Source organism: Mercenaria mercenaria, chromosome 19, assembly GCF_021730395.1.
Source record: "Mercenaria mercenaria strain notata chromosome 19, MADL_Memer_1, whole genome shotgun sequence".
In the NCBI taxonomy this organism is placed as follows: domain Eukaryota; kingdom Metazoa; phylum Mollusca; class Bivalvia; order Venerida; family Veneridae; genus Mercenaria; species Mercenaria mercenaria.
In genome coordinates, this window is record NC_069379.1 from 14,994,999 (window position 1) to 15,046,999 (window position 52,001).

The 52,001-nt window shown below is 35.1% G+C and overlaps 2 protein-coding genes across 2 annotated transcripts; one reads left to right on the forward strand and one right to left on the reverse strand.

Moving 5' to 3' along the window:
* Nucleotides 1-4,679: 4,679 nt before the first annotated feature.
* LOC123542491 (uncharacterized) lies at nucleotides 4,680-28,384 on the forward strand. Its single transcript, XM_045328386.2, has 9 exons — nucleotides 4,680-5,060; nucleotides 10,698-10,805; nucleotides 12,303-12,352; nucleotides 13,562-13,792; nucleotides 14,536-14,596; nucleotides 14,773-14,895; nucleotides 15,918-15,983; nucleotides 27,575-27,673; nucleotides 27,852-28,384. Exons 2-9 carry the CDS (start codon nucleotides 10,718-10,720, stop codon nucleotides 27,899-27,901), a joined length of 768 nt encoding a protein of 255 aa, XP_045184321.2. The 5' UTR covers nucleotides 4,680-5,060; nucleotides 10,698-10,717; the 3' UTR covers nucleotides 27,902-28,384.
* A 947-nt stretch (nucleotides 28,385-29,331) lies between these two features.
* LOC123542659 (uncharacterized) lies at nucleotides 29,332-49,546 on the reverse strand. Its single transcript, XM_053531703.1, has 12 exons — nucleotides 49,408-49,546; nucleotides 45,456-45,505; nucleotides 44,275-44,380; nucleotides 43,564-43,687; nucleotides 42,774-42,889; nucleotides 41,929-41,998; nucleotides 36,704-36,888; nucleotides 33,969-34,024; nucleotides 33,265-33,379; nucleotides 32,563-32,692; nucleotides 31,672-31,781; nucleotides 29,332-30,500 (listed from the first exon to the last, which is right to left on the reverse strand). Exons 1-12 carry the CDS (start codon nucleotides 49,488-49,490, stop codon nucleotides 30,413-30,415), a joined length of 1,233 nt encoding a protein of 410 aa, XP_053387678.1. The 5' UTR covers nucleotides 49,491-49,546; the 3' UTR covers nucleotides 29,332-30,412.
* Nucleotides 49,547-52,001: the final 2,455 nt, after the last annotated feature.

Genomic DNA, 52,001 nt, shown 5'->3' on the forward strand with positions numbered 1-52,001 from the left:
CAAATACTGGCGTGGCAAAAAACAAAAAACAAAAACAAAAACGAGAGGGCCATGATGGCCCTATATCGCTCACCTGAGTACCATTGCTCTTAATGATAAGATCAAGTTTTGACATAGATCACATAGGCATACACTTTAAATATCATCAGGATAAATATTTTCTTGTAACAGTCCCCTTTGACCTATGGGTCACGTACTATAGTCATAGCCAAACTCCATACCAAGTTTGAGGGTCCTTGGCTCAAATGCTGCATTTTTGTATTAGCATGACTATTCCTTACCCTGGAAGACTTAAATAACATTTAAAACCAATCTCATTAGATGCTGCTGAGAAATATTCATTTACATAAAATAAATGGTTGTAATTTGTCATAAATTCAGTTAAAAGTTATCTACCTAAAATTGCCCGAGTCTATCTGATGGCATAAATGACATTTCAAATCAGTATCTTCTTTGGTTACTGAGATACACCACTTTTAATTTGAAACAAAGGGAGGTAATTTGACATAAAATCAGTCCATTATTATCTACCCTGATTGTCTCAGTCCAACTAATAACAATAATGAAATTTCAAATGAGCCCTATAAATACTTACTGAGATAAATTTATGTTTATTAAAATCAGGGGAGGTAATCATGCATTAGTAAATGCATGCAGAAGATACAGAGTACGCCTTTACAACAATATATTAGAAAAGTAAGTAAAAGTAGAAATTTCTTACCGTGGAAGACATAAATAATGTTTCAAACCAATCTCAATAGAAGCTGCTAGGTATATTCATTTACATAAAAAAATAAAGGGAGGTAATCTGTCATAAATTCAGTCAAGATGTATCTTCACCGATTGTCCAAGTCCAACTGATGGCATACATGAAATTTCAGATCAGTATCTTCATTAGTTACAGAGATATACCAATTTCAATTTGAAGTAAAGGGAGGTAATTTGTCATAAAATCAGTCCATAACTACCCTGATTGTCTAAGTCCAGCTAATGACAGTAATGAAATTTCAGCTGAGTCCTATAAGTACTTACTGATATAAATCCATTTTGATTAAAATCAGGGGAGGTAATCAGATATAAAATAACTCCAGAACCTTTGATTGGATCTGACAGATTCATCATGGAATCCAAGATTTATTGTTGTTGAAGATATTTTGCAAGTTTGTATCAAATCATACCATAAATGAAGTCTCTATATGGCTGCAAAAGTCAAAATAGCAAACTTTGGACCTTTAAGGGGCCATAACTCTGGAACCCATGATGGGATCTGGCCAGTTTTCGAAAGGAACCGAGATATTATGCCTATACAAGTTGTGTGCAATTTGATTACAGTTGATTGCAAAATGTTGTCTCAATCGTGTACACAAGCAAAAAAATAGTAAATTTTGGCCCTTCAATGGGCCATAACTCTGAACCCTTTATGGGATCTGACCATTTTTCGAAAGGAACCGAGGTATTATACCATTACAAGTTGTGTGCAAGTTTTATTAAAGTTGATTGCAAAATGCTGTCTCTATCGTGTTCACAAGCCAAAAATAGAAAATTTGGCCCTTTAATGGGCCATAACTCTGGAACCCATGATGGGATCTTGCCAGTTTTCGAAAGGAACCGAGAAAGTTGAGTGCAGGTTTGATTAAAATCAAATACAAAATGTGGCCTCTATCGTGTTCACAATGAAACCCAGAAATAATGCACGGAGGGGCAGCTAGGGTCTTCCTTCAACATCAAAGCTGGAAAGTCGCCATATGACCTATAATTAAGTCGGTGCGACGTTAAACTCAACAAAAACAAAAACAAAATCTTTGAGATTCGGTTAACGTCTACAGTGACAGTCTTTAAGTGTCACGTTTTGTACGTAAAACGTCGCACCGCACTTAAACTCAGAGTAGTTCTTATTTTTGTCCCTAAGGATGATTGTCTCCATCCGATGTTATTAGTTGACAGAGTTCCGCTGAAACCGGTGCCAAGGGACGTGGTGTGTTGCAGGCCTAACAGTACTAAAAAGGCACGGGAGTCATCTGGTCTATTCGGATAATGGCGGACATGTTACTGAACACTTTGGTGGTCACAAAGGTCTAAATTTAAGCAATTTTTATGTCAAGATTTTATTCCGGGTGTATTTTTGACATTGCGGTTTAAAATGGGACAGAATGTTTATTTGGTGAAGTAAACAACCGAGCAAAAGAGCAGGATCAGCTCGGCTGAGTCTTTTCATAATAGGAAATATTATATACCCTTCTCAAATGCGCTGATTTGATTGGTCGAAATGAGTGCACGCGCGGGTCCGCAAAAAGCGAATTTGACCTGCAAAAGTGATAATAACTCTTGTGATATCACTTTTTCTTATATGTATAATCTGGGCCAGTCAAACGAATGCAATTAAAGACTTAAGTTTCGGTCAATATGTGTTTTTACAGGTCCGTAAAAACACATATTGACCTCAACATAAGTCAATAACTGTATAATAAAATTTGCATGTCACACAGCTCTGTATGTTTTCTTTATAAAACTGACTATTTTCACAGAGTTGTCACATTAAAGTGGCATTATGCGCATCTAATACTGCACATAGTGTGTCTTGGGTGCGTGTTCTATAATAGCAATTTTCAGTTGCTGTGCATTTAGATATGGTAAATTAACGATTATGCTACATTAGTATTTGAACTTGATGCTTTAAAAATAAAGAAATCGGACGAATAAAATAATATTTTCTTCAATCTTCTGCGCAATGATCTCCCTTACCTAAAAAAAAATATAGAAATTTCTGAAGTAGAAGGGAAGCAACTCCTGCTTGCAGTTTGACGTTTTTTTTTAAAAGACTGCCCCAGTCAAAATAAGAAAAGTTATGTTTGGAAACTTATTATTTCGTACTGGTCACAGGAAGAGTTTGGACTGTTGGGTTAAAAGCTATAATTTCCTCAAACCTTTTTACATACACATCTATTTCAACTGGATTTTTACTTGAAAAATGCATATAACTCCACTTAAAGCTTAATCCCTTTCAGGGTACAAATACTTACTTCATAAAGAAATATCCTAAATCCCACATAAAATGAAGAGACAAGTAGGGATCATGTATCTTCTAAGAGAGATTTCTCTTGTCACATTTGCATATGATTTGTTTACCAGTTACTATAATAGTACATACTGTAAAATCATTAAATTTCGTGGGCATGAAATTTCGTGGTTTTGGTCAAAACAGCAATTTCGTGGGGATATGAATTCGTGGATTTCAACTTTTGAACATGAAATGAATGGAAATTTTACATGTTCGTTGGGATTAAATTTCGTGGACTGACTCAACCACGAAATCCACGAAAATTAGTCCCCCACGAATATTAATGATTTCACTGTATTCTAAATTTGAGTTTTACTTCACCAAATACAACATTCTACAACGCCGAAATGAAAGAGATCATTAAGTCCGTGCCTGCTTTAAACACAGACCTTCCTTGTAAGATGTCTACGTATCGTTAAATAGGGTAAATATCAAATTGGTGTGGTCTATACATGGCTAACATAAATATCGGATTGGTCATGGCTAAGAGGTCTATGTGCGACTTACTATTGGTAAATATCGATTTAGTCAGGTCTACATATAGCTAAGGTAAATATCGATTTGTTCAGGTCTACATATGGCTAAGGTAAATATCGATTTGGTCAGGTCTATATATGGCTAAGGTAAATATCGATTTGGTCAGGTCTATATATGGCTAAGGTAAATAACAAATTGGTGTGGTCCATACATGGCTAAGCTAAATATCGATTTGGTCGGGTCTATATTTGGCTTAGGTAAATATCTATTTGGTCAGGTCTACATGTGGCTAAGGTAATACCGATTTGGTCAGGTCTACATATGGCTAAGGTAAATATCTATTTGGTCAGGTCTACATGTGGCTAAGGTAAATATCGAATTCGTTAGGTCTATATAGGGCTAAGAGGTCTCTGTATGGCTAAGGTAAATATCGATTTGGTCAGGTCTATATATAGCTAAGGTAAATATCGAATTGGTCAGGTCTACGTATGGCTAAGATAAATATCGAATTCGTTAGGTCTGTATATGACTAACGTAAATATCAAATTCGTTAGGTCTATGTAGGGCTAAGAGGTCTCTGTATGGCTAGGGTAAAGATGGAATGAAGTATATATAGGTGTAGTGAGAGAGAGGTGCTGGTTTCCTACTTGTCGGCACAATTTAGCTTATTTTTTATATATCATGATTTAAATTTTGAATGAAATAAGTAAATTAATACTTAATCTGCCAGTTCCATTTAAACAAGAATGATCATACAAATCTGTCACCTGTTTCTGCTCTGCAAATATAACCCATAGACTTATGAGTGTATTTCAATTCATGATTTATGAGTGTATTTCAATTCATGATTTATGAGTGTATTTCAATTCATGATTTAGTTACTTGTAAATCTAAACGAACTCAGCGAACGCATAACGATAAACAGTGATACATACTGTGAATACTTTATATAGTTTTAATTACAAATAGCAGATCTACCGGTATTTTCGTTTTATCTAGCAACCCACCCGGCTGATTGGCAGGTAAAATGTAAATAAAGCTAATTACGCTCGCGTACGATCGGATGACGAAATATTTATAAAACAAACACACCTATATGGCGTTATCACATAAATAAAGTGATATTTGATTTATCCCAAAGTCTTCCAATGTTTTTCGACGCCTTAAAGGGCTTAACTTGCTCAAATAGTTTCACAACAGAAATGGACTGAAAGATGATTAATTTAAAGGCGGATAGCGGATAGTTCGCCATCATTTTACTACTTAATTTCGCCGACGTTATCGCGCATGTGCGTCAACACAACTAGCGCATGTATTAGTTTGGACACACTGGGATATAGTTTTGACAGATCGGATTTAGTTATATCGGAGTTAAATAAATATTACATACTCATTTCAAAATAAAACATTCAAAAGTTTATGTATTTACAAAATCCATTTAGAATATAGAAGTTCCACAAATCGGGGTACAGATATCAGATATTTTTGAGGACGTTAATAAGTAACTGTCGATTTTCCACTGGAGGTAAGTTTTTCAGATATAGAAATAATTTAATATATATAAATTCACGTTATTTCACAAAATGTAACAAAATAATTGATGATTTTTTTAGGGGGAATAGTTTAAATGCATTTTACTTTTACACGTGGAAAATCAATAGTTTCAACTTTGAAGTCATCATAAAAATCAAAACATTGTGACATTTGAAAAAAAAAATCTGCGACGAACTTGACCAAGAAATGACTGGGGAATCGAGAGAGTCAGTTTATTACACATGATTAAATACGACTGGGCTAAACTGATACAAATGAGTTAGATATAGGTGGTTAATTAAGTCGACGTTCTCCTTTCACATTTCACTCTCTTGTTTAACACATATGTATTTTACTTCTAAGGTAGAGAACCAGAAATGACACTCGGCAATTTACGTATGATTACGTAATCTCGTTGTGCAATACGTCATTCTTCGGACGTAAATATAGCTGAACGCGCATATGACATTCCGTAAAAAACCGGAGAAAGCCGAAATCGTATACGGAAAATACGTAATATGCCGATTATCTTTACGGCTCCACTACCTTAATGTATATATTATAAAAAGATCTAACAGAAGAAAGTGAGCATTCCTATGTGGAATGTTGAGTTATATTGCTTTATGTGTAATGTTGAGTTGCACATCTATATGGAATATTGAGTTACATTCCTATGTGGAATGTTGAGTTGCACATCTATATGGAATATTGAGTTATATTCCTATGTGGAATGTTGAGTTACATTCCTATGTGAGTTACATTCCTATGTTGAATGTTGAGTTGCACATCTATATGGAATATTGAGTTATATTCCTATGTGGAATGTTGAGTTACATTCCTATGTGAGTTACATTCCTATGTGGAATGTTGAGTTGCACATCTATATGGAATATTGAGTAACATTCCTATGTGGAATGTTGAGTTACATTCCTATGTGGAATGTTGAGTTGCACATCTATATGGAATATTGAGTTATATTCCTATGTGGAATGTTGAGTTACATTCCTATGTGAGTTACATTCCTATGTTGAATGTTGAGTTGCACATCTATATGATATTGAGTTATATCCTATGTGGAATGTGAGTTACATTCCTATGTGATTACATTCCTATGTGGAATGTTGAGTTGCACATCTATATGGACTATTGAGTAACATTCCTATGTGGAATGTTGAGTTACATTCCTATGTGGAATGTTGAGTTACATTCCTATGTGGAATGTTGAGTTGCACATCTATATGGAATATTGAGTTACATTCCTATGTGGAATGTTGAGTTACAGTCCTAAATGTAATGTTGAGTTACATTCCTATGTGAAATGTTGAGTTACATTCCTGTATGTAATGTTGAGTTACATTCCTATGTGGAATGTTGAGTTACATTCCTATATGTAATGTTGAGATACAGTCCTATGTGGAATGTTTAGTTATAGTATAATTATGCGGATTATTGTTTTACATTATTGAATCTATAACTGTTTAATTCCTGTGGAATGTTGATTTACAGTCCACAAATTCTATGTGGAATGTTGAGTAACACTGTAACTTTCTGTAACCTTTTCAACGCGTTTGAATCCGACATCTTTAAATTAGCTGAACAGGAAAAAAAAGTCAACCAGTGTATCAATTTCACTATTTACATGACAAAACTTTCTTACGACACAAAAATGCGATAACATGGGAGTATTGATCATTTTTTTTGCTTTAATACAGACGTTATCAAAGAAATATTTCTGTAGCGTACACAACTGTAAACAAAAGAATTTAATTAAGGCGAAATTGCATTTTGGATATGAAAATGACATAAACAAAGTTGAATTATGGGCAAAAATGTCAGTAAGCTTATAATTAAGTGAAAAATGCATCATGGGTACGAAAAAGACATGAGTATTGTTGGATTTGGGGTAGAATAATCACTTGTAACTAAGACAAAAATACATTTATGGTATAAGCAAATACATTAACAATGTTATATTAAGCCAATGATCCATTAAAAACTACGTGATTAAAGGTACGAGTGGTTGCTTAGCATATAATTAAGTCAAAAATGCATTATGGGTAAGGATGAGACGCTCAGAGTTATGAGTTTTTGGAATTATTAATGAAGAACGGTCAGCGTGCACCATTTAATATTTATGCATTTAAGCCTGATTTGTATAGTCATGGACGCTTCCCGAAAAAGTCAATTCAATAGGCCCATATTGAATAAACACTTTTTAGAATTAGACGCAAGTATATCAAAATTTCCTATCCGTAGTGTTTTTGCTTAAAGTTTTTTTTTTTGTTTTTTTTTTTTCAATCTAATTAATAGAGATTGTCAGTTATTTGGGAAATAGATTTTAATTTTACGTGCTTTGTTGGAAAATAAAACATGGTTTTGAGTTCAGATGCGTAGTCATCTAATCACGAAGGACAAGGACCAACAAAGCACGCGAAACCAAAATCTGTTTCCATTCTAACATGTTCGAATTACACCAAGGATTTTGCAGGCTGATCATGGTCTGCACTGTAAGCTATTCAGTCAGTAAATTTTTAGTGAACACCCCATTGAATAGTAAGTGGTAAAGATTAAAGAATATTCAAGGAAAAACTTAGCTACGGAATCGTTGGATCCAACAGTTAAAAGATTAGACGTTGACGTTAATTAAGAGACGAAGGCCATCAGAGAAGACTATAAAGATCTTACATGCCTGCCTGTGTAAGACGGGGTTTTCCCTACCCGAGGGACAGTGTGGAATGGAAAACCCGAGCGTTAGCGAGGTTTTTTATCCATGCTGTCCCGAAGGTAGGGAAAACAGCTGTCTTACACAGGCAGACATGTTAGATAATTTTTCTTGCCTATCATGTTCAAAATAGATCGTGGAGACAAATTGGTTTGGGTATTTCCTGACATTATTTATAAAGTTTATGACGTCACAATGGTACCAGTACTATGTGACGTCACCTTAGTGCACGCTAATTTAGACAAGGTATTTCCCTAGGGAAAGACAGGAATATATATCCCCGGTACATGCTCGATAAATGTATACTTTCCCCGCTAGGTAGGCAAGAAATGGCGTTCCAAACTTTACGCTCAACGTTGTGTGCAGAAAGGGAGAGGTGTGTGGCAACGTTAAATGTCGCAACGCCGCTAAATGTCGCAACCACCGTTATATGTCGCAAGGTTGACGTTAAATGTCGCAACCACCGCTAAATGTCGCAAAATCGTCTGCCGCTAAATGTCGCACCTTTAACGTTAAATGTCGCAAAAATTTGCCCACCGTTATATGTCGCAACACCAACGCTAAATGTCGCACTATGACACTATGACTATCAATTCCTTGTGTATATTTACTTTTTTTGAAGGAAGAAAAATTAAGCGGTTATGTAATACAAATAATTATCTTAATGAATAAGTGTTGTTTACGTATAGCAACAAGCGGGCCTTGTTGGCCCTAGATCGCTCACTGAGTTCCACCTTGTTTGAACAGTCACGCAAGAAATATTTTTATTTTTGTAATAGGACAGTGTTTTAGGACAGAAATATTAGAGGTTTCTTCTAACTAAATACGATTTGGTAATGATACTGTTTGTTTTGGGGGTTGGGTATGGGTGGGGAACAGGTGAATAACGACACAGAAATCTAAGACACAACACACAGCACCAAGACAATTAATAAAAATATAAATATTTACATTTCTGAAGGGGATGGGGAGAGAGAGAGGGGTTATGTGTGGTAGGCGGAAAGTAGGATAATTAGGGGAATGAGACTAAACCAAACAATTTAAGAGACTAAAAGTAAAATAATATCAAATTCCCGCTTTACCTAAAAATAGTACAAAGGGCCACATAGGATCTTTCTCCGCCATTGAAGCTTGATAGTTTACCTTATGATTTGAAATGTAAACCTCCAAAAAGAAATAGAATCCATGCTGATTAATAGAAAATATTCGTTTTCTACAGGTGGTACAAAACACAGTTACAGTCTTCGTGTCGCGTAGTTAAACATCCTGTTGTGTAACAGCCCGGATCGCGGCCCGAGCCGATCCCACCCCAACCCCATCCTGTTGCTTAGTAGTGACTTATACTCATCTAAGTTGCACCCGACTACTTTGGAAATAATATTTCTCAAAATGTAGACCAAACCGCCCCAAAGGCGAACATTTATACTTATATTTCAAAATTCCCAGGGGAAGAACCCTTGACCCCTTAAAATGAGGAGTACCCCTCCAGTACCTTAAATTAAGACAAAAAAATGCACCAGAGGCAACCATTTTATACCTGCTTTTCAAACGTTCCCGGGAGAGCCGCTGAGCCTCGAAATGGCAGGGATAACCTCTCCCTTACACCGAAATTTTGAATAAAAAATGCAGTAAAAGTCCAGCATTCCATACCTGTATTTCAAATTGTGAATGGAAAAGACCCTAACCACTTAAAATAAGGGAGTGCCCTCTAGTGCGTACTCAAAAAAATAGACAAAAATGCACCACAGGCCAGCATTTCATACTGTACATAAAAAAACTTTCCCAAAATACGAATAGGAACCCCGTACCTACCGCACGTCGCGATGACGCTTTTTTTTAAATGGTCCCCACCCCTACCCCACCCCTCCTCCATCAACAATTTCTGGCCCCGGCTGTTGTGTAACGAAATTAAGGTCGACTAAAGACATGCGATACAACGCGCGACAATACGGAGCGCGAGCTTAAATCTCATGAGCTAAACAGGACTCCATAGAATTACATAGTTCAGACCTGAAATAATTTGTACTGTGGCGAGTACTACGTTAGTGCTCAAACCTTAGATATAGAATATATAACGTATGTATGGTGCGGGACCACTGAAAAGCAAACGTGCAGATTAGAGTAAAAGGTATTTCAGCCCTTCCAAATCAAACATTGCATACTGATGCATGCAAGCATGCATTACCTCTTATCTTATCTCTAAGTTGTAAAGACTGTTTAATCTTATTTTGCTGTGCGACATTTAGCGTGGAGTTGCGACATAACGATGGGCAATTTTTGCGACATTTAACGTAAAGGTGCGACATTTAGCGCAGGCGATTTGCGACATTTAGCGGTGGTTGCGACATTTAACGTCAACCTGCGACATATAACGGTGGTTGCGACATTTAGCGGCGTTGCGACATTTAACGTTGCCACAAGGTGTCCTCGCCTCCATTCAGCGATTTCAGCGGCCGATGAGTGAGAGGCTAGAATCGTCTGTGGAAGGGTGCGCTTACCATATATTGTCAGCAACCAGTCTCTTGGGAGTCTCTTTGGCCGTGAACAGTTACCTATTTTAGCCTCAAAATTTTAAGACGCTCCGGTTTATACTCTACGGGAAGTTCATAGAAGTAAACTATTTTCACCATTTTGGCTTCAAAAACGTTTTGAAGGGCATGCCAGGTGACATAGGCCAAGCTGTGGGCAAAAGCTAGGATGAACCATCATTTAACTTAACTCTCGTCTAAGATAAGAACAATGCACAAAGGTCACTCTTCACGAATAAGTAATTGAACATTTTGAAAATAGTTTTTCATCTGACTGGTTGACAAAAAACGCGATCTCCATGATTGCGAGTGTGTCTGAATTATACTGATTTTTGTAATACTGTATATTAACTGAATTATATGTTCATTTTATTTTCAGGTCGAGAAGAAAAATAAAATATGCAGCCGAGTATTTTATTTATCAAGATATCGGTGACACTGGCCGTTGTGTATGGTGTACCTATCAACCCTATGAAACGTTCAGCTGGTAGGATTTACATCACTTTTTTTCTAGCCTCGAACTTTGAAAGAAAATTCGGTGTGAATGACGACAAAGACTCTATTTCCACGCCAATTTATGACACTTGATAAAGATTGGAAAAGATTAATTGAATCTTCCTTCAAATGGACAATGAAATTAAAAATAAATCCGTTTTGTTAACTCGTTTAATATCAAACCCGTCAGTTTCTATGGAAGCTTTAAGGGAATTAATTGTTATAAATGTTATAGCAGAGACACAAATCTAGTTAAAAGACATCTCATGGCGGAAGTCTTGAAAACAAGGCTGTAAATTGAGACGCGCGTGCATCCCAATATCAGTCTAACTCACTGTGCAGGAGAAATAGTCCGGAAACACAGTTTGGTTATTTTATTTAAACAGTTATTTAAAACTCACAATTCTGACAACGATTTTATACTGGTTTATTGCTTGTTTGGATATGAAGTTTTTCAGAAATATTCAATTTATTAAAACAGGATTTGTAACTGTAATCAAAATTATTCAACCCCAATATAGATCACGGATATCTAAATTTCGTAAGAATCCTTCATATTAAATTAGCTGAGACCCAGTAAGAAGAGCAGGGCATACAGTCCGGGGACTAGCATTTTTTAATTAACCAGTGAGACGCAAAACCAAGATGATATATACACATGTAACAAGACACGCAAAACAGCATCGCAAAATTTATGGCACACATTTTCTTCCGTAAAATACTGATTCATTCGCAATAAAATGGAATTCCGGAAATGGTTGTGTCTCTCGGTGACTTTAATGAAGAATTCATTTTATAAAAATACGGGAGTCCTCACACTTCATCGTTCTGGCCTTGCAATTTAATTGTTTTAATTTCAGTCTAATAATTTTAGCCTCGAGATTCTGCCATTTTACTTGCTTTTATAGAGACGTTTTGTCATTCTGAGTGAGCAATTATTATAATTTTGTTCTCTTTCCACGTCTGTAATATTGCGTTTTCTGAACATTTCTTCTTTACGCTTCAAGATTCTGTTACACATTATTTGTAAAAATTTTCCACGAAGTGATAGTAAACATGCTGTTTTGTTTTTGCATTATGATGTTATCTTTAATTATCGTTTTAATTGCCTCACAAAATTGAACAATACTTGCAATTCTTGCAAGTGTTAAAGCCTAGCACAATAAATTACTTAAATATTTTAATTCAGATTTTACAAATAAACAAACAAAAGAAAGAAATGTTTGGAGCAACTATCATATCCTATTTTTTTTTATAAGAATTGAGCAGTTGTAAGGAGTTGTCTTTTCTTTCTTTTTTTTATTATCTTGTTTCAAAAATGGCTGTGTATGGTTTACAGGGTTATAAATTCAAAATCAATATTACATGTACCACAGAACAATACATGATATTGCCAGCATAAATATAGTTGATGAGAAAATTTAGCAATTTTACCGAATCAGGAATAAGTGAATCACCCTTCCGTTTTGTTTTGTTTTCTGTATTTTAGGTTTAGATGCTGAAGACCTAACAAACAGTTTGTCGAAGCTAAAATCTTTGGTAAGTCTGCAAGATCAGTGTTTTAGTATATATATTTAAAAACTGATGGTCTAACATGATATAATCTATTGACATATCAAATAATGAGGACTTAACATATTATTAGTTACTCGCCTGATATGGATTTCCTCGACAGCGTATATCCCGTATCCTGTCACCGACAAGCTGTGTAACGATTTTATCTTACCGACTAACCTTTACTTACATGCTATAATCTAATATTTTGTAAATTAACAAAGCGGCAGCCATTTTTTTTTTAAATCAAAATTCATATCTGAAATGTACTAACAGGATATGGAGTATATCCTGTCTCCACGTGACGTCTATTGACCAATAGAAATGCAAGAAACTTGTAGGAGGCAAGATAAAAAGTGATACTCGTCTTCTAAACCTTTTGTATAGCAAACTAAACAACGACGTTCATGTCTGGGTATACTTTTACCACTATATCTACCAGTTTGTATTCGTAACGCACGTACAGACATACGTAGTCTCCAAAAAATAAAACGGTAGTTATTAGAGGATATTACATGAGTGTCATACTGAATTTATTAAACGAGCTGAATAAAATAAGAAAATCCGAGGCTCTGCTTTATTGCACTAGTATATTATCGTTTTTATGTAATTGCTTTATTACAATCCCGCGACATCAGGTTTATACAATTATTAATTTTCCATTTATATTTATAATATATAATGTTTTCTTCAAAACCGTTTATAATTGCACGCTGATACTATTTATGAACTTTATGTGTAATTTCACGTTGATATCATTTATGTAACTTATGTGTTATAGACAATGTACAATGTACAATGTACAAGTCTCCAATAAAATATTTGTCTGTCTGTCTGTCTGTCTGTCTAAGAAAAAGCTAGAGAGGTACATGTAGTTGCCCGTAATGATAATATAAAGGACAATTGCCATTTAATTACCAATTCTCCGGAAGCGATTTCGGACGAAATCCACGTGCAAGTGACCGCCGAAGATTGCCGAAATAGACGGAGAATACATAATCATACGGATATTGCAGTCTTTGACAACAATAAAAGGACTACAAAGTTTTTTAAGAGTATTCAGAGAAATATGACCAAGATTTTCTTGGCCGTATTCCCTTAGCTACCCTGAACAGTCCGCACGTCTGTTTTTTTTTTTTAATATAACGATTTAAAACAGTTGGCATTTGTTTAATAACAAAAAATTTATTTCAGTTAGAAAAGTTGGAAACAGCGGGGATTACAAAAACAAATCTGGCGGACAATATCGAAGAAAGCGCGAAGCAGACGACAGACCACGGTAAAGAAAAATCGGACAAAAGTGATGGAGATACCGACGAAACTTTGTTGAATTCCGTCGGCAAAGAAAGTGGAAGTCAGGAGAGAATCATTAACATGAAGAAATTCGTTGAAACTCTTACACCGAAAGAGTTACAAAAACTAAAGGTATATATCAAGGGTTTAACGGGAGAACATTTTCTTAAGATTCAAACTGACAGTTTCCTGTTCAACCGCTAGCCCCTCCCCCATCCACCCAACATACACTGAAAGGACACAGGCACAATTAAAAAATTGGCCAGTTAATAAGAAATAACATCCTAATTAGAAAAAAAAAACATGTACTTTTCAGTAATAGCTATTTTATCGGCCAAGCTAGCAAAAGAAGATCAAATAGATTTTATAAACTATTATTGTTTTTAATTCCCTTAAAGTTTCATAAGGCTTTAAATTTTATGTTAAAACAGATGAAACAGCTTTTCAAATAAACGTTATGCATAATTACATTGGTAGAAAAACACTTCTTTTAATATTGCACATAATTTTATATGATAAGAGTCATAAAGGGAGATAATCAAAACAATGGACTCAATAAAACTTTCTATTATGTTACTTAATATTCAAATCCTTGTCAAATATTACAGAAAATTATTATTGAAAATAGGATTTACCAAGAAATCTATACATTTTACATTGATTATGAAAAATGTGACTGACACATTATAAACGAAGGCATTATGAGCCTTTAAGTAATAGTGATACATACAAAATTACAGAATGATACTTGTTAAAGCTAAAAGATTTAAATTGCAATGTTATCTGTATGCTGTATTTAGCAGGCATAAATTGTATGTCACAAACATTTTAACAAATCTTTAGTTGAAGGATACAGTGTTTATCTTCTTTTACAGACGCTTAAAGAACTTGTACAAGACACTAAAAACACAAGAAAAGAAGACAAGATAATTGAAGGTAAAATTAATTTTTGTTTCCTTCCGATAGTCAATTTGCAAATCAAAATATTAGTCGGTTGGTTTATGTTAACCTGACATGACAGGAAAGAACAACTACTAGTAAAATAAAGATAAATTCCAATGCAGAGTTCCACTTTATAGAAAACTAAATGCAATTTCCTTTGAAAACGCCAGGTTCATTTGCGGACACTGCAGTGCACGACTCTAAAGAAAGACCTGACGTCACAAACTGGAAAGAACTGGCAAAGCGTCTCGAGAACGAGAGAGATGATCTCTATCTGCAATATTTGAAGGAAGGTAAGGTATTCGTCCTTACCTAAACACAGTGTGTAATCGTTAACGCCAATATACAGTCATAACACCGGAAGTGCACACAATGTAACGCTTATTGCTCAGCTCTTACAGTGAGATTCAGTCAGAAGTAGAACAATACAAATGAATAAGTTTCTGAATCTCAGAAATATTGTATCAATTTATGTCTCCCACATGTCATGTGTGACATACATTTTGTTGTATATTGATTTAGTGTAGTCCGTCTGTCTGTCGATGTCCGTCCGTCCGCCTGCCACAAAGTTTGTCCAAGCAACTCCCGTCTGACACCTCTTGATGAATTTACAACAAACTTCACAAGATCATTGCCAGTCTCAGTTCCCGGACAAACGGTTTGCATGTGGAATGTATTTTACATAAAATAAGACACTTTTCATGCTTATATTCGCATGCATCCATGCTGCTGTATTCTTGTATAAAAACTACCCTTTTTCACTGCGTCCGCCCATGTATTAATATGAGAAAAATCGTGTATAAACAAGTTCATCTGCTGTTAACACATTTTTTTTATTTTTGAAATGCCATGTCAGGGCCGGATATTTATTCTTGCGTCGCTGTTTACTCGATCTGTAATTGGGCGTTAGGAAACAGTTCGTCGGTAACCATGAATGTATTGACAAGATTAAGCTGTTCAAAAGGTTCCTTCTAGCACATATGCAATGATTTGTCTTTGAAGAAAATCTGACTTTAGCATCATATGATAATGATGAAAGTCTGTTAGTATATTAAAATCTTCGAAATTCTATGCCGAAGTAGCACTCCACAGTAACATGCATTTTACAATAGATTTACATAAATACGTACGAACACACATTGGCATAGAGGCTATTTGTAATAAATATGCACGAGTCCAAAATGGCGGCGCCCTACTGGTATTCGGATGAATCTGACAGTACCCTTGTATCCATTACATGCTCAGTCAAGTGTGAAATGCTGACCATAAGTGTTCCTTCTCAAGAGGAATACATGTTTTTGTTTAATCATTTCAGAGGACAAACCGGTACATATAGAAACAGAAACGAAGGAAGGAACTTTTGGTGAATTTCGTGATGAAAGTAAGAACATAATTCATTTACATTTTGTATTTATTTTGTTGGGGTTAACGTCGCTTCGACACAATTATAGGTCGTACAACGACTTTTCAGCTTTGTTGGTGGAGGAAGACCCAGTGCATTATTTCATCATGAGCGGGTACCTGGGTAGAACCACCGACCTTTCGTAAGCCAGTTGGATGACTACCTCACATGAAGAATTCAACGCCCAGAGTGAGGCTTGAACCCACATCGATGAGGGAGTAAGAATATAACAACCTTTTCGTAAAATAGGTATTTTTATTCAAAATAAGCTATCCTGTCCCATAACAATAGCACGAGTGATTACATGTATATTAACAATAACAAAATAAAAATAACTATAATCATAATATAACTATGATTATAATAATAAATCAGTTAGTATAAACGACCCTGTTATCTGAGTATTTCATATAATTCTTAATTACATTTTCATAATACATTTACGTCAATTATCAATTTCATGAGTTTAGTGAACACATACAACTTGATATGTTATGTGCATACAAATAACTTAAAACTGATCATATACATGGCAAAGATAGTAATGTATGTGGCAATTCATAAAAAAAGTATTTTAAAAGCTATTCTTTAAAACGGATTCCTCTCAAAATTTTACAGTTTATCGATTTGTTTCATTACTGTGTCGTCTAAATTAGTATTACGTTGAAACGCATACATTATTTTCGCAAAAGAAACATGATTTTGCTATAGCGATTGTACTAGATGAATTGAAGTGGTACATCGTATCAATATGGTGAACATTTTACATGTTTTATTTATCCCCAATTCCTACACCAGAAGTATCAAAAATTAAAAAGCAGAAAGCATAATATAACCATTTTTGAACTTGTATGCTTATGGTATACCCAATATAAGATAATTTTCAGCCAACAAGACAAATTTTCGGCCAAAGACAAATTTTCAGCCAACAAGACTCATTTTCAGCCAACAAAACCAATTTTCAGCCAACTTTTTCAGCCAACAAAACCAATTTTCAGCCAACAAGACCAATTTTCACCCAACAAGACCAATTTTCTGCCAACAAGACAATTTTTCGGCCAAAAAGACAAATTTTCAGTAAATTTTTCAGTCAACAAGACAAATTACAACTAACACACGTTATAAAGGTGGTCGTAATATGTGATTATCGTACGCGTACAAATAGCTAAATATCTAACATATTTCGTCCCCTTGATGCAAAAAGAGTCAAATGACATATTCACATATCTGAATTCTTTAAAATTTTCTGTATCACTTTAACCATGTCTAACTGCTCTGAAAATATCTATGTCGTTTCTCGTTAATATTAAAACTGATTATGCTGAATGGAGTCACGTGCAATTTGAACGTAGTGTATACGCAAAAGTATTATTCACACGCTGCTAAAGGTTCTATTTTTTATTGTACGTATGAATTTTATGCATATATTAAAAACGTTTCTACACACAATGTCCTGTGCAAAAATGGAATTATTAAAATAAGGTATAACCTTTGAATAACATGTTTACCCGACGTGAAAAAAGGCACAGTAGTTACATTCCTTCTGTAAAATTAAAGAATAACTAGTCAGGAGTACTGACAAACGCAAAGTGTACATAAACCGTGATTACTTACATCATTGCTAGATTATAGTCTTGTCGCTATAGCAAATGTGTTTTCCGGACACCATCTATCTTTTTTCAACGGTTACCCTGTAGGCGTCAAATTTAATTTTTTAACTACAGTACATTGTGAACTAGAGCACAATTACTGTTTTGTGTTTAAAGTAAACAAGTTACAATTTAGAAAAAAAAACTGCATTAAATTCACAATATGCATAAACTTTGTAACTTTATGTTTTGGGATTGTTTACATAACAAGATACTTAATAACAACTGCTCTTTGTTTCATAAGGTAGCTCTATCAAGGATACAAAATGTAAATAAATATTCTAATTTTGTAAAATAATTGTCTCGTTCAGTACAAAAGCAATAATGCTAATGACAGTTTCGATAGTTTATGTGTTATTTGTGTTATTCAATACATGCAAGTAATGCGACGTTGTGATTATATAAATTTTTTACAGCATTAAGGTAGTTCTGCACGTTTGATATTAAAACAGGAAGTAGTGACGTTACTTCACTTATTCGAATAACGTAGATAAAGCCTGGATTCGTCGTACGGAAAAAGAAACGGAAAATATATGAATTATTAGCAAGCTGTGAGTTAAATCATTAAAATTGCGACGTTACTATCTTCCTAGAGATAACATGTGTTATTAAAAAGTTTGACACCTTAAAGAATTCCAAATAATGTCTCAAAATCAGCCTGAAATATGCGAATATCTTTATCATGGGCAAATATTTTGAATCATGATAAGCCCATACATTTATTTGACCATATTGTAGACCATATCTTAATATACAATTGTGATAAGTTTCATAAAAAGCTACATTATAGAAAAAAATCTATTAGCGAAAATGTTATTAAAATTGTGATTTTCCCAACACACGCCCATCCAAGACGAAAATTTGTGCAAGGCCCAATTTTTCAAATCAGTCTAGACCCTATACTTTTTATTTGCCGAATTTTCGAAGTATATTCTGAAGTTTTAAGACATCACGGTTAAATAAAATTCTCCATTGTAGAAAACATTTTGATCAAACGTGCAGAGCTACCTTAACATGGAAGATCATTAGGTTTTATCTAATTACTGCAGTATTATATTTACATTTCTTGAAAATGTACGATTCATTAAATCTTTTTAAAAGGGCTTAATTAACCAGTGTAGAAGCCAATTACCAGTTTCTTATCCAATTAGAATCTGATTTAGCTTTTCATAAAGTATCACTGGAAATTTTTAATTCAACAATTATTTTGCAAATGCAAAACATTTTCGTCAGAAAATAAAACATGTTCCCAAGGTTGAATCATATTTGAATATGTACCATTCCTGCGCTAATCAACGGCACCGAGAATGAAATGTTAAAAAAAAAAGGTACCCGTTTCTGTACAATATTAGCAAAAAAAGACCTCGGGAATGTTATAAAGAAACGTTTAAACGGTGGTAGCCCTGTTTTGGTACCATTTTTGCGCAAAACAAGAGCATCGACAACGAAATTTTATAGAGAAATGTGCAAACGGCAGTAGACTTGTTTCCGTACCGTATAAGCGAAAAATGAGACCTAGAGAATGTTAAAAAGAAAAGCATGAACAGTGGTAGCCCTGCTTGTACTATATTAGCGCAAAACAAGGGCACCATGAAAAAAAGTAAAAAAAAAACGGCGGTGACTAATGATCTGCACCACGTTAGTACAAAATGTGTGTATTACAACGACAGAGTAATATAGCTATCATATTGCAAGATATCTTACTCCAATGCTGATGATGACATAACATTGGACAGGCTTGCACCTACGAAAACTCTGCTATCATTTTAATAATTTCACGAGAGCGTCGCCTGAGTGAATTATACTCGTCCATTTATTTATTTCTTTGGGTTTTACGGCGCACCAACACAGTATAGCTTATATGGCGCCAAACAGGACTACAAATTTTGGTTTCACATCTCATTTACATCGAAATAAAAGCATGAGTTACAGCAAAACCAAGTGTTAAGACCCTAATAGTCGCCTCTACGATCATGCAAGGGTAAGGCAGTGGTTCCAATTCTTTTCATGCACAGATCGTCCCAGAACCACATGGGGCATACCGAGTTTTCACCTGCATATAAAAGTACCATGCAAAAAACGGTTCACATGAAACATGACTCCTTTTAGCATACTTTGTCCTCTATATAACTAGATACAAAAAGAACCCATTTTCTTAACTGCTTAAAATAATGCAAAACAACAAACATTCAAAAGAAGTCTTTCTTTTCATGACTTTATACCTTCCATACAACTGTATATGTCCACCAAAAATATCTCTCATCTGTAGTATACAGCAAAGCCTTTAAACTCATTTTTCTTGAAAAGTATAAAATATGTCATGACTAATCTTTAAATCAAGGGTATTACCATAATATAAAAAGCAATCTAGCAAGAGCTAAGTTCCAAAACTCCTCAAATCAACACCCTGAAATAGTATAACGTACCGGTTGGGCCAAAAGTCTAAAATCGCTCAAATCATAATTATAAAAAGCATCTACCCACCAAAATACGCGGTAAGCGTTTTAAAATTATCCTACCCTTATACAAGATATAGCACACAATTGGCCTGCCTAATAAACTTTGCTTTATCTAGTCAGTGTCAAGATATCACTTTTGCGGGAACTTTTGAAATCACATATCTTATCAAAATTGTGCACTGAAACCGTCACCATTGCATTGGAAATGTCTGAACTTAGAAAATGAGTAGTCAAATCAAAGGTTTTTTTATCCAGAATCAAAAAAGTTATTTCTTTTTTTCACTTTTACAGCACTTCAGCCGGAAACTTTGAAAACAATCGTTATCATTGTATTGGAAATGTTCTAACTAAGAAAACAAGCGCTTATATCTAAAGTTTTTATCCAGAAACAAAAAAAAAGTTAATGCCTTTTTTCTTCAGTTTTATCCACAAATTGAATTGCACATGCAAATGTCATATATGACGTCAAGTCTGCACGCTGTTCACCAGTTCTCAGAATAGACACACAGTTTCATTATAATAATGTCGCCCATAGATATCCTATAGGTATGCTGCATTTATATGTCGCATTTTGTCCTGAGCTGTATAATTTATTGTGTAATAGTAAAATCATAAGCAAGTGTAGCACACATGTTTACAAAAAATAATTTTATATGCCTGAAAGAGGCTAATATCAAGAGAAAATGCCTGTCGCAACCAATAGTGCCCTCAAATAAACATAGTTCATGCAGTAGTATAGTTTTTGCCAGATAAGTTCTTTTCACATGTGATAAAACACTAATGGAACTTTTATGCAACATAAATTTGATCCACCAAATACTCATTGAATTTGTTTCTGACAGGCTGAATTCATGTCGCATAATATGTAGTAATCTACGTTACAAAGTTTTACTCATAAGGTAATGCTTATATAGTTCGTAAGCAAGGCTATATTTTATGCACCTTTAAACCAAAATGTATAACTCTATATTGTTTAAAAGTAATTTTCACATTTCTGTCTAAGATTTTCTGACATTCAACGCCCTGTTGTGCTAAGCAAGTGGTTATAGTTAAGAATGTAATCTACGTGATTGCATTAGAAATCTTACTTACGTTATTATGAAAGTTGTGGCAAGTAATAATGAAAGGTTACCTTAAGATGTTCCATTATTAAAGTCGTTGATTATCTTACTTGAAATACGACGGAGAGAACAACATTAATCTTTTCTTCTGTAATAAACGTTACCAGTAATCAACGTTACGAATCACTGAAATAGTGCCGTACAGTATTATAATACGGGATATTCTATCGCCGATGCGTTATTCCCCCTTTTTACTGATCCGCCATTTGTTTTCGTCAGCCATTTTGATCTCGTCTGCACGTTTTGACCTCTAAATTGTTATTCTGATTTGCAACTGAACGTCAGCAAAGGTAAGAATTTTAGTTACCATCAAATTAAAATTTAAACCATATACATGCTTTGCATTAGAAAATATCCATTTATAAGTCCGTATACGTAATACAAAGTAGATATTATTCATCTAACGTCTAACAAATGACATTGTTTTTGAAAACAAAATTTAATAAATTGTTTTAGTAGTATTGCTCCATTGTTATTTTTGTCGAAGATATAATAAAAAAATATAGTTTTGACTTAGAAATATATAAATAATACTTCAGTGAAGAATAAGTGATCGTTTCCATTGTCTACAATGTATTACAAAAGCTATATATTTATCTAAACTGCCATGATAACATGGTAACGTAGATTACCAGTATTAGAAAAAAATTTTTACATGAGGTTAGTAAGGTATAGTCCTAAAATATTATGGTTTTATTTCGTAATTCTTTCTTCTTACAAACTCTTACATCAATAAGATTACAGAAATTAGCCAATATGAGTCCTGTATAGCAGTAAACACTGTAGTAACGTATATTACAAAGTTGGTAACGTAGATTACAACATTGTTATTGTCATATTTTAGGGCTGATATGGGGAAGACAAGAGCTGAGATCCAAAAAGCTTATCGGGAGAGGAAGAAAGAACAAGATGGGAGCAAATTTCTTGAGAATGAACGAAAACGAACAAAGAAATACTACATACCAATTGATGAAAGATCAGAATCTTCTAAGAAATCTAGAAGGCAGAAAGTAAGACAATATGTCAGTAATTATCGTGCTAGAAAACTTTTAGAACAAAGGCAATCGGACCGTGAAAGTGCAGAAGGAAGAGCAGTGCAGTGTGTTGCTGAGTCGGACGAAAATGGCGTAAGTTCATGCACAAGTGGAGAAATTTTGCAAATAAAACTGCCTGCTTTTGATCCAAAGAATAGGACAAGGAAACGTATCGCACGAGCGACAGCGAGGCATAGTAAAGAGATGAAAAGTATGAGAGCGGAAAATGAAGCCCTGAAAAGACGAGTGAAAACCGTCTCTAAGAGATATGAACGTTTGAAAAAGAAATGTGGCACACCTATAAGTGACAGTGCCAAAATAAAAGAAAGTGCCAAGACAGAGCACCAAAATAGTAAAACGTCAAGAACGAGAATTTTACTTGAATCACCATTTGAACATGAAAGTGTGAATAAAAATCCAAGAAGACAAAACGTTTCTGCAACTGTGACTAATACCAATACAATTCTGAGAAACGAAGTTGAACCAGAAACAGAAGCCAGTATAGAAATTGAACCTGACACAGGAGCCAGTTTAGAAATTGAACCAGAAACAGAAGCTAGTTTAGAAATTGAATCTGAAAAAGACGCTAGTTTAGAACGAGAACATCAAGTCATGGAGGACAAATTTGAAGGTAGCGAAGTTGATGAATCACAATCTAAATCCTGCACTGAACAAGAAGATACGACGTTAACACCAAGAAAAAGAGTTGCTACTGAAATTGCTGAACTTGGTCTTACGCCAAGAAAAGTCCCGAAAAAAATCAGAGATACCATGTTGTTTGCACATGTTATCAGTGACGAGATAAATAGTGCCAGAAAATCAAATGGTCAGAAAGGTAGAGGCGTAATTGCTAGAGTACTGTCGGGCAAACTTGTAAATAAATACAGAATGAATAGTAAAATGAATAAATTAACCGGGATTCAGAGAGGAAAGAAGGTGGATAGCAAACGGTGTGACATTGTGCCCAAGATCAAAAAGCGTGTAAAAGAGAGAGAAGATACACAGAAGACAGTACGAGAATTCCTCATGAGAGATGACAATAGCCGTGTGATGCCAGGAAAGAACGACAAAGTAAAAGAAGGAACAAAAGTGAATCAAAAAAGAGTGTTGAACGACAGTATGAAATTTTTGCATTTGAAGTTCAAGACTGAAACAGACAAACAAGTTTCCTTTGCTGTGTTTTGCCGTATGCGACCGAAGAGCATAAGTCTTACAAGATACATAACAAAAAACCAATGTCTATGTCAGAAACATCAAAACATGGCTTTAACGTTAAAAGCACTGAAATTGTCTGGTGCACGTGTACCACTGAATCCCGACGAATATATCAGAAAGATTAATGAGACAACTGAAGAAGATGTAATGAAAGATGTGTCTGAAATTATACATCACCAGCAGTGGAAAAAAGTAACAATGGAAGATGGTAGAAAGAGGACCAAAATAGTCGGCAAAGATGTTTCTAAAATTGAGTTCACAAAAATTGTTCATGACCAAACCTCTGAATTCCAGGGACATGTGTCCAGAATAAAAAGTCAGTATAAGGCAATGATGAATCTTAAAGACAACCTTGGCGAAGAGCATGCGATCATACAGATGGATTTTGCTGAAATTTTCAGTTGCTCAAGTACAGACGAAGTACAAAGTGCATACTGGAATTCAAATGCTGTAACTTTACACCCTGTTGTTGTGTATTATAGAGAAAACGGTGAAATGAAACATATAAACTATGTTTTTGTATCTGATGAGCTCAGTCACAATATAGGTACTGTCTACGCAATATTGAAACATCTTATACCTGACATAAAAGCGGAAATGAACGGAAAGCTGAATAAGGTCTATTATTGGACTGACAGCCCCAGCTCTCAGTACAGAAACAAGACATCTTTTTATATTGTGTCTGATCATACACAACTACTGAAAACAGAAGCTGAATGGAACTTTTGGGAGACTGGTCACGGTAAAGGCGCATGTGATGGAATTGGAGGTACGGCAAAACGGATGGCTGATTTGAGTGTAAGGCAAGGTAAACTGAACATACAGGATGGGACAGACTTTTACGTATGGGGTAAGGAATATCACACAAGTGCAAAGTACATCTACGTCACAGAAGACGACTGTAAGAAGTCAAGAAATGAGCTGGACGAAGCTAGTAAGAGTCTTGTTCCAGTAAAAGGGACAATGAAAATTCACCAAGTGTTTAGTAGTACAAGAGGTATGATAAAAGCACGATCCACATCCTGTTATTGTGAACAGTGTCGAAATGGTACCCATCATGACTTTGATGAACACAAGATTATATGAGAAAGTAACGTACACATCAATGACAAAGCTGACGAAAGAAACGAAGAGCAGATGGAAACACATGTTGTTGAAGTTCATGCACTAGCTGAAGAGAGAAACAATGAACAGGCTGATGATACACACGTTGACGTAAATGAAACACTGGGTGATATTGATGAGGATGAATGGGTGGCGGTGCAGTATGAGAAGAAGTGGCATGTAGGACATGTCAAAGAAGTTGACAAAACAGACAAAGATTGTTTAGTTTCATTCATGAAGCGAACAGGAGCTCGTGGAAATAAAACATTAACATTTAATTGGCCATCACCACCTGATGAACTTTGGGTTACTTTTGATTCAGTTTTAATGCTTATTCAGAAGCCAGTAGGTATTGGGAGCAGTGGGCGTTCTTTCAGAATACTTGACGAAGAAGTTGAAAAACTCGAAGCGATGATCAAAAAAGCTAAATAGACTTAAACAGTGGTTCAAAAGTGGTTCAATCATTGCACATTTGATGCGAAGCAGTCATTTTTCAGTTAGAGTTATAGAGTTGTGTTAGTATTTCCAGTTGATGTTAAAATACCGTAGAAAGTAATCTACGTTACAGACGTTTTAAGGGTCAAAATACATTCAAATCTTTATTATTTTTTATAAAACTAAGGCAAAAGTATTGCATCTATAAATGGTTTTTACTGGCTATGGCAAATATTGGAACACGCATATATGTAATATACGTTACCTTTATCTGTAATCTACGTTATACGATTTAGGAGAGCAGTCTTTGAACACTAATGAAAGGATTGGTTTGAGTGTTTGAATCTTTCAATATACATACCTTTTGACTTCATATTTGTTATAATATAACTAAGATTATTCTACTCTTTTAGAAATGTTAGTAGAAAGTATACGCTTGTTTGTTGGTCCTTTTCTTTTTCAGATAATTTACTAAAAGGGGTTTTCGTGATAAATTCATATAAAACTACATTTAAGATACATTGTAGCAATTATTTGACAACCTGTTATATGTACTTAAAGAATAATAGGAAAAACTGAGATTCATCATGCAAATATCTTTTATTTGAAGCAGGTTTTTGACATACCCGAATTTGTTTGAAAAGAAACTTTTTGGTCTTAGTACCTTTATTCATGATTCTATAGTTCGAGTATTAGTAGGGACTGAGTATAGACATGCTCGTTTCTTAAAGCTTATGTGTTATAGTTATTGGAAATAAATGTTAGAAACTGTTTCAGGAACTTTGACTTTTTTGCAACTTTTAATTCCTAATTGGGTGTCTATTCTGAGAACTGGTGTGTTGCTCTTTCCAATGAATTTTTCCCAATTTTCTGAGCAGGTAAGAATATTAGATTACTGTCTGAAGAGCCTCGCCTAATATATTTTCTAATATATCTTCTTCTACTCGCCTAATAAATTTAAATTTATCAGACAGTAACCTAATATTCTCTATACATTTACACGTTTTGTAAGCATATTAACATGCTCACTTTACATATTTACACACTATGCATATTTACATATTTACACACTATGCATATAGGTCACAACAGCCTTTAGAAACAGTATTCGCAAAAACCAACAACTTTCAAAGAGCTGCGACACATAGCTAATCCCATTTTAGAGAATAATTCCTCACCTCATTTTAAAGAATTATGGCAAAACTGTTGAAAAACGGCGTTAAACCCAAAACAAACAAACAAACATATGACAAAAGTGTCATAAAATGAAGAAGTAGGGGTAATGTATCTTCTAAGAGAGATTTCCCACCAAAATCATACTGCTGTGACCTTGTTGTACTACTCATACTAAAATTAACTTTCACTTCATCAAACACAAGCGTCTCTAATTTTTCTTACCAAAATGTCAAAAATACATCCGCAATGAAATCTGAACTAATTTAAACCTCTGTGGCAATGCCAAGTGAAAATGTAGAGTTCAATAACCAGACTGCCATTAGGCAATTAGACCCACGGCTCCCACACTGGCTTTAGTATTATGGTATCGTTCGAGCTATTTAAGACTTTCGGCCCAAATGGTACGTCATATAAATAGCTATGTATAGATGAGCCACACCATGAGAAAACCAACATAGTGCGTTTGCGGCCAGCATGGATCCAGACCAGCAGTCTGTTCAGGATCCATGCTGTTCGCTGACGGTTTCTCTTATTGCAATAGGCTTTGAAAGCGAACAAAGGCTTGTCTGGATCCATGCTGGTCGCAAACGGGCGCACTATGTTGGATTTCTCATGGCACGGCTCAGATACATGTATAATATTATGTATGATAGATATGTATACAAAATACAGAAAAACATAAACAACGTAGAGGAAAATAAATATTAATATCAAAATAGTTAACAATGTTCATTTTTGTTTTGTAAATATAGCTCAAAAGTATATACGTCCCAATATGAAAAACTATATCAGAACTTATTTCTTGAATAAAAAAACGTATAATCTTTAATCTTAAAATCATAAAATCTTTTGAACCCTGAAGATTACATGATACAATGTGAAATATTCTTGTCAATAGTACAGGAAATATCGAAAATAGGACCACCTCACTTAGTTGGTCTAATAATCGTAGTTCTATAGTAAAGTAAATAAAACTTAGTGTAAATCAATATAGAGTTGAAACTCGATATCTCAAACTCGCTTATCTCAAAATTCCCGGCTATCTCTAAATTCCGGCTATCTCAAAATTCCCGGCTATCTCAAAATTCCGGCTATCTCGAAAACATTTTTAAGTCCCGTACAGAACACAAAATATTATTTAAGTCGAATGCCGGTTATCTAGAAGTAAACGGTTTGATCCCTTGCAATTTGAAAACCGAGTTTCACCTGTACTTCGTTTGAATACTTATTTAACTGCTAGATAAATAATCAAAATATATTCTGTATAAGAGTTTCAATTTCATATATATTTAAGACATAAAACGTTGTATTTAACTTAAAATAATAGACTTTAGTAAAAACATTAGAGTTCAGTAAAGTTCATATTATTTTTTTCAGTAAAATATGCAGTGGAGAAAAACCTCCTCACCGACGTCGCCCTAGCCATACACAGTGGCATTGATGTGGATGAAATACTTGCAGATCTTTCAGCACAAGGTATGTCCATAAGGTAGACATGGAACAGATGCAACGGATTTGTATTGTATCTACGTAATCTTTAGATAAGTCCATAGTGAGATTGATACCACATTAATAAAATTATACTAATCCTACCTAATGCTTGTTATACATCCCGTATAAATAATACAATACTCTTCTTGTTTTATTTTTGCAGGCAATGAGAGAAGTTATGGTGCCATTTGGACAAAGAGAAACAGAGACTGATAAAGTGCTGAGATAGAACAATTTAAATAATAAACTAATAAAATACTAGTATATCTGTAAATCTTGTGCAATTTCAACAAATTTCGTGTTACATGTACGATTTTATCACTCACTTCAAGTGACTCCATGTGATAGTTTAAGCCTATGTTTGACAAAAATTATCTTTAGGCATTCTGCGGATATCATGTACAGACAGATTTACACCTCTACTGGCTGCCATGATATTTTACCGGATGTTTTGATTTTAATGCACATGCGCTCTTTACGTGTGGCAAAAAAAACTGCTTATCAATAATTAAACCTATGAATTAATAGCCGTTGAGGCTGACACAACAGCATTACATTGTTTATAACAAGAAATCGTGGAAATGTGTAACAAAAATGCTATCAATGGAGTTCTCAAGTTAACTTAAATGTCAAATGTTGATGTTGTTGATGTTATATGTCCGTATTCTTCACATTAAAGATTTTAATATAACTCTATCATTATTTTTACTTGCCTTAATTATCTGACATCAAAACCATAAGAGGAAAAGACACAGTGGCTGCTGAAAAATACTTTGCTTTCACGTAAGTAAGATAACATCGAATCGTATAAAAGGTATACCGGTATCTCTTTATATTAAAAATATTACATTTGTATGTGTGAAAAGGTACAACCTTTATATCAACATAATAACATGAGGCTACACTCGTGCATTGATAATGATTTAAGTTATGCAAAGTTACATTAACACATGCATATCAATAAAGCACTGACTATCATTTTACATAATGACAAAAGCTATGCTTCATGATACTGACTACCAAAGAATGATAAAAACTATATGCTTCATGATATTGACTACCAAATAATGACAAAAGTTATGCTTCATGATACTGACTACCAAATAATGATATAATCTATGCTTCACGTATGCTTCATGATATTGACTACCAAATAATGACATGAAGCTATGCTGTATAATATTGACTACCAAAAAATGACACAAAGCTACGCTGTATGATATTGACATCCTAATATTGTATGATACTAACAAGCAAATATTGACATAAAATTATGATTAATGTCCACAGACACTGCTTAGATATAATGAAGAGCCTTCAAGTGTGATTCTGACAACTGACCTTTTGTTCTGCAACTCCACAATTGTCAGTTAACAAAGAAACATATTTACAATTTTGTATATCTTTTATCCTGAAAGACATAGTAAAGATAAATGAGCCGTGCCATGAGAAAACCAACATAGTGGGTTTGCGACCAGCATGGATCCAGACCAGCCTGCGCATCGGTGCAGTCTGGTCAGGATCCATGCTGTTCACTTTTAAAGCCTATAGGAATTGGAGAAATTGTTAGCGAACAGCATGGATCCTGACCAGACTGCGCGGATGCGCAGGCTGGTCTGGATCCATGCTGGTGGCAAACCCACTATGTTGGTTTTCTCATGGCGCGGCTCAAATAATGTTGAGTATTTTGTGTTACTGATTCTAAAATTTCTTATAAACTTGTTAATATCTGCCATATGATTTACAGAGTAGACGTTAATTAAGAATTTATAACAGAAACACAATGTATATAAGACTGAATATTTCATTATACAAACATTATTGCTCCAGAGAGGGTAATTTACCAAGAAATTGGGCCCTTGGTCATCAACGTTTAAAATCTGAAATTAAGACCTTTTTTTTTTTTTTTTTTTTTGGTTGGGTTTAACGTCGCACCGACACAATTTTAGGTCATATGGCGACTTTCCAGCTTTGATGGTGGAGAAAGACCCCAGGTGCCCCTCAGTGCATTATTTCATCACGAGCAGGTACCTGGGTAGAACCACCGACCTTCCGTCAGCCAGCTGGATAGCTTCCTCACATGAAGAATTCAACGAAATTAAGACTTAAGAATGACAAATATTCATTTTGCTACAAACTTCCTTGTTCAGTAAATTTATACTGATGAAATTTTGATTCATACAGATTAAAATTTGTTGAGCTATCTGTAGCAGAAGAACACAATATTCATGCAAAGTTTTAACACAATCTATGCTATTCAAACCATAGCAGGACAAAAAGTAAAGTCTTAGTTTTTATATTCAAAACGTTGATGAATAAAGGCTCTGTTGGGATGGAAATCTTTGCATTTAAAGGGAGCTTCTCCAATGAAGCTGAGAACATATGTTGAACTTTTTTTTTGCCAATGAAGATAATACCCGTATTATGCAAAATGGAATATCTGTATATAAATAAGGAGGGAATACAACCTTTTGTTATTCTATACCATGAAATTATTAAAGTTAACGGGAATAAAATACCATGGTTTCATAGATTTCAATGTTAAAGCAGTGAACTGCTATAGTCCCATGGTTAAAGATAAAAAGCAACTGAAAAATGTATTACTCGTTTGGGTTGTGTTCACAGTATCTCAATCTGCTTTTGAAAGACAAACTTAATGATGAATATAATAATTACAGAAATAAAATCTCAATAGTTTTGTTTTCCTGTTAACTAATGGCAAGTTCAATTGCAATTTGACCTCTTTTTATAAACTTTGAACTCGTACTTTACACCATTATCTTCATACACAGTGCCTTTCTCTGGATGGTCCCTACAAAACAAAAACAAACAGCCCTCAAACAAACTAAAAACTGATTTCCCTTTTCAAAGTTTTGAGTCAGACTGATATATTTTGTTTGCCATACGGTGACAACGCATCTTTTAATGGTGACGGAAAATCCAAAGTGCCTCTACACACCCAAGATAGACCAATCTACATTATGCTAGCCAGCTGAATGACTTTCTCAAATAATAGAATGCTGATCTCGTACCAAGATATGAGCCGTGCCATGGGAAAACCAACATAGTGCGTATGCGACCAGCATGGATCCAGACCAGCCTGCGCATCCGCGCAGTCTGGTCAGGCTCCATGCTGTTCGCTTTTAGAGCCTATTGGAATTGGAGAAACTATTAGCGAACAGCATGGATTCTGACCAGACTGCGCGGATGCGCAGGCTGGTCTGGATCCATGCTGGTCGCATACGCACTATGTTGGTTTTCCCATGGCACGGCTCATATCAACTAGTAGCTTTAAAAATATTTATTTACAGTTTATATCATCCTAATAATCCAATGCAATTACAGTGCAACCTCTGTAAAGCAACACCCTTTTGGAGATATAAAACTGACTGTTATGTAGAGGTTGTTGTTCTGGAGAGGTAAATTTGATAGTATATTTCAGCTTAGGGAAATTTTGATGATATTGTTATCAAGAGGTTTTTGCTTAAGAGAGGGCCGCTCTGGAGAGGTAGTACTGTACTAAATTTGGGTTAAAGTAGTTGACCTGTAACAACAATCGTCCATTTCTGTGCCATTTACGTATTCCACGTCAGACTCTGTGATTTCGGCATCCTTCAGCCATAATACTTTTCATTTTGATTAATTGATTAATCAATTAATTGATTAATATTTTTCATAACAACCAGCGAATGCCAAGAATGCATATCAATCGAACAAAAGGTGAAAACTGTCATTTATGGATCTACTCCTGTAAAAGCAGAAATTTTCGCAAGGGTTTAATTTTCACTATATTCACGAGGACCTACATCTCACGAAAATCAATCCTGGCATAAATGTTCACCATTAATATGATTAAAATTTAAGAAGAAAACCATTTTTACAATTTTACGAATATTGCGTCTCGCAAACATACTCAAAATTTGAAATTCACTAAATTTTGACCCAGCAAAAATATGTGCTTTTACAGTACCTTAATTACTTACGTTACTTCCGTTAGCCTGTCTTCAAATGCTGGAAAGAATGCATCGGCAGGGAAGTCTGTGTATACATGTGTTAGATACAGCTGACTGAACTGTGGGTGACAAATGGCTTCCTATCAAGTAGACAACAGAAAATTTATGTTACCTGTCATTAAAAATACAAACAATGGCATCACAGAAAAAAATAGCTTATCAAATATAAGAAGAGCTCCAGCAGAGATTGCACACTCTCCACAAAATAGTCAAATTCGGTGATTTTTTTTTCTGATATTTTACCCTTTTGAGACAAGGCTATTTACAAAATTGTGAAACCATTCAACCTTCACCCTGCTATATTTCTTTAATGGACTGGTCCATCTTCAATTTTGGCAATACCATTTATTATTTGAAGGGGTGTTCACTGAAAATTTACTGACTGAATAGCGAAAAGTGCAGACTATGATCAGACTGCATGGATGTGCAGGCTGATCTTGGTCTGCATTGGTCGCAAAGGCAGGATCACTTGCCGCCAGCAGGCTAAAGGTTAATTTCAGAGCACAAGGTTTCATGGTTTTGGCAAATTTGGCTATTTTGTCCGTATATGAATTCACTGTTTTCAAGTTTTGAAGACAACTGAATAGAAATTTTACTTGTTTGTTAATTTTTTCTCTTTTTTTGGACTGCCGCAACCATAAAACCCATGAAAAATTAGTCCCCATGAGTATTACTGATTTCACAGTTATAATAACACTTCCATATAGACCAGTAATGAAATCAGCAAAACAATAAACCCAATGCAAAATTTTGTGACCTTATTTTCACAGCAGTATTTTTATACACATATGAAACGTTTCAGCTAGCCTTGAGTCAGCTGAAGATCTGAGATATGAATTTAATTAACAAAATTTAAACAACCTGATAAATGCCAGACCCTCCCATTATCCACACACTGTCAACTTCGTTACGCTGGTGCAAGTCATTTATCAAGGCCACAGCATCGTTAAATGTAGGTACAATTTTCAATACTCTTGGACTGTCACAATCCCTGTAAATATTTAAAGTGAGGTTAACGGCTGCAATATGAAACAGTTATGTCTATAATTAGGTATACCATTAAAGTATGTACACCATTTAAGTAAGGCTGATAGGTAATACTTACCATAATCTTTAGTCAGTATATTATACGAAATGATACCCAACTTAAACAGTGTGTATATTTCAACGGTTTGCGTATAATATAAAATATATGAAATAGCCGTTTTGGCCGAAAGAATGAAACAGTCGCTTTTGCCAAAACAATAAAACAGCCGATTTGGCCAAAACAATGGAACAGCCGATTTGGCCAAAACAATGAAACAGCTGATTTGGCCAAAACAATGGAACAGCCGATTTGGCCAAAACAATGAAACAGCCGATTTGGCCAAAACAATGAAACAGCCGCTTAGGCTAAAACAATGAAACAGCCGCTTAGGCTAAAACAATGAAACAGCCAATTTGGCCAAAACAATGAAATAGCCGATTTGGCCAAAACAATGCAACAGCTGCATTGGCCAGAACAATGGAATTTTATGCCCATTAAAGTAAATGTTTCCACAGCATAACAAAAACAAATATAACCTTTCAGTCCACGTCCCACTGACAATGATAGTGTAAACATTTGGTGCATTTCTTTCTGAGTCCATGGCACTTAACCAAGTGAGTCTCCCCCGAATCTGGATTATCTTCTTACCAACTGAAATATTAAGCATCTGTTGAAGTAGTTTCCTGTACTTACCATGCTAAATTTCTATAATGAACTTGTCCATCTTCCAATTTGGACAGTACCATTAACTGTTTAAAGGGGTGCTTGCCAAAAAAATACTGGCTGAATCAAACTCCTATTTGGTAAATTGTGAAAAATTAAGCACACAGATTTATATATTTCAACTGGTCATGTAACCTAAAAGAAGTAAATCTACAACTATTACTGTAAAAAGCTTTATTGGAGATTTTATTACTGTGAAATCATTAATATGTGTGGGGGACTAATTAAAGACTAAAAAAATTTTAAAGTATTTTTCCTTTTGGTTGCCATGGTAACTTCAATTCTGCCTTGATAACCTAGATTTGAAGGATTCTGAAAGAAGTCCACCCAATGAAAAATTGCTGTGAAGTTTGGTTGAAATTGGCATAGTGGTTCTTTAAGAATATTTTTTATGACAAACAGACAGACTGAAAATGGACATAGCTCTCCATAAGCATTCAGTGCTCAGATGAGCTGAAAACTCACCAGACATTTTGTCAGTCATAGTCATACAAGCTAGTGTAGAACAAACACTCACCAGACTTTTTGTCTTGCCGAGTTGATACATGTGCAGAATAGTACTCATAGTCTTTCCTTTAAAAATAAAATAAGAAAATATGAGCCGCGCCATGAGAAAACCAACATAGTGCATTTGCGACCAGCATGGATCCAGACCAGCCTGCGCATCCGCACAGTCTGGTCAGAATCCATGCTGTTCTCTAACAGTTTCTCTAGTTGCAATAGGGTTTGAAAGTGAACAGTATGGATCTTGACAAGACTGCATGGATGCCCAGGCTGGTCTGGATCCATGCTGGTCGCAAATGCACTATGTTGCTTTTATCATGGTGCGACTCGATTATTTGTTTACAAGATGCAGAAACAAATGCATTAACCAATGCCTCTGTATGGTTTACTGTCAGATTAACCACAGTTCAGATTTCAAATGCGCAGGAATTGAACCTCATGGTATAAATATCTGAATGATAAATTGTGGTAAATCAGATGACAAACCATAAGAAAGTATTTTTATTTTTATTCTAACATGTTCAATGAAACAGTGTAACAAGAGAACATCGGTAAAACCAATGGGTGTTCCCTGAACTATGGTTATGGCATACTGAAAGGATAAAAGCAGAATTCATCAACTGCTCCATGTACTGTAAAAGCACATATTCTCGCTAGCTCAAAATTTCGCGCATTTGATATTTTGAGTATGTTCTTGAGGTTAAATCTTTGCGAAATTGTAAAAATAGTACCATACTTTAATTCAAATTATACTATTGGTGAATATTTACGCGATGATTAATTTTTACAAGATGTAGGGCCTCGCAAATATAGCGAAAATTAAACCCTCGGGAAAATTTCTGCTCTTACAGTACATGTATATACCTCGTCTTAGTAGTGAAGTATCCAAAGAAGATTCTCTGAACTCCACCTAGTAACTGTTGAGAAAAAGCACACAAGAAATATGTGACCTTTTACCCTTCAGGTTTCATTACAGACAGGCATCTACGTAGAACCACTGACCTTCCGAAAGCAAGCTGGATGGCATGCAGAATACTACGCTCCAGTAAGGTTCAAACCTTCTACATTGGTGAAGGGCAGGTGGTTTGAAGTCAGCGGCCTTAACCAATTGGCAGCGGAGGCCACTCCTAACAGTTATTACAGAATGTGCAACACTTGCTTAAGTTTTGAGAAAATACTGTAACAGTTTTTGAACATTAATCATGTAGGAAATCTGTGCTTAAGCCTATCACCTCTGAGCAAAGGTCACAACTATAATATATGCATATTAAAAGCCACTAATTTCTCCTCCTATTCATCAATCATTCTAACACGCACTGATTTACTTCCCTACTTAGGCATAAAAAAAAATTGTTTGTTTCCGGTATCCTGACCTACCCTAAATTTTTGGCCCGACCCTAAATATCTTTATGGCCTTGGAGAATATTTTTTTCAACTTTTTAACAAAAAGTTGCAAAACTGCACTTTTTATACTTTAAACAAGGCCAGTGATGTTAAAAATCAACTTACTGATGCTCTAAAGGCATAACCCCCTTATATGTATTCATTTTTTTGACACAAAAATAATTTCCGAAAAGTCTCTTAATAAAAAAAAATCAAAAAAAAAAAAAAAAAAAAATTCCGACCTACCTACCCTAATTTTTTTTAGCATGTTACCGGAAACAAAGAATTGTTTTTTAGGCCTTAACAAAAAAGACTGAACTATGTGTTATATCATGCAACATACTGACAGCTGGTATGTCCCAGTTATTATGTCACACTGTCAAACATCACAGTGGCCTGTTGTAACAGAAAACTACAGTGCAACCCCTGCAGAGCAACACCCTTTGGGAAATGCAGATATTGACCTCTGTTGAGAGGTTGTTGCTCTACAGAGGTTAAATTGATAGTAAATTTCAGCTATGGGAAATTCTGATGATGCTGTTGTGGAGAGATTTTTGCTATAGAGAGGGACACTGTGCAGAGGGTGCACTGTACACAGAACAGGCAAATATTTTGTGAATATCTTTAAGATGTATATAATAATCCTTGATAGCTTGTTAGAATCAGAATAATATATCTCAAACCATGTGTGTGTGTTCGGGTTTCAACAATTTTACAGTCATATAAACGACGGTGTCTACTTGTACCACTGAGCACAATGCCCAACTTTATAGTGCCGCTCACTGGAACATCAAGCCGTCTACTAGACAGGTGACATGATACCCATCCAGTCACATTATACCAACACCAGGCTGACCAGTCCTAGTACTATCTCTTAATGCTGAGTGCCAAGCGAGGAACCTACTAGTACCATTTTATTCAACAATAAATCGCTACACGAGATTAATTATTTCTTAAGTAACTTAAATTTACCTGTTTAGAGAGGGCAACCGTCAACAAAAACCACTTTTCCACTTTCCAAGGGCAGTTTTTACAAACAGGTTTGACTGTAAATTCATAAATATGAAGCCTTGATAGCCTAGTGGTACAGCATCCGCTTCAAGTGCGGGAGGTAGTGGGTTGGATCTCTGGCCACATCATACCAAATATGTGAAAAATGGTACCAGTAGCTCCTTTGCTTAGCACTCAGCATTAAAAGGGAAACTGGCTTCTCTTCTCTCATACACTCATGGTGATGGATTCCATCAGGAATGAGGTGTCGAGTGATTAATATAAGTAAAACTGTTGTAGAACTTGCTTTACAATTGACCTAAATCAAATTGGTATATTTAAGTAATATTTGAGGAAAAATATTTAAGCACTTACTGAAGTTTAGGCCATGGCAATCCCATCTTGTATCCAATTCCTCTATTGCCATGACACATTGCAGACATAACATCAAATCTGATTGGTTCTTTCAAAGGACTAGGATCATGTGATGATCCAAGTGATTCCATTGGCTGATTTAAAGAAGTGTTCTGCAAATCAACTGGTCCATTCTGAGGCACTACCTGTTGTTGAATAAGTATGTCAATTACAGCGTTCATCAGGCTTACTCTTTTCCAAATTCAAATATCATGTAATATAAAGTTTTTGTACGTCTTCAACTCTTAATTATCACCCTTTTCCTGTTTTGTTCTCAGTAGAAACATCTTTCAATTTGGACAGTACTATTGACTGTTAAAAGGAGTGCTTAGCAAAAGGATACTGACTAAATATAGCGAACAGTGCAGATCTTGATAAGACTGCACAGATGTGCAGGCTGATCATGGTCTACGCTGATCGCAAAGGCAGAATCAATCTTGTCCAGCATGATAAGGGTTAAACACAACATGACTTTAATACTATTATATGTACTGCAATTTTGTCTCTTTTTTCTGGTTCAATACTAAATTTATTTATTTATTTGGGTTTTACGGCACACCAACACAGTATATGTAATAAGGCGCCAAACAGGACTACAAATTTTGGTTTCACATCTCATTTACATCGAAATAAAAACATGAGGTATGGAATCAAAATTTGTATACCTGCTGGAATCACAGTTACAGCAAAACCAAGTGTTAAGACCCTAGGGTAAGGCTTTGGTTCCAATTCTTTTCATACACAGATCGTCCCAGAACCACATGGGGCTTTAATACTAAAGGTCATATGGACACTATTCAGCTTTGATGGTGGAGGAAGACCCTAGCTGCCTCTCCCCGCATTATCTTATCATGGGCAGGTACTTGGTAAAACCACTGACCTTCCATAAGCCAGCTGAATGGCTTCCTCATATGTAGAAATCAATGCCCCTAGTGAGGCTCGAACCCACATCAATGAGGGGCAAGTGCTTTCAGGTAAATCACTAACACCAAGATTCTTTATTCTTGAAGCATTTTTCATATATTTTTGGTACTTTTTCTTTACTCTTGAAGCATTTTTCATATATTTTTGGTACTTTTTCTTTATTCTTGAAGCATTTTCATATATTTTTGGTACTTTTTGCTTGCTACAAGCTTATATAGTTTAAAGATCAATCTAAAATCTTCAGGATCATCTGATGGTTCGTGTACTTCTAATGTGTTGCTCAGATATCAGATTCTGACAAACAACTATCTTTTTGGCCTTAGGAGTTCTGAAGGGCCGTTCTGCGCATAAACTTGGAATCATCCAATGGCGAGGCCACAAAACTAGACAAGGCTCTGTACTTAGGTGTCATAACCTTGGAACAAAGGAATTAGAGCAATGGCAAATTTGTTTATACATCACACAACACTAAATCTCATTTAAATGGGTTATAATTACAATATAGGTTTCATGTGCAAGGGTCAAATTTAGCAACATTTTCTACTAGCTAAAAGTAGCTAGTGCCCTTTTTGTTTACTAGCTAAAATGAAAAGATACCGGCTAATATCAAACAATAATATATAATTACTTTATTAATATTTTACTGGCCAAAACCTACTGATTAATCTCTGTAAGTAGTCAGTCACAAAAAAAAATTCTATTAGCTTAAAATAGCTAGTGCCATTTTTATCCACTTACAAGCTAGTCAAATCCTTCCATGTTAACTTGATGCAAGCTGCAATCATGCATTATATCAGAGTTTTGTTGAACAATGAAATATTATTTATAAACATAAATGATAACATTCCTTTCATGCGGAAAAATGCATACCTGCAGAACAAACTTTATTCAAGCTTTGAAGACATTTGCTTGGTATATTATTGACTAGCTGAAATTAGTTAGTGCATTCCAAGCCTACTAGCTATTCTCAAATTCCACTACATTTAGCTTGTATGCTTGTCTAAATTTGAACCCTGATGTGGGGAAGTTTTAGATTGTTTGCAGACATTGTATACATTAGGTTTGCTAAGATAAAATGATTACCTAAACTCTAATGTTTCACACTGTGTACCAATACCACTTGAAGCCAACACTCAAAAGTCAACCTTCAGAACCGGGAGAAGTTTTTCATTGATGGAAACATGAACAATAGACTCAAAAAAATCTTGCTTTATACTTTTAATTTGAACACATAATTATGGTGGTTTAACAAAGCAAGCATATTTTCATCTTTTAAATTCAAATGTACAATGTACAAATTAAATGGTCATCAAACACAGCAATAATATCATTACAAAACTAGAGATGCTTTTGAGAAAAGTGCATGTCTCCCACAACTGCCTAATCATCTAAATAGTAAGTCAGTCTTTAAATACCGTTTACTTAATCCACATGTGCTTGCGCTTTCTTGACACCAAAAGGCGCTGGTTTGGGGGCAAAACTGCGCAAGAAATCCGAGTGTTTTTGGTAATTCAAGGGCCATAATTCCAACGTGCCTAGGCCGATTTGGCTAGTTATCGAACTTGGCCGAGCACTTATTGGCAGACACATTTTGTTGAAGTTTGGTGAAGATCGGATGAGAAATGTTCGACTTAGAGTGCGGACAAGCTTTGTGACAGACAGACAGACAGACAGACAGACAAACACAGAGACAGACAGACAGGAGTAAATCAATATGTCTCCCACACCAGTGTGGTGGGAGACATAATTACATCTTCTTTGAGCATTGTACAACTAACACTAAAAGCAATTCTAATGTCTCAGCCTTTTGGGTTTTTTTTCACCTTTCTTGTCAATTTATTGTTCGAAGGAGTGTTCAGTAAAAATTTACTGACTGATTAGCGAACAGTGCAGACCATGATCTTGGTCTCAATTCGTCGCAAGGGCAGAATCTCTTGCTGCCAGCAGGTTAAAGATTAAATTATCCTAGATAGCATTTAAGTCCAAAACAGCTGTACCAAAACAAATTTCAATACTAATAGTTAATATTTTTATTCTTTTATATTTCTTCAATGTATTTTTTGTTTTGTTTTTGTTGGTTTGTTTTGGGTTTAATGCTGTTTTTCAACAGTATTTCAGTTATATACAGTGGGCAGTTAACCTTATCAGTGTTCCTGGATTCTGTACATACTGGTTCTCTGGAAAAAGCTGCCAACTTCCCCACATGAATCAGAGGTGGAGGACGAATGAATTCAGACACAAAAGTCTTCTATCAAATTGTCATGGATAACATTCACAACACCTGGGACCAAACTCACAACCCTGTGATACATAGATCTGCGCTCTTCCTACTGAGCTAAGCAGATAGCCTGTTTTGTTTTGAATTGGATGTTATATTGGATGATATACCATGTTAGGAAATAATACAGATAAACCAAACAAACCCAACTGGCATCACTAGTTAGAATTGTCAACTATCCCGCAAGAAACATAACTGATGTCGGTATAATTCAAAGTAAGAAACAGAAGATCGCATCTTCCATGATCTATACATTTTTGGAAAAAGTATTGAAAGGGCCATAACCTGAACATAAAACCATAATTGCGTAACCATGTTTATTGGACGAAAAAATGACCTTTTTTTTATAATACAAGATTGTACATGTAGCTAATGACACATCCAGTTATATAAAATTCTAACATGGCTTGAACTGATTTCCAGTTTAACAAAGAAGAAAATCAAGCTTTGTATATTCTGCGATAAACAACGGTTGACGCGCGAGAGCATTATGACGTCAATTATGACGTCAAATTGCCGCATGACGTCCGATACATTACTCCTCGCGTAAATGAAGCCCAGCATAATATTTATTAAAATATATCAAGGAGCATGTCAGAATGAAAACAATCAAGGCCTTCTTGTGATTTATCGTCTAATTTACCACGGTTCATCGTTCAGATGCTTCAGTATTTAACCACTCGGGCTAACGCCCTCGTGGTTCAATTCCTACGCATCTGAACTCTGAACCGTGGTAAATCAGACGATAAACCACTCGAAGGCCTTGATTATTTGTTAAATCTATCAAAGGAAATGGTTTTTGTTTTTCAACAGTATTTCAGTTATGTTACTTCAGACAGTTAACCTAACCAGCGTTCCTGGATTCTGTACCGCTATAAAACCTGTTCTCCACAAGCAACTGCCAACTTCTCCACATGAATCAGAGGTAGATGACAAATAATTTCAGAAAAAATGTCTTTTATCAAATTGTCACGCAGAACAGGGGATCAAACTCACGACCAACGATCCCTAGAATAGATCTGCGCTCTCCCTACTGAGCTAAGCTGACGGGAAAAAAAGGTGGAATCAGCCACTTATTAGCTTAAAGATTTCACATATAATTCGATTGTGGTGTCAACAACTATATTGCAAATAGGTTGTAAGTAGCAGACATGACCTTTCATTAATGAAGATTGTAAAAAGGCCTGTAAACAATTTCTTACATAACTTCAACTCAAATGACAACCTTAACTGTCAGTATTAATGTGATTAAATATGGATTGGAACAGTTTCTGTTTGAAATCCGCAGAACAAAATATACAGTTTTAAGTTTTCTCCAAAGTACTCTCTCTCACAGAAGAACTTTTGTTTTCCAGACATTGATATCTTTTTTTCCAGACATTGTTATCTTTAACTTCAAAAGTATGCAGAACTGACTCAATTAAAACAGAAAATGAAACTGTTAATATATGATATAAACAGTCAGTTAGTGATTTACTTTCGATACAAAATACATGGTTATAATTATCTTATGTATGAGTCGAGGCCATTAGTTATATAAAACTGATAAATAAAATATTTCGTTTCTTTGGCAGTGACTTAAACAAGAAGCTGTGTTCAATAAACGCTTGATGCCCCCCAGTGGCATCCTTGTTGATACAAAGCAACCTAAGTCCAAAACGAGGTCAAGTTCAAGGTCAAACTGAGGTCAGGTGATGTCTGAAGATGAGGAATGGTCATAGGTTACATCTGCAATTATATCAAGTCATTCTAGTAAGGGGTAGTGATGCCAGACGAAACAGTCCCATTTGGTTAACCTCGTACGGATGGACGAACGAACGAACGTACAGGACAATCACTATATGCCTCCCACATCAGTAGATGCCGGGGGCATAAAAATCTCATCATGTGATCATAAGTTACTTTTCCTGAATCTGTACAAACCAATGACACATGAAATTCTGACAATATCAGAAAAAGAGTGTTTATACTAAAGTCTTCACACCTTTTCATAGACCTCAAATCTAAACTTCACATCATTTTCCTCTTGAAGCTCTACAGGTACATTTTCTGGGCTGAAATTAATAATAAAAGCATTGGTTGACATATATACAGCTGAAACTCGAAACTCGATATCTCGAACTCTCTTATCTGGAATTCCGGCTATCTCAAAGACATTTTCAAGTCCCGTCCCATAAAACATACACAAAATATCATCTTAAGTCGAATTTTGCCAATCTCAAAGTAAAACACACAATCCCTTCAAGATACCAACTTTAAACTGTATTTGTACCTTTTCATTTACCAAAAAAGCAAAAATTAGCCCCACTAGCCTCTCACCTTTGTGGGTTCCAGCCCTGTTCAGATGTTCACATGACGAAGCTATCCAGCTAACCTCGGGAAATAAGTCACTACAGAACGAAATTTTTTTTGAAAACTATGAACTGAAGTAGAAGAAATACACTTGAAACTTAGTATCTCAAACTCGCTTATCTAGAAATTCTGTCTTTTTCTAAGACATTTTCAAATCCTGTCCCGGAAACACAAGCACAAAATATCATTTGAGCCGTGCCATGAGAAAACCAACATAGTGGGTTTCAACCAGCATGGATCCAGCATCCGCGCAGTCTGGTCAGGATCCATGCTGTTCGCTAACAGTTTCTCTAATTCCAATAGGCTTTGAAAGCGAACAGTATGGATCCTGACTGGTCGCAAACCCACTATGTTGGTTTTCTCATGGCACAGCTCATTTTAAACTGAATTTTGGTTATCTTGAAGGGGAACATTGATCCCTTGAAATTTGAGATACCAAGTTTCAACTGTATAATTATCATAAACTTGGTAACTTACTTTGGTATTTTCTGAAATTTATCTTCCAATATTTCTGGCAGGTAAGTATCACATTCAAAGTCCTTTAGAACCTTTGTCAGATATATTCTACATTGATACGGTCCCATCATTGCTTCCTGGAACATAGTATATAAATAATAATCTTCTTTCGTATTAAACACAATTCTTTATATTCACCATTGGATTCAAACTTTTTTCTTTTTGCTGGGTTTAATTCATTGCACCGACATAATTTAGGTCATATGGCGACTTTCCAGCTTTGATGTGGAGGAAGATCCTAGGTGTCTCTCCGGGCATTATATCATCACAGGCAGGCACCCGAGTAAGAACCACTGACCTTCCATAAGCCAGCTTGATGGCTTCCTCACATGAAGAATTCGACACCCGGCATGAGGTTGGAACCCACATCAGTGAGGGGCAAGTATTTCGAAAAGTCAGCAGCTATAACCATTCTGCCACAGAGGCCCCCACTTTTTCATCCTTTATTGAAAGAGGCAGATATTCGGCCACTTCCAAATTGAAAACAAGAAAATTTTCCCAAATATGGGAGAGAAACTTGGTAAAATGTAAATAAAAAATAAATTTGGCAATTATATGTATGTCACAAATGTAAGGAAGTAATGAGCTAATTTATAATTAGGAAATAACCAAATTTCCTGCTCTGTTACAGAATGTTATAGAATGTTCTTTTCCTAAAATGAGCAAAATTTTATATAAATTTCCCAATTTAAAAGGCCAGGGCCTCTTCACAATTTCTTGATGAAAAGCCTTGATGGCTGAAAAACTATACCTTATAAACAGAGCTTCCTCCAATGATATGTACATTCTCGACTTGGTCACTCAATTCGGCTGTTTCTACCAGAGATAATGCCTCGGGTAAACTTCTTGCTATATGTACTCCTTCTGGTACCTCTCTTAAAAAAAATATCATAATTATGAATAAAGAATAAAATAGGAGATTTATGTGCATTCACATTAAAGTCACTGTAGAGTAAAATAGTGACATGATACAATGACTGCTTGATAGTACAGTAACTCCATTTTACATTCTATATCATACTATTTAATAGAATAAAAAAGATACAGTAAAAGACTAGTGGCTGCTTGATCAAGGTGACAAGGACAAGAGCAAAATCCTCAAGTAAACAGGGTTTCGAGCATTCCTAACACAGAAAATATAGGAATTCGGCCACCAGAGAACATATATTTAAATAGCTCAAGCGAGCCCAGGTGCTCGAGTAACTGATGTATCAAACATACATTTCTTGCTTTCTTTCTTGTAAAAGTTTAGAAATTTTGATAGTTTCTCGCACAATTTAAAATCATCTGAAAACATTTAAGGCATACTTCATGAAAGCGACAGAAATAAGGGTCTAAACTCTTGACGTACCTATTTTCATGAATTCTGCCTTTACTCTGCACTTGTCTGCGGTATTAGCATTTTCAAATATTTACAATTATGAGCCAAAGTTAGTCTCAAACATTTATTTTGTCGACTTACTTGAGTTCTCTACTCAGAACTATGTTGACACGACCTTTCAGGGGTCGGAACTTTTCAGGAATGGAGACCCATGTCTTTCTTCCCATAATAACAGCATTCTGTCTGTCTGAAGAAAATTTAATACATAGTATATTATACCAGTGTTCATTTGTATATTTCAGACTGGGATGAATAGGCAGTTAAACCAAAAACTCATCAGGCGTAAAAAAAAAATTGTTTGTTTCCGGTATCCCGACCTACCCTAAATTTTTGGCCCGACCCTAAATGTTTTTATGGCCTTGGAGAATTTTTTTTTCAACTGCACTTTTTATGCTTTAAACATGGCCAGTGATGTTAAAAATCAACTTACTGATGCTCTAAAGACATAACCCCCTTATTTGTATTCATTTTTTGACACAAAAATAATTTCCGAAAAGTCTCCCTTAATAAAAAAAAAATTCCCAAAAAAAAAAAAATTCCGACCTACCTACCCTAATTTTTTTGAGCATGTTACCGGAAACAAAGAATTTCTTTTTTTAGGCCTCAAGGCCAAACAAACAAAACAGTACCCGAGGAGAATTATTTGACCTAAAAATTGAAACTGGTAAATAGGCATTTTTTTCTTTTCTAGTTTTCTATCTAATTTTATTTCATGGAAAAAGAATCATAAAAAGATATTATTCCTATAAACCAAAATTCTTTTGAATGAGTTTTAACCCTTAGCCCGCTAAATTTCTAAAAATAAGAATGTTCCATCATTCAGTTTGGGCAATACCATTTATTATTCGAAGGGGTGTTCACATAAAAATTTACTAACAGAATAGCGAACAGTGCAGACCATGATCAGCACTGGTTGCAAAGGCAAAACCAATCGCCGCCAGCAGGCTAAGGGTTAAGAAATGATTCCATTTTTCAAAATATCCCCAAAATTTACTTTAATCTTTAGAATTAAAAGAAAACAAACAGCCACTGAGGTCATTAAACTGTCTCATGATGTCACATTTACCTCTGCAAGAAATATGCAAATTGGATAGTATTCTAAAGTCAAAATTTATGTTCAAAAAAATAAAATACTTTTAAAACTATATACAGTTGATGATTCGACTGCAACACATTCAGAGGTTTAATTATATCTAGACTGGCAAACAGCATAGTGTCACTAAATCAATTTAACACTTTAATGGATTCTCTAAGAAACAAACCTGGATTATTTGTGTCAGATGTAATCTTTTTGAAAAACTCCATGTCCTTCCTACAATGAAAATAAGCTAAATATTAAACAAGTGCCAAACTGTCAAAATAATATGCCTGTCACAGAAAATTACTTTTGACTTTAAAGTTGTGGACCCATAATGACTCTCTGCACTTTTGTATTCTCGTTAGGCATTTCGGAATTCTCTGGACGTTATGTAGTTAAAGAGTGCATATAACTTTCTGAAAAAACTGGAAAAAGTCTAAATTGCGTAAGAAGATATATAGTAATTTGCAAGCTTTCATTGAAGGTCCACTATCTTATAATACTCTACTTACTGATGAGACCAGTTGCCAATTTTGCCTTTAAAAACAGTACTTAGTTTGTGCACCTGAATGGAAATCTCATGGTCATTCTGACTGCGATTTTTGTAACAAAAATTCCGACTCATTAAAATATAAATACATTAGATACTTGCTGATTTTTGCAAGATTTTCAGTAGATAATAGAATTTGGTAGAGCCCTCAATGGTCCCTCATACGCAATCAAATATAACCAAGGTAGGAAAGGTTCAAACTTCAAAGCAGAGCAGCCCGTTGGGTTAGAAAAAACTATTCGTGATTGACAGTGTCACCAGCGTGCAACATGAACTTGGTTGAGACCAACAAGACATGGCACTACTGACAATGTTTTATAAAATTGTGTACGGTTTGGTGGCAGTGCCAGTTCCATCATATCTCGTGGTGTCCGTGAGAATGACGGGCACATACACCCCCTTTCCTTCAGACAAATTCACACCTCTGCCAGCTATTACAAGACTAGTATTCTTTTTTCCCTACACAGTCGTTCTTTGGAACAGCCTACCCAGTACTACCATCTTAATATCTGACCTAGAGGGGTTTAAGCATAGTCTTAGCCCCTCTCTCATTTAGCCCCTCTCCGGAGGCATGCAGTTGTTTTTACCAGCTTTCAACCAATAGATAAAATACCTTCATCTTGTATCAACACTATTACAGTCTTATTTCATTCTCACTATTTTTACTTTGAAGTCTTCTTTCAATGCTTTTAACTACTTTTATTCTTGCACTTTATGTGCACCTGATAGTTTAACCCTTAGCCTGCTGCAGGCGAATTTAACAGCCTTTGCAAACAGCTTGGAACCAGATCAGACGCCGATTAAATCGGCGTCTGATCAGGTTCCAAGCTGTTTGCTACTCTGACAATATTTCTTCCAATTTTGGAGCAAATTGAATGAACTTTACAATTTTAGCAGACGACATTTCCAGCAGACGACAATTTATCTAGCATGCTAAAGGTTAATACCCTAAAGCGGCTTCTGCAGTATGAAAAGATAGATAGATTTTAATGTTTCTGATTTTACGGAATAAATAGATTTTATTACAAATAGGTGAGGCTAGAGGCTCTTTACCGGTTCACACTTCCTGCCATGATTTTAAAGGGCAGTGTGTATACATGTACATGTTACAATCTCTTAAATAAATTGTCACAGTAATCTATAGAAAAACTGGGGTATGAGTAGCACCCATAATGGTCAGAGTATTTACTGAAAGTGGGTAATGGTAAAATGCAGGTGTCCCAAAGGCGAAGTTACATAAGCAGCCAGGTTATCTTGCCAAATAGTAGAACATCGGTGCAACCAAAGTGAGGGAGAATGCGTATATGGCACTAGTTTGACCTACTTTAAAGTATGCCAGTTCTGTGTGGGACCCATGTCACGGTATAGGACCTGAATATTAAAACGGGGAGAAAGTGTGTAGGCGGCCGAGTAGCTCAGTCGGTAGAGCATCGGAATGGTATTCTGAGGCCCCGGGATTGAGTCCCGGTCTAGCTGCACATTTTTCTCACCCTGTGACACCCATATCACCAAAATTATATTCAAAGGCTTGAAATGGTTCAACGCCAGGCCGCGAGATATGTTCTACATTGGCACGGAAACAGGTCTAGTGTTACAGATATGTTAACACATCTTTTTAAGTGGAAATCCCTTGAAACGCATCAACGGGAAGCACGGCTGTGTATGCTATACAAGATACATCATGATATGGTAGCAATTGATAAAACTGATAAACTTGTGATAGTTATATCCGCGAATAAACATCAATCCAGAACCGGGCATGAACATTTCTATCAAGTTCCATCGTGTAGGTGTGACTACAGGAAGGAGTTGTTTTTTCCAAGAACAGTACGTGATAGGAACGCATTACCTCCAGACATTGTGTTGGTAGGGTGGCTTGAGGCTTTCAACAGGTCTAGGAAAGTGGAATATTTACAGATTATCTGTAAATTTACAGATAATCTATAAATTTACAGATTTTTCAATCTGTAAATTTACAGGTTGTGTGTATGAAAACTGATGAAATAACATTTATCCTCAAAACCGCAGCTTGGAATTAATTGGTTTATTTACAGCATGCATAAATCACAGGAGTCTGAAATTCTATCAATAAGACCATAGAAGTCTATCTTTACAAAAAATACCCCCTATATATATAAAATAAACAGCAGGAATGAAACGTCAAAAACCCAGGGTCCCCTGAAAATACGCACGGAACACAGGGTGATCACAATTTAGCGAGCGTAGTTAAGAAATAACACTAAAATACACCTACCACACTCGACAGCATTCAAATCTGATACACTTTACAAGAGTAATCAGACATTTTCTGAGGTTTTCTGAGATTTTCAGCTGTCGCCGAAGCCATTCGCTGACGTCACAACAATAACAACAATTACAGCGCCGGGATAAAATTAGAAAGTAGCAATTCCCGTACTGTCTTACCTTCAAATTACATAACAGACATTTTCATATTGCTCTATTCATATAAAAAAGTCATTGTACACAAAGTATCAAATTTTACTACTGAAATTTGGATATTCCGCTGCATCGTAAAATGGATTATCCAAAGAGTAACCTCCCTTAACGGGTTTTCCCAATCAAATTTTGTAACATATCTTTTTATTGCAAAAGGAATCTAGGGGATATTATAGACTGATGGAAACATATAAATATTCTAATACTTATTTACTCGATGTACAAATTTTAAAGGATAAAATAAGTATTTTATCTTTATCTCGGCGCTGTAATTGTTGTTGTTGTTGTGACGTCAGCGAATGGCTTCGGCGACAGCTGAAAATCTCAGAAAACCTCAGAAAATATCTGATTACTCTTGTGAAGTGTATCAGATTTGAATGCTGTCGAGTGTGGTAGGTGTATTTTAGTGTTATTTCTTAACTACGCTCGCTAAATTGCGATCACCCTGTGTTCCGTGCGTATTTTCAGGGGACCCTGGGTTTTTGACGTTTCATTCCTGGTGTTTATTTTATGTATATAGGGGGTATTTTTTGTAAAGATAGACTTTTATGGCCTTATTGATAGAATTTCAGACTCCTGTGCATAAATTAAGGTCATTTGTGGGTTTCAGCCGTTTTTGTTGACTTTGATTTTTTGGCATTTTCAGAAAAATCAAAGTCAACAGAAATGACTGAAAGTTACAACTGACCTTTATTTATACATACCATAAGTAAATCAATTAATTTCAAGCTGCGATTTTGTGTCTAAATATAATTTTAGCAGTTTTCAAACACTTGATCTGTAAATTTACAGATTGAAAAATCTGTAAATTTATAGATTATCTGTAAATTTACAGATAATCTGTAAATACTCCACTTTCCTAGACCTGTTCAAGTCACAGGTGGCACAACTCTTTATCTGGACTCAGTAATTTCTTTGTTTTTAACCCTCTCACTGTACACATTTTCACACTGTATTTCCTTCGTTTTCTCGCGCACACCTAAAAATGGCAGTATTATCAATTTGTTGATGTTGGCCATAAAGTGGTAGAAGTAGAAATAGAATTTCCTATTTTATTGACCTTGTCGCGAAAACATGTGAAATTTATATCTTATTTATCAAAAGGAGAAAGCTTGTAATCTATACGTACTTAAGACGCCATGGTAACTTTCCATTTATACCAATACCATTATTATTACACGCTGCCACAACTAAATTCAGCTTTTTAGGCATATTTTATTGTGCCGGCTGTTGAAAAATTTATTTATTTAGACCGTATAAAATCCGTTATGTGCCGTATCGTTATGCTTGGAGTCTTAGGTACAACCTCTGCGCAAGAATATTGTCGGGTAGTCGACTTTGTAACAACAGTCCAGTTATTAAAGGCGGTTAATCAGATTTTTTGTCAAATTATAAATTTGTTAAATCTTTAACACCTGACCATTTACACTTATTTCTGTTCACTGAGTGCTTGTTTCACTGGAGGTCTTTTCCTATCCTTGTTACCCAACCAAGATCAAAGTTATTCTAGTATCAATTTGATAAACATAATTAGCCTTAGGAATTATATGAGAATAAGTTCTAACTACCGCATCAATTTATTTATTTATTGACATTTAAGATCAATAGCATAAAACACAACACAAGGCAATAAATATAATATCACAGCATATAGAAAACAATTTCTTTACATAGTTATAAAAACAAATCTATATTTAAGACTAGGGTAAGATGCATAGTTTTAATAAAACTGAAAATTCTAAGCCATGTGTTATACTTTAGAGAAAGCTAAAGACCTATGGATATTTTAAACCCAAAAAGCTTATTTCCAATGGGGTCCATGCTAATCTAATAAAAGATACAGTGTAAAAAAGGAAAAATAATATAAGAAATACCCAGATTTTGGTACAACACGGGATTACTCAAAGTATGCATAACAGATTACATAAAATTTATCACAGTTAATACATTTTTTTTTGTTATCAACTTATCACATTTGTGTTAAACTTATTTATATTTATCACAGATACACTTATCACCAATCTGACTAAAGTACTTGATCTTCTAAACGAAGATCTGAGAACGACCTATTCACATTCGTCTTCTGTATATTTTGGATTTCCATTATTGCTATTTTTATGTTATCAAATCAGAAGTCTTGTTCGGTTGTCAAAGGATAAGAAAAATATGCGGTTATTCCAGGACTCGAACCCGGGACCCCTCGCTTACAAAGCAAGTGGCCTACCGACTGAGCTAACCGGCTATCTGATACATTACGACATAAGAATTGTAAATATCAAAAGTCAATGCTACATGTAGATTTGCAAGATGTTGTAAGCTAGGCTCTGATTGGCTAGCGAAAGAGCCGTCAGAACGAGGCAATGAATAGGTCGTTTTCAGATCCTATGCGTAGCGTAATATAGGATATGTACTTTAGTCAGATTGCACTTATCACATACAGATCAGTAATATACAAAATCACTTTTACTTTCTGAAGTTTGCTTATCCAAAAAAAAATTCTTAACTATTTGAAAGTTTTAATCTTCTTAACATTTTTTATGTTTTCAGGAGGAAAATTCCATTCCTTACATCCGGTATAACAAAATGTCTGTTTACTAGTTTTATTGGTTGCGGGTTTACCCGCTACCAAAGTTAAGTGTAATTCTGACAATCATATAGCATCTTTATTTGATTCCAAATCACATCCAAAGGATGTTCATGTGCTACACAAAATAGTCCCATTCATGAACAATGCGGATTAATTATCAATGATCAAGCAGTTCTGATTCAAACTGTATCCATTCATAGATCATTGTTTAAGATTATATAAGATCTATCAATCATAAGGTTTTCAGCCCATAGTTACCCATAGTTACATCACAAGCTAGGTGAGACAGAGTTCATCTTAGAAATGAAGCATATTTGTTTTTGTTTTTACTTCATGTATAATTATAGATTGATATTTAAACAGAAAATAAATCTAACAAAACCCGCAACCACCAGACATCTCAAGGCTTTGATTATTAAAACTAGGTAACATAAAATTCTTCTGAGTGGATCTGGAACTTTTAACAAAATTATCACTCAAGTATGATGGACAAGTGCCATAAAACACTCTATGCATATGATTGAGTCTTAGTTACTTCACTCTATTTTCTACATTTAACATATTTAGATGTACATAATCTTGCCAAGTAATAGAATCCCTAGGAGAGTAACCCTTTATGAATCTAACAATTTTGTTTTGCATCACCTGTAATTTGTGTTTTAAACGTTTATTCAGACCTTCATACCAGGACGAACAAGAATAATCAAAATGACATTGTAAAAGTGCAGAACATACTTGTCAAAGGTTTGAATACTGATGGCCATAGTAGAAAGTTTTATTGAATATATTGTTTTTATTGCCTCCCTTTAAGGTTCTGACTGTAAAAGTTCATATTCAGTATTAGAAGTAGCGATTTTGTAACCATGTAGTTATGCATAACATATATTTAGACAGTTGATCCATCTGTTTTAACATACGATTTAAAAACCTTATGGAACTTTAAATCTTTTCATATTAAAGGGGGATAATTACAACTTTTTATTTTAAAACAAAAACGGATAATGCCGAAATCGAATACGAAGAATACGTACTTTAACAGAAAATACCGATTTTCATTATGCGTCCACTAGTCTAACTTAATATGCTTTTGCTCTCTTGACAGCTGTCTATATATTTAGTTATCTATACATATTTGT

Bases quoted from the DNA above. Each gene is read 5' to 3' on its own strand.
- LOC123542491 (XM_045328386.2), top strand. From the start codon at position 10,718: ATGCAGCCGAGTATTTTATTTATCAAGATATCGGTGACACTGGCCGTT. The intron at 14,597-14,772 runs GTAAAATTAATT...TGAAAACGCCAG, and splicing joins AGAAGACAAGATAATTGAAG to GTTCATTTGCGGACACTGCA. The intron at 15,984-27,574 runs GTAAGAACATAA...TATTTTTTTCAG, and splicing joins TGGTGAATTTCGTGATGAAA to TAAAATATGCAGTGGAGAAA.
- LOC123542659 (XM_053531703.1), bottom strand. From the start codon at position 49,490: ATGCCTAAAAAGCTGAATTTAGTTGTGGCAGCGTGTAATAATAATGGT. The intron at 42,890-43,563 runs GTATAGTTTTTC...ACTATGTTCCAG, and splicing joins GAGGAAGCTCTGTTTATAAG to GAAGCAATGATGGGACCGTA. The intron at 32,693-33,264 runs GTTATATTTGTT...AAATATTTACAG, and splicing joins AGTGGGACGTGGACTGAAAG to GGATTGTGACAGTCCAAGAG.